This window comes from Porites lutea, chromosome 10 (genome assembly GCF_958299795.1).
Source record: "Porites lutea chromosome 10, jaPorLute2.1, whole genome shotgun sequence".
NCBI classification, from domain to species: Eukaryota; Metazoa; Cnidaria; class Anthozoa; order Scleractinia; family Poritidae; genus Porites; species Porites lutea.
Window position 1 is genome coordinate 22,599,863 of NC_133210.1, and position 72,089 is coordinate 22,671,951.

The window sequence follows — 72,089 nt, forward strand, 5'->3', positions numbered from 1 at the left end:
TGATGAACCGTTATTTAGATAGAGCTGGGCTTTCCTGCGACAGCCCTTTGTTTTACCAGCTTTCCAAAACTAAATGTGGTTATAAGCGTAGATCTAAAGGTTTAAGCTATTCACGGTTAAGAGAGTTAGTGCTAGAGGCCTTTAAAGATATTGTACCTGATATTTCTGCCATTGGTACGTACAGCCTTAGGAGTGGCGGGGCTACTGCAGCCGCAAATGCTGGCGAGCCAGACCGACTTTTTAAGCGTCATGGCCGCTGGGCTAGTGAATCGGCTAAGGACGGGTATATCCAAGATTCTATATCTTCTCGTTTGTCGGTTTCTAAGGCTTTAGGTATTTAGTTTTCTCGTTCGTACCGCTTTAAATTGATTCTAGTTTCTATTCAGTTCGTCTTGCCTGGGGGACCGTTTTTTATAGGGTACAGCTGGCCTGGGGTTTTCCTCCTAGGTGCAAGTGGACGTACGGGGAGGTTTTTCACCCAGCTGTTGTTCCACGACCCCAATTCAATTAGCTTGTAATCTAGTTCTTTGGAGCTGTATGTTACTTGGATTGTATATTACGTTCTCTCGAGAACGTGAACGGCAAGGCGGTAAATTTTAGTGTGTCTGTCTGAGCTCGGACGCGGTCTCGGGCTTCATTTCCCAACTTTTACATCGCCAACTGACGATTGCGTTTTTCGCTGCTGTCAATCATCTTAACGGACATCTTTATAGGAAACAAATTGTGAAGGCGGCTTATGAACGTTAGAGTTCGCATGTTTGTGAAAAGCGCAGTAAAAGACTGGACAATTTGGATGAGCAATAGTTTGAATTAGGAACCGAATTCAATTTCTCAGTGGAGTTTTCGCTGGCGCTGCCGTTGTCAGATCTAAAGGTTCCTTTTGTCTCTCGCAGGAAGGAGGTTATTACATATTATGAACACGTTGTATCTCAGATCATGTGTAAACGAGACACCCATCAGAGACGTTCACTGGGTTGCCATACACTTCAGGTTTGCTACATAGATATATTGTACTACCTCCGGGCTTTATTCAACCGAGTGCAATAGTCTAATAGGGACCTAAGTTAAGCAACGAGCACGTTGACTTCCACTAGAAAAATTGATCAAGTCCAGGACGTTAAAAGTGGAAACCGGAAGCCGTAGCCTGCGTAGCAAGCGTTTCCATTTGGTGTCGGAGCAAAGAAAGACCGGTTTTGGCCGCGCGAGAAATGAAATGAGAGCCAAAAAATGAAAGAGGAGGGAGGGGGAGGGGAAGGAAGGAAACGCTGTTTCCTTCCTTTCTTCCCCACCCCCTCTCCGCTCTTTTACTTGTGCCATTTTTCGCGCGGTCTTTGACTCTCGTTCCTCGTTCTTTGCTCCTGAACCGCACGGAAACGCTTGCTACTGGATATTTTCTTTTTTTCAGTGCTTTGACTCAACAAATTCCTACAGTGGAAGGTAAAAGGATTCGTTGTGTGAGATAGAAGCGTTCCATCAAGAGAAACATTGAACTTCCGGTTGCTATTCATGAAGTCCGCGACGGTCAGCGTTCTCTTTGCATTTAAAACGTGTCAGGTCATCGCAATGTGTATTGCGCCACGGCACCAATGGTTGCACATTTGTGTTAAATTAATTAGCTTTAACGTTTTTGCCCATAAAATTCTGCCGGTAGACGCTGTTTGAAACTAGTAGAGCTTTATTTATAAAGAATTCAAAGATGTATTCGAGGAAAATAAGCAGGGTTTTGACGGTAAAAGCTGTACTTGAACTCATTTCGTCGCATTTGAAATGGCCGACAAAGCAAAACTATCGCGGACTCTCTTGCTAACGGCGTTATACTGCATTTACATGAGAAGAATCAATTTCGATTCAGCAACAGTGAACATTTCTGTTTTTATTAAACAAAGAAACATTTCATTTCAGGGTCAGAATGATATTTCCCAAAGGCCGTGAGAAAAGTTAAAAAATCGTGAGACTCACGGTAGAATCGTGAGCTTGGACCACTTGGGGAGTCGAAGAGCAATTGCTGATCTCTTCATCATGTTTATCGCCTGGACGGGTCAAAAAGCTTCAAAAGTTCAAAAACTATAGTGCTAATTTGAAACATTCAAAGTCCACATGAAGACAACTTATATCGTCCTATGGAAGCTACAAAATCAGAACATCGAAAGCTCTGGGCACAATGCAAGCTCAGCACTTCTTTATCACAAGGAAGTTTGGGAACTATCGATCTGTCGGGTAATTTTGTGCGAGTCGACTAATTACAAAAGTGTCCACACCTGAGTGACACATTTGTATATCGCAGTGTGTTGAGGCCTCAAATGTAATAAATGACCCTAAATGTAATAAAGGTCCTAAGTGTAATAACTTTTGGCCCTAAATGTAATAAAGGTCCTAAATGTAATAACTTTTGGCCCTAAATGTAATAAAGGGTCTAATTATATGTGTGATAGGTTTTAGCCCTAAATATAATGGAAGTCTTAAAAGTATACATGTATGTAGTATAACAGCCCCAAACTTGATAAGGTCCCTGACTGAAACATGCGACGGTCTGACGCGATATTAGTGTTATAGCCAGCAGGCGATTCACTTTCTTCGCCCTATTGTAGTCTTCATAGATATTCATTAACTTAGAAAGCGGCTAGAGCGCTCAAGAAGTAGGAGAAACACTTATAAGTTAACTACGTCTCGATCGTGTTTCCTACTACATCCCTACATCGTGAAACGCGAGTTATAAACAAATGGAATCTACACAAAAGTTTTCAAAATACAGTAGTAATTTAGTAATTGAAGGAAGTATTAATGTTCATTAGAAACAATCGTAGTAAATTAAATACTTTTGCCTATGGGGTTTTTAAATGTTGCGCCAAAAAAAGAAATGTTTTTTATTTATCATTTTCCAAAAGACTATGTCGGTCGGTCCATACAGAATGCTGTGAACACGAAGTTATATATAAACAGCAAGATATTAAGGGTAGTATATCTTTATAGTTACACTACAGGCTGCCTTTGCCTATTAAACAGATTTTTTAGTTCAATCCAGTGGATAAAGTTACAGTTTCTTGAGAAAATTTGCTATAATAAATGAGGTTTTTTTGTTTTGTTACATAGGTTTTAAGATATGTCAGTCCTTTTTTGACATTAAAGAGTTCTTAAAAAATTTGCTTCATATATTGGACCTCTGTTTTCAAGTTGTCGTTAAAGAAGTATTATTGATAACAATGCTAACTATTAAAACCTATTTACAATTAATTACTATTCGGTCAAAGGACTATTTACAATTCACTTCGATTAAACATTCTTTTCAGTTAATAATGATAATAAAAATAACAGTGATAATGATATCAATAACTGAATAATAAGTTGTTACTCAAATGGCTATATAGGGGATCTGTCTGGGGTATTTAGTGTTTGATATTCCCTAGACACATTCTGGCGCTCAGTTAACCTGTAATGAGGCTAAAAGCAAACGCTATGAAATCTTCTTATGACCCTACGTACATAAAGAGCTGAAAGAATTACACTTAGGACCTTTATTACATTTAGCGCCAAAAGTTATTACATTTAGGGCCAAAAGTTATTACACTTAGGACCTTTATTACATTTAGGGTCATTTATTACATTTGAGGCCTCAACACAGTGTCCGCAGTAACTCGTTCCTTACGCTACGCGTAATCCACGAGTTTAAAATTGGCCGGATACGTGTGGACGGGGCCTGAATGGTGGTAAACCTCGTTTCGAAGGGATTTTTAACTCAATAAACATAAAGTACTGTTTAGAAGTAATATATCAAAAACGAGTGCGAGCGCATCATCTGGGTATCCAGACACCGAGAAAGAGATGAAAAGCTTCGTGCTTTTAATGCTTGGAGCTGGGACACCCCGATGAAGCACGATATGATATGGCTTCTTACTCTTAAAAAATAATAAACGAATACTTCCAGTTTGAATTGTTTCTCATGTAACATTCCTTCTCCGATTATGTCAATATCAATGATGTTTTTGTCAACGAGTCAACCGAGCTAAGAAGCGAGGTTTCCTCGGCGGCAGATTCATAACGCCGCGCAATGTAGGAAAAAATTTTCAAGTTCTGCGTAACCCTCTATAATTTGAATTTTTGACCATATTTGGGCAATGATGTAATAGTCTTTTATTTGAAACTTGTGGTTCGAGATTGGGTGATCCAGTGTGAAAGTGATCGTTGTCTGTTCCTGAGGACCTAACAGGTGAGAAAGCTTCACTATGATTTTTTGTCTGAAAGAGCTATTAGTGCTCGGTTTTGCTTTATAATTTGCGTTAAAGGGTAAGACTAATCTGTGGAACTGCAGACCGCGGAACCTGGGGAACCCAAAGAAATGACTGTTTTAAAAACTGACTTTGGCTAACGTGACAAAATAATTAGTTACAATTAATTTTTTACAACGACCGAGCGTTTTTTCGCCCGCTCATTGGTCGAGAGCTATTGTCAGTAACAGTAAAGGCCATTGAACACTGTTATCGATTTGTTTAGTAACACTGATCGAGAGCTCTGATTCCGAAACAGAAAGTCCACGAATCGCAGACTCCCGGCTTGTTAGTAGTCGTCGGAAGGAAACGAGAGGTATAGATTCAAACACAGTAGCATGAGAGAACGGAGAGGCTATTGGCGCCTGCCGTCACTTTTGGTGACCGCTCTACACCCACCATACACACAGCATCTTTGCGACCTTCTTAAATTCATTCCCACTGACTATAAAAGTATTATTCAACCTTTTACCTAAACACCCTTTATCCCACTATTAAATTTATATCAAACTGCTCATTCAAATATTTCCCCTTTCTCTCCTTTCTTCAAGATGTTCCTCAATGATGGTATCGATCATTGAAATTGTTAATTATACTTGACTTACAGACGAACATCAGTACATTGTACGTTCATCATATCACCCCTTAATTCCCCACTAAACGAGCTTTTCCATTCAGGCTTGCGCTGAGAATACGACGCATATGTTCCTCCAACGAGACGTTCAAACTAAGTTGTAACACAAGCACAATACCTTGACAGACTTAAATACAATGTCGGTCTCCTCAACCAGGAGATACAACGTGCTCATACTATCACACACTCACACAAGCGCCTGACCCACACGTACTCCCTCTAGTTGTCGGATACCACCCAGCCAGTCGCTCAAAATATATTTTTCACAAACACATTTACATTCGCTCATCCTCCCAACTTTGTGCTACTATGTTTAAAAATATACCTCTCGTTACCTTCCTACGTACTAACAAGCCAGAAATCCGCTAATGGACTTCCCGTTCGGAACCAGAGCTCTCGATTAATGTTATGGTGTTTTACACGGATCAAAGTCCCCAATTTTTCCGCAAGATCGCCCATAACGAGCGCTACAGGCGGCCATCTTGACCGGAAGAGGCGTTAAGTACTTTAAGGGCGGGGGACTGTTTGGGAAGCCCGAGGCCCGCCCTCCCTCTCAGTACATTTGAATCCAGTTACAAAATGGCTGCAAGTGAAGCTGAGCGATCGATCTCGACGGTCTTACGGGGAAAACGGGGCTGTAAACAGTCTATCAATGTTATAACTGATTGTAACTAATTTTTTTACTACGTTAACCAAAGGCAGTTGTAACAGAACAGTGATTTCTTTAGGCTCTGTAGGTTCCGCAGGTTCCGCGGTCTAGAGTTCCACAGTTTTAAAGCAGCAGCTGATCCAGAAATAGTGTTGTAAGCTCAATTTTTTGTCTGAACCAGCTTGTTCTTCGCAGCTCGATTTACATTGAGGTAGCGTGATCGTATCTCGACTCAGAACCAGGGTTTTCATTGTTCACTTTTCCTTTGTAAATTGAATGTTAAGCGGTAGCTGAACAAGGAACAGAGTTATATTCTGAAAACGTTCATCAGATTTCGCAGTTCGATTTTGAGCCAGTCCTCACCTCCTGCAAGCAAGGCAACAAATTTGCGAACATTTTGTTGTTTATAATTTGTGTTTGCCTTTTCTGGAGATTTTTGTCAACCAACATGTTTCTTTTGCAGCTCGACTTACATTGAGACAGTCCTAAACTCCGTGAGGAATGCAACGAATTAGCGAACCTTTGTTTTAAAGACTATAATTAAGAATCATTATGCGTTTCAAGAGACTCTTTGTCCTGTGACACCCGCTCATTAAATCTTTGTATTTTATTCAAGTTTATATTTTTATACCTCTGACAAATTCCGCCCCATTCCTGCGCTTTTCACACATTTTGCTTTACACCAATTTTTTCATATGTATATATCCAAGAGGAGTATTTTTTTTATCCCTGATGATGTTGTTGATCGGCGACAGCTCGAAACGTAATTTATATTTTTAATTTCAGCAGTCCAAGGCCTTACTTGAACTATATTTTACTTTCTAACGTTTGCAGTTTTGATATAATGGAATTTTTCATGAAACATAAGTGCTAACTTGCTCCAATTTGCCAACAAAGCCTCAAGCCACGTTGTTTTTGTTTAATAAAAAGCCTGGGATGTGTCAAAGTTGTTTTTTCAAAGTTGGATGCCATCCACTTTTCTACAGCAGAATCCATGTTAAACCTCTAAAATTATGTAACAAATCGCGAAGATCCAATAGGCACATTCTACAAAAGATAAACAAATTCGCCTCGTTGGTACTTGGGGAAAGGTATCCCTACTTTACCGGCGCAATTGGTTTACATATATGACGTGATTTAATTTATTCTGAGATGCCAGTGTTGCTGGAGTTGCCAGCATTTACAAGTTATCGTTCAGTCAGGATGTATACGGCGAAAGTGTCGTTCGAGATTTCGGCAGCCGAAAAGTGTGGAAAGTGTGGAAGATGAGAAGAAAAGTGTACTAACGCAGTTAATCAACAGCTTACAAAACGAAATGGTCGTGTGAGTTGTTCGAGGAATGGAAACGGAATCGATTAGTGAAGTCCTGTACTTTGGAACCCGGCGGCTTCTTTACCACGAAAGACTTTGATGTAGGAGTTGGACACGGTCACTACAGATAAGTCTGCATGCTATCGGCTCTCAAGGATCGTGAAAGAAGAGAGCAACTCTTTTGGGGAACGGTATCCTTCTCGTTCGTTATTCTCAATTATTTGCAGACTGATGTGCTGCATTGAAACCTTTATATTTTTTAGGGATAAACTTTGGTTCGCGTAAATTACTTGTATGTATGGTCGGTTGGTAAGGAAGAAGCGTATCCAAAAACACGGAGTATGATCGATGTTAAAAGATCTGAGCTCATCTAGTAATATTGAGTGGTGTATGAAATCAAAACCTTTAGTAAAATCTGCAGAAAATATCCGGAGAACAGTTTCCTGAATCAATAGCTTCATGTACAGCTTGCATTAAATAAATCAATGCGTGCACTGTAGAGTGCCCATGGCGCGCATATTGACGTGGGTCAGTAGTACGAGACACCCGTCCTAAAAGTCTTTTGTTCGTAAATCCTTCTAGTACTTTTGCCAGACAGCTAGTAAGTGCAATTGGTCTCAAGTCCGATTTAATGTTTTAAGGGGGGCAAACGTTAGGGACTGGTGAGATAATTGACCGTTTTAAAGTGTCAGACAGAAACCCATCTCTCAATGATTGATTGTAAATATCTTGGATTAGTGGTGCTAATTCGGGTGCAAATTGCTATAACAGTTTGTTCGATATTCCATCTGGTCCCACGCTTTATGTGTAGACAGTTTGTGCAAGTCGGATGAAACCTCTTCTAAGGAAACAAACAAATCTGGTGGAACTACGTTGGCCGGAGTTTGGGCTGGCATCAAGGGTTTAAACTCTCGAGTTATGATAAAGAGAGGACATTGGGGGGTACCCAATACCGCAATACCGTAAGACAAAATGGCAAATACCGAAATACCGCGTCGAAAATCGTCTAAATACCGATCACATTTATAATCGGTTCCGCATACTTTTTGGTTGCTTTCATCTCGCGCGTTTAATTATCTCAGGCATTTATGCACCAGATGTCCATTTTTTAAAAATATTTTGGTAGTTCGCAAGTTTTTCGCAAATTTTCACTGAAAAGTAAACTTCATTCGTTCAGCCTTTTAGTAGGTCGACCTGTTGGAAAAATGGACTGCGTGACCGTGACGCTGTGAAAGTGAACTTTATTCCTTTCACCTAGTTGCTTAGTGATAAGCTGTAATGACGTGATGTAAGTTTAGGATTTCAAAACAATATGCGAATCAAGGAGATCTGCCGATTGTAATCATTCCTCATAGCGTGAACATTAAATTGTGAAGTGATTCGAGTCTGTTGGTCGTTTTAACGTGAATATTATCGGGAAAATCTCTTGTGTTAGAAGCAATCGGAAGATTACTGACACTAACTGGCACCTCTGACGGGACTGTGAGCGAAACGAAACAAAGCAAGGGAAACAGTCCTGAAGCTAGAACAACAACGAGAAAACAATGGAGGCGTTGACCTCGGAGCTGGATGTGCAACTTAAACTTCTTACGTTTACTCAAGGGAAAACTACGGGAATCGTGGAGAAAGCAAACACCGAAGGAATCGAACGACATCGTGACGCTCTTCGAGCGATTGTGAAGAGGATAGAAAGCGTAAAACGCAGATCAAGCAAGCGAAATTGGAAAGTGGCGTTCAAGTTGACGAGCTAGCTAAATGGAGCGCTGGAGTTGAGGCACAACAAGCGACGGTTGACGAGGAAATCACGTATTTATCGCAAACACTCGTTCAAATCAATTATAAAGCAGGTTTGGAAGCGAAGAAATGCGAAGAAGAGCTGGCCGAGAGAGATCGAGACAAACAACTGCAGCTCGAGCGCGCACAGCTAGAACAGAAGCTGGAATTTGAGAAGAAGATGGAAGAAGCGAGGAAAGGTAACATGGGTCAAGCTGCGGCGTCGCCCGCTCCAGTGAAAAGCGCTAAATTGCCAAAGCTGGTCATCATTAAGTTTAGTGGAGAGTTAACGGACTGGCCACGTTTTTGAAATCAGTTCGAAGCTGAAATCGATCGTACAGAAGTGGTAGCCGTAACAAAGTTCTCGTACCTCAAGGAGCTTGTGGATCCCAAGGTTAAAACCGCCATTGATGGCTTGCCCTTCACGACAGAAGGATACCAGCGGGCTAAAAATATCCTAAAGTCGAAATATGGTCAGATGAGCGACATTGTAAACGCGTCCGTGCAGAACATAATGGCGCTTCCAGTTATTACTGGCTCACATGAACTTCCCATCAGAGAGCACTGAGCCAACAAAGCGAGGGATTCTCAGTTAAGTGGCCAAGATATACGATCCACTGGGGCTTGTGTCGCCAACCACACTGGGTGGCAAATTCCTCTACCGTGATATCTGTGATGCCAAACTAGCTTGGGACGCTAAACTACCAAGCAACTTGATACAAAGCTGGGTCCGCTAGGAAGGAGAAACTTCCAAGCCATGTAACTGAACCCCGATCATTAGCAGCACATCAAGAAGACATCCAAGCAGTAGAGTTGCACGCCTTCGGTGATGCGAGTGGAAAAGGTGTGGCCGCCGCAGTGTATACTTTAGTGGTACAAGAGAAGGGTGTCAACCAAGGGCTAGTTGCTTCAAGGGCAAGATTAGCGAAGAAAGGATTGACTATACCTCGGTTAGAGTTGGTGTCTGGCCACATGGCGGTGAACCTCTTGTCAAATGTGAGTGAAGCTTTAGAAGGATTTCCTGTATCCGTGAAGTACTGCTGGCTCGATAGCACCGTTGCCCTGCATTGGATAAGACACCCAAGAGAGTACAAACAGTTTGTAAGCAACAGAGTTCAGAAGATTCAAGCGCACTCTGATGTAGTGTGGCATCACGTGAGAACGTCAGACAACCCAGCTGATATTGGAAACCATAGCGGAGAAGTGACCAACCATGCCTTGTGGTGGAACGGACCAGAGTGGTTATCAAATAAAGCATCCTGGCCCCCTGACATAGTGACGAGTGCCACGCAGGAATCATTGGCAGAGCCTAAAGCAAAACGAGACCTGCTTTCAGTAGCAGTGGCAGCAGCAGATGAGCTGGATGACCTCCTAGAGAAATCCAGTCAGTGGCGAACAATCCGAGTGACCGCATGGATACTCCGATACATTCAGAATTCTCGCGCCAAGAAGACCAAGAGGCTGGGGGGACCGCTAACCGCGGACGAAACGAAGAAAGCGGAGCTCTTTTGGGAGAAGCGAGTGCAGGTACGAGCCACAGCTGATGGGCGATACAAGGACGACCTGCTCCAGCTGAACCTGCAACCAAACTGTGATGGAGTTCTGGAATGTCGGGGCAGAGTTCAGGGCCACTACCCGATATACCTACCCGATGGACAACGGTACACGGAGAAGTTGGTGGCACAGGCCCATCTTGCAACGCTGCACGGGGGAGTTGGGAGTACGATGGCAAAAGTGCGAGAGTACTACTGGGTGCCACGGCTGAGGAGATTAACCAAAAAGATTGTGAAGTCTTGTCATGGATGTCGGCGGTTCAGGGTGCAGGCCTATACCTCTCCACCACCAGGGAATCTTCCAAGGGATAGGACAGAGGGCCAAACACCCTTCCAAGTGACTGGAGTGGACTTTGCAGGACCGTTGAGGTACTGGAAGAAACCAAAAACCGAGGGAAAGGCTTACATCCTACTGTATGCTTGCAGACTCACACGTGCCGTGTATGTACACCTAGTGCTTAACCTTGAGACCACTGAGTTTATCAGAAGCTTCAAGTGCTTCATCGCCCGACGCGGGAGACCACGGCGAATCTACTCCGACAATGCTAAAACATTTGTGAGTGGATCGAAATGGATCGAGCAAGTGATGAAAGACGAGAAGATTTCTGGGTTCCTCACCCAGCAGGGGATTGAGTGGAAATTCAATCTGAGTTGTGCGCCCTAGTGGGGAGGCCAATTTGAAAGATTGATTGGGCTGGTTAAGGGATCCTTGCACAAAACTATCGGGAATGGATTGCTGTCGTGGATGGAACTTCAAGAAGTGCTGCTAGACGTGGAAGTTGCCCTTAACAACAGGCCGCTAGATTATGTGGAGGATGACATCCAACTGCCTATCCTTACCCCAAGCTCTCTATTGCACATACAACCGAACGTACTGCCAGAGTTTGAGCCAAAGCACATCCAAGACTATGACCTCCGCAAGCGTGCAAAGTACTTGAGCAAGTGTAAAGATGTGGTTTGGTCCCGCTGGACCAAAGAATACCTGAGGGGCCTCCGCGAGAGACACCGCCTAAAGTGCAAGGGTGACAGTACCCATCCAGCGAAAGGAGATGTGGTTGTCATCAAGTCCGACGATACAGAATAGGAACAGAATTTATAACTGGGCCCGCCCTGCAGCCTAGTGATAAACTGAATCGTATTCAAGACTTTTCGGTTCAATTAGAGGACACTTGTATAGATCGTTTTCACTGCCAAAATATAAATTGGAAACCGTCCAGTGGAAGAAGCCAAGAAAATGAAATGTTATAAATATAAACAGTTTGTCCAAGTCTCAGGTCTTTATGGCCCACAGTTTCTGAGTTATTTGCCGAAACGTTTCACGCCAGGAGACGCCATATTGGCGGACCGTTTTGCTCCATTGAAATGGCCGCCGAAATTAGCAAAAACATCTGGAGTTCACTTTTTCTATAAAAGCTCTGACTTTCTTTTGACTCGAGAACTACAATCATCCTAGGGTAAATAAGAATCCGTAACACCTCGCTATTTTGACTTTACAATTTGATGACGTCACTGTGAAAACCATCTGTTGAAATAAGACACTCATTTAAATACCGAGGTGTTACACTTCACCAATCTATGTCCCTGGCAGACCATGTCGATGCTGCCAGCATGACAATAAATCAGAGAATAGGCTTAATTAGGAGAATCAGGAACCCTTAAAAAAACCTACAACTTTCAATTTAGAACAAGACATGTTTCGATCGATTTACGATTATCTTCAGTTGCATCTTCGTAGATCGATGGAAACATATCTTGTTCTTACTTGAAAGTAGTGGTACATATTTTAAGGATTCTTGTTTGTCTGCTTCTTTTCAGACCATTTAGAATCAGGAACCTATTGCCGCTACAAACTCGAGTCAGCTTATACAATGCCCTAATTCTCCCTCTATTAGATTTGGGGAGATAAGAACAATGACACCATAATGTCACGTTACAGATCCTCCAGAATAAAGCTGCTAAAGTTCAGCTGGGAAATCCTCCCTGAAGCTCGTCAACCAAAGCCCTAAATGTCTGAGATCTCAAGCAACTGTCTACTAGAAGGTTTTTTCATCGCTGCATTACAATCCACAAGTGTCTCATTGGAGAAACTGATTTTAAATTTAATTTTATCCAGAATCAAGTAAATAGGGATTCCTTTCTTGTTATTATAATAATTTTGTTACCTTTATTTTTCATAATTCATATAATTATTCAAAGTTCAATATATTCACTAATTTTTTGTCAGTTTAATTAATTATTGTTTTTAGTGTAATGCGCATTTGATCACGTATAGCATGTTAATTTGCGCATTTGAATAACAACAACAAGAACGAGCTTTACTTGCATGACCATACAAACACATACAGTATTGCAAAAGCTATGTTTAGGAATCAAAATTACAACACAGGGCAATTACGTTACTTTGATAATAATTTGTCACGAACATCAATACGAGCTGAAATATATTTTATGAATTGTATATTGTTAAAGTAATTAGAAGAGTTCATCAGTTCATTGATCAAAACGTTTATAGGTAACTGGGTAATATTTGGAATAAGAGTCTTGACTTTACAGTAAAACTGAATTTGTTCCTAATCATAGAGTATGTAGGACATTGAAAAAGAAAGTGAACTTCGTCTTCTATTACATTGCACCCACAAAAAGGGCAATGCCTATTATCCTTCGTGGTATCTGTCTATTTCTATTATTAGTTTGTGACTGCTTATTCGTAGTTTTACTAAAGCCCTTCTCCCAGCTGTTCCTCTTGTTAAGTCTATATAACTAGAGGAGGTATGACCGGTTTTAAAAGATCTATAAAATTCAAGTTTTTGAGAATGTTGAAGGGTGTTTTGCCAATATGAGATATATTCCTGTTTCACTGAACTCACATAGCTTTTTACCATGGCTATATCTAACAAATCAGGGTTAAAGTCAGGAAGCTTAAAGTATTCTCACATATTCATTAAATGAGAGTGGAAGCTATTTTTGCCATTACAGTGTAAGTCGAATGACATTTAAGGTGACTCGACCCAGTTTTTTTTTGTTGCGGTACCATCCTACTTTGAAGCTCTCTGGTATCCCCACCTTTACTTTTATCGTAAGTCTAACACATAGAATGGATAACATATAGATCAATCTACAATATAACATAAAAATTTTTGGCGATCGGAGTAAATGTCACGTGGTTATAATGCCACGCCCCTTTGAGGTCTAAGTCGAAAATCTGCTGTTGCCGGCATTTTTTAATGAAAATCTCTCGGCTACACATAGTGCGCATTAGTGCCTTACGCTGAACAGAGTTTCACCAAAATCGCAAATACCCAATTCGAGAAATTCAGTGGTTTCCAAATTAAGGTCATAATTTATGCGAAAATGATAAGCAAACTTTACACGATTATGTCTAATAAACTATGAGATTCATCCCTTTATTTTGGGCATTGTTATAACAGATTGGTCCTTGCAAGTCAGCAAAACGCTTTAGGGCCTTGTCAATGCGCGCGATATCGAGCAAAGCAAACATATAGAAATTATAGTTTTCGCTATTTGTTGACGTTTGTCAGCGTTTAAGAGTCCTTCTCACGAAAAAAGCATTTTCTTAAAAATTCGTAGTTTTTTTTCCTTCAAATTTTTCAGGGCCACAATTGATTAACTAACTACCCGGATTCTGAATTTCTATAAAAAATATATGTTATCCATTCTATGTGTTAGACTTACGATAAAAGTAAAGGTGGGGATAACAGAGAGCTTCAAAGTAGGATGGTACCCCCCAGAAAAACTGGGTCGCGTCACCTTAAAAAGATTGTTTGACGAGAGATTCCTCACCTTTAGACTGTACAGTATATACAAAATGCATTTGAGAATTTTTTGATTGATTATGATATTTAAAGGAAAACGACCAAGCTCTGCTCTACAAGCTATATTAGAAGCTTTGGTTGTTTACCTCCAAGTATCGTTTACAAAATTGAAGGTGTAACTTCTCGATTTGTGAGCCGTCCCAGGTCTTAAAATCTGGTTTGGCATACACACCCCAAATTTCACTGTTATATGTTAGAATAGGGGAGATCATAGTATTAAATATTTTACAGGCGAGAGCTGCTTTTAGTTTGCTGAGATTCGTGTGTCGTCTCAAGCTGAAGAGGGCATGAAAAGCTTTCTCCTTGAGATGTTCACGTGACACTGAAAAAATTCCCGATGAGGACATTCGAGTTCCTAAGTGTACTCTTGTACAACATCAGTTATTTGACTATCTCTGAGAAAGTGAAAATCAGCATTTTTTCTCGCACGTTTCAGAAAAACCAAAATTTTTGTTTTCTCGGGATTGATTTTCATCATCCATGAAGTACACAATGAAGATAGTTTATCGAGAAAATTTTGTACTCCTGTTTTGGATCGTGATAAAATGATTAAATCGTCTGCATATAATAAGAGAATTTAGTTTTGCACCGTTTGGTTAAACAAAAGGATCAGATAATGTATTTTCAAATGCGAAAGGTAGGTCGTTAATATAAAGATTAAAAAGCAGTGGACTTAAGATACAGCCTTGCCGCACACCTCTCGCATAACGGAATGATCGCGTTTGTTTTTGGGCAATTTTAATTAAGCAGGAAGAGTTGTGATATAAGCTTTTAAATAGCAAGTGGTTATATTGCTTGCATGGCCCACGCCTTTCTCTCTCTTCCTCATGCTGACAGTTAGACAAAAATGGCTAATTTTATACACTCTTTGTAGTATTCTTTTCTGTAGCTGACATCTGTAACTGCGTAAAAAATGGTATTGAAGTTTTTATAGAAATGGAATCCAATTTTAATTCTTAAATTTTGTCCATCTTCCAAAACATTAAGGGCAAACCATTTTTTATATATTTCAGTTGTGATTAGCTAAAACATTTACTGTGACCGGATTTTACCAAACCTGTTTGGTTTTCCTACTTCCACTTGAAATTAAGATGGTAAAGACTGAAAAGAAACTAATAATAATCATAATCATAATCATAATAATAATAATAATAATAATAATAATAATAATAATAATAATAATAATAATAGTAATAATAGTAATAATAATAATAATAATTTATTCACTTAATATAGCGCCTTTTAACATTAAAATTATCAAAAGCGCTTTACATGAATTTAACTAATTCTGTTGACTTTAATATGCTTTGTTACAACCAAAATCTCGAAGGGCAAATATCAACACGGGAAGGGTGTATTGCTTGAAACCTCTCCTCCAATTTGCCACCACGTGATCTAAAATAGCCAGTAAAATCGCGCGAAGATAAGTCCAGATTAATTTTACAGTGAAACCAGTCACCTGCGGTTTTCCACTTGTGTTTGAACATGTTGAAATCATTTCTGTGGTCGATAAGAGTACAGACCATGGACAACTGGTGTCGATTTGTTGCATCGAAATCGCTTCTTGTCATTATCATGATTATAAAAATCATTATTATTGTTATCAATATAGCGCTGGGAAGGGATTGTTAGTAAATTCAGCGTGCCATGTTTTGCTGTTTTTGCTTACTTTATTTAGTACTTGTGTCTATTTACAAATTGGTAACTCTGTAAACGAACTTTATTGTAACTTACATTTACATATCGGGTTTCATCAGTGGTTCATTAACAAACTGCGATTTTGCCTTGATTTTTTCCTTTCTAAAACAGTAAAAGGACAAATCTCCTACACATTTTAAGAAATTAGAGAAACCCGCGCGTATGCAGATCATTTCCTCACCTTTTCGCATGCTTGACATGATTTACAATCTTTTCGACCAGGTCATCACTAAGACCTGGACAAGATGTCTCTACTAATTTAAATGCATCAATGAGATGTTCTATTGAACGTTCCTGGCCACTGTGACTTGAACTAAGCTGGAAAGAAAAAGAAAGAATGCCTTTAGGTCAGTTTTAACATATTACGGAAGATGATATTCACTGTTGTTTCAAGTCATTATACTGCATTTGATCATAAGTTTGGGTCTGAATCCGAAAAACAGTCCATAACGGCCTTCAGACGACTTCTTTTGCAGTCCACAAACAAACACACAACTTTAATAACTAATTTTAGTCTTTTAAGTTTACAGCAATGAGCGAGAACGTCGAATACAGGTGTACTAGATGAGACTGCCCTTAGCTGTGATGTGGTTTAAAATGTTATTCAATAGCTTGATCAGAGAAAGATAAACGTACTTTAATACGGTAAAAATGTACACAAAGATTCGCAAATTAAAATCTCCCTGAACATGCGATCTTCACGAGGAAGCCACAGAAAATTTGCTGGAAATTAGAGAGGCCTTTTTCACTTGTCAGAGAGACTTGCAACACTACTTTTACGTCACATTATTATTACTATTATTATTAGTTATAATTGTTGTTCTTTAATTTCAAGGTAGCCTTTTAAAAAAATTCTGAAAGAAGGAATACACCAAAATTCATAGAAAATACCTTGAAAGCTTGTTGTGGATATAAAGATAACACATTTATGAAACGTTCTTTGCAAATATCCTAATATTAAGCTGACAGTACAGAATGTGACTGCCATCGCCTTGAAAGTACATAAGTGGCTTTCAGGATATCTGTAGTACGATGTACGACAGAAGTCAAAGTGAGAACCGACAAGCAGTTCTTATTTCACTATACTTCTTGAATTGATTCCAGCGAGGACGTCCTTACCTTGGTCAAAACTGGCAACAAAAGAGTTGATAAATACTTAGATGCTGAATTTCCTTCTTTCTTGTTGTCATTTGGTACCTAAAATCAATGCAATAGTTAAAGCCAAGTTACTCATATGAAGTTTGAGCTCTATGCAACGCTGGATGCAACCTCTGCCTGAAGGAAACTGAGAGTAGTCGGTTAGGAAATTTCCAGATTTGGGGCACTTCTTTAGCACACACAATGGTTTTTAAATCAAGGCAGTGAGTAATGCATAAGAAAATCCTTTTTTAAGAACTCATAAAAAGTCACATTCTTCAAACCATACATTTATCCTTGCACCCCTTCCAAAATTTTTCCAAGGTCTTTGTTTTGGCCAGTGAAAGTAACAAAATCTTGCACTTCTCTGATATATGTCTAAGCTTCTGAGGGTCTGTACCTCAAACAGTTTTCTAAGAACCTCAATTTGGCTTTGCATAACCAAATCTAACAGCACAACTGTGACTTGTACTTCTATTGTGCGAACTGATGGCATTATCAGTGCACACATGCTTACGGTAACGACAAAAAATAAAGCTGCAAAACAGTCAAATAGTACACCAATCAGAGCATCATTGTGCTTCAGAAGAGGTCTGCCATTTCCAAAACCTCTGTTTATATCCAGAGAAATTTAAAAGACGATCCTGTGTGGAGTTCCTGGCACAAGTGAATTATGTTAACAATGCAGTACGTACTTTGTGGGAAGCATCTGGAATATTGATATCTGCACCAACAACATTTTCAACTTTCTCTGGTTTTTCACCTTCTATGGGCCAAGGATTTTTTCTTTCTTGGGGAAAAATCCACTTTGAAGTGCCTACAGAACCAACTCCATCTCTGAAATGATACACAAAACAATGATAATGATAATAATAATAATAACAATGATGCTACTAATTTTTTTTTTTTAAATGTAAGAAATCTTTGTTTTTATTATCACAATATTATTATTATTATTTTTTTTTTAATACTAATAATAATAATAATAATAATAATAATAATAAGAAAAAATTTATTGACAACAATGCTAACTATTAAAATCCTATTTACAATTAACTCGCTTGAAAATAAGAAAAAACTATTAAGTCAAAACACTATTTACAATTCCTGTCAATTTAACAAGCACTTAATTTAGCTTAGAAAGAGTTAATTTTGAAGTTAATTGTTAAGTTTCTTTCAAATGTTTAAGAAAAATAAAGCAAGATAAAATAAAAAATCAATTAATTCGGGCAGGCTATAACATTTTCGATCTGTAGATCAGAGTCAACAAAGTCTAGCTGTCGTCTTCTGGATCTTGAGCCTCCCAAACATAGTATCGCAGAGCGTACGATGGCGAAAGATACTTTAGCTCTTATCCAGGAAATTGCGCTTGCGTAACTTTCTCCCTTCTTAAGAAGGAATTTAGAGATGCAATCAAGTTACGGTACGACTGGGAAATAACGGACACGCCCATGATCTGCGCATGCGGTGTTCAATTTAGCGTGGATCACGCAATGGTGTGTCAGCGCGGCGGATTCATTATCCAGCGCCATAACGAACTGCGCGACTTGGAAGCAGAGATGTCAAGGATGGTCTGTAATGATGTGGAAGTAGAGCCGGTCCTTCAGGAGGTCACTGGGGAGACATTAAATCATGGCGCTAACAAAGCCCCTGATGCCCGTTGGATATTCATGCTCGAGGTTTTTGGGAGAGACAGAGATCTCCATTCTTCGACGTTCGGGTGTGTCACCCTAATGCAGACTCTTACAGACTCTTCCTAATCAAATCTACAAGAAGCATAAGAACGAGAAGAAGAGGCAGTATGCAGAAAGAGTCATGAACATCGAACAGGGAACGTTCACTCCCTCAATTTTCACGACCACAGGTGGAATGGCGGATGAGTCTGTTGTGTACCACAGCAGACTTGCGGAGCTGATCGCAATTCAGATTGTAATCCAACTCTTCGAGGGGAAATACGGTCGGCCAATTTGATGATCCCTTCTCTGTAGCTAACTCAACAGCTTCCTTAGCTTTTGTCGGCAGGGAGTTCTTCACCTGCTCCAACCGCTCACTTAGACAGTCGTTAAGAGAGGGAAGCTAAAAAGTGAAGGATTTCTTATTGTCGCACAAGATCAGGCTCCGCATACAAAGCTAATTAGGTCTAATTAACTCTAAAAATGCAGGACTTTTTTTTTGTCTATCCTTCGCGAAAAGGGGGGCAGACTCCCAGGCGTTCCTAGCAAAGACCGTGGAAACTGGGGATAAGAATCGTGACTAATCATTGTATAAAAATAAGTCTTGTGATGAGCATGCGTTTTATTTTCGGCGATGACTGAAATGACGCACGTAAGTTGAACACGTTTGGCAATGTAATTTTCCACGAATCGAGATCCTTGATTTTCGTGTAATATGCACGCGTATTAAAAAGTCAATACCCCGAGAAAATAATATTAAAAATTATTGTGGTGTATTGAGGTAATAAGTTACGGAACGGGTCGGTCCACGAAATTCTATCACTTGAAAGCGTTAGTTACTAACTTTAGTGCTCGAAAAAAGAACAAACTTCCAGGTTTACTGGAAAACCAGGATCAAGGATCAAGGATGGGTTAAAAAAAACCCGAAAATAAAATAAATGTATAAATGGTGGTTCGTGGTGATGTGGGCCGCAGACTGTAGACAAATTTCACAGAACATAACCCCGCTCGCTGTACTGACTCACTGAGGACTAAATTTAACGGATTTAAGTAAACTACTCCGAGTCTGACTGAATCAGTGATTGTTTTGACGAGAAAGTGAGATTTCCCTGGAAAATGAAACGCTTTATCCCATTGATACTGTTATAAAATGCATGCTGTGTAAAGCTCTAAACATTATACTCTGAGATCGCGTAAACATCAACTGTACGAAGGTATTAAAAGCAGATACCAAGCAGCCATGGAAAATGTAATTAGTTTCACGCAATTTTGATATCTTCTTAAACGGACAACAAATTCAACATAAATACGTACGAACTGAATTAACTGTCTGTTGTATTGGCCATTTCGGAGTTGCGTAGGGAACTGGGGCGAGTTTCAAATGTAAACTAATCGATAAACTAACACCACCATATAAAAGGTCATGTTGAGATTGGTCATTTGACCAAGTTTGGTGCTCTAAGGTTGAACAGGGATCAAGTTACGACTCTTGAAACATGATTAAAGAGCCATACAAACCTCTGTAATTTTGTGACAGCGTCCCCCAAAACCATATAAACTCTTAATTTTTTTCACGATTTCTGTGATATTCCTAATAATGGGCAAACACAGTGATTTTCGAATTAGTCCTGTGCTGGACCAAAACTGTACCAAGCCGTATCTTGGTCCGCTACATAGAAGCTAGATATATTTATACTGATAAAAATCATCGTTCAATTTTTTGAGTGTAAAATCCTTGAAAAAGTTCTCCTCCTCACTGGAGCAATATCAATATCATCAAAGGCTTCAGTACACTGGTGTAAAGCTAAGATGTGCAGGCGTCCTCTCTCTCCTTACAATTTTTACGTTTTGAGTATTTACATTATGTGATATAACATTCGCTTTGTATTCCCAACGAAAAAGTAGCATAACCAGCTGACAACAAAACTAATCTCAAAGCAAGCGAGACTCAACGCTACTAAGAGCGTTCTTGTTGACAGTCAAAATGTCTCCCAGGCACGCACAATATGTGGAGAGAGAGTAGAAGTACCAGTCATAGAGTCATGATGAGGTCGCCCAGGTTATCCAATGGGATCTCAGCGGGAAATGCGGTTTTGAAAGGACAGCAAACTGGTAAGATCACAAACCGGATCCAGTCAGTGATTCTGAGAAGTACAAACTGTAGTTGGGTTTTAAGACCTAAACAGACCGCCACATTGAACACAACAAACCTGATATCGTGCTCCTAAATAAGCTAAAATCGTGCATTATAATTGATGTTGCCTGCCCATTCGACACCAAGAATAGTAAGCAAGGAAAGAGAGAAGATCGATAATTACTGTGACTTGAAATACGAGATCAAGCAAATTTGGAACTGTCGTTTACTACTAGTCATCCCAATAGTAACCGGTGCACTGGGAACAGTTTCCAGAAGATTTGAAATGTTGCCGAGACACTTGTGAACGCCACAATGTATGAAACTTTTACAACTTTTTTTAACCTTGCTTGGGTGAGGAAGAGTTCTGTGAAAAGTGCCCGACAATAATAATACTTGGCACCACAACGTCAGAAGTAGTTGCTAAGGGTGGAACGAGTAATACACAACATATAGCAGACTGTGTATCTCAGTGATCCCTAGATAATAGGGTTCAACTGAACAGGGAAACGTGAAAAGAACTTAGAATCTCCTTCACTAAAAAGTAGTCTGAGTTCCATCCTATTCTTGTAAATGGTAACCAACTTGAAGCAGTTAGAAGCGCAAAGCTGCTGGGTGTGATAATTACAAGCGATTTATCATGGAATGAGCACGTTAACGAAACTGTAAAAAAGGCGTCTAAACGTTTGTACATCCTAGTTCAGCTTAAAAGGGCAAAGCTTCCATGTAGGGATTTAGTCCTCTTTTATGCCATATCTGTAAGATCAATCCTAGTTTATGCAGCGCCTGTTTTCTTTTACGCTCTGACCAAGTATTTACAGTGTGAGCTGGAGCAGGTCCAAAAAAGGGCATTATTAATCATTTGCCCCAGTCTCTCTTATGACGAGGCACTTAATGAAGCTGGTATTCCAACCATTATTTCATGTTGCCAGGACATATGTGACAAGGTTCTTAACGCTGCCCTCGGCAAATAAAAGATAACAAACTTAACAAGTTATTAACTGAAGCCAATAAGGCTCCATATTCACTAGGAAATCACCAACACTTTGCGCTTCAAAAGTGCAAGACAGACCGTTTTAAGAACACTTTTATTTTGTCATCGTGCCTATAGTACAATTAAATTATTCGGTTTTAATGCTTTTATATTTTATATGCATGAATTGTTAATATTTTTAATATTGATGTATTGTAAATTATTCTATTTTTAGCTTAGTTTTATTTGTAAAGACGCAATTTACCCTCTGGCTGCCAATGCATTTATTTTAATAAACTATCTATCTATCTTATAATAATGATAATAATAATAATAATAATGCGTTGTCAGTTTGTGGAACAGGCTAGATAAAGATCCAAATTAAAATCATAGGGATTTTTTTTATTGTATCATAAGAATTTTAAACGGAAACTTAGGTAATTTTTTTGGGAAGTTATTTTTATATATACTTGATAATGAATTATCGCTTTGTCTTGTATCACTGATAAACTCCGCAGGGGAGTGTACAATAAACTTCTTACTTTTTACTTCTTACTTCTAATATGACTGGGGTCATTAAAACGGGACTGGAAAAATATGTCGACAAAATTCCAGGTACAGCCAGCATCAACGAGCTCCAAAAATTACTATTTGGGGAACAGCTCACATCCTCAGAAAGGTTCTGTCAATCAAGTGAACTTTTTAGTACCTAAGGACCATGGTTTCGCCCCGGTGCTTCAGAGACTAACTAAGCAAGTCAAGAATTACAAATGGCATAATTATAAAAGTAAATTATAATTATCACAAACATTATCCCAGAATCCTTTGAGGCAATTTTTTTTAAAAAGCTTTATAACTTTGAGAATTTTATACGTAGAAGACTGACAGACCACAACAAGATAATATTCGCCATAAAATATCTTCTCATGTCACATCTAGGGTGATAACGTCATCGGTCACGTGACCATCGCTGAATAAGACTTTTTTGATGCTGTGACAAGATTTCATTATTCGGTTAAAATTGAGGTTTGGGTTGTGTGGAGCATTTAAAAATAACCAGTTGACGTCCGGCATTTAAAAGGTAAGGGGGCGGGGGATGAACATAAGCGAAAAAGTCGGGAGACTAGACCGACGGCAGAGAAAATTTGCAAGAAAGAAATGTCTTATATTTTTTTCATGACCAAAAAAGAGACGTGACGTCATCAGTCACGTCATCAAAGCGTTTTGAATGTTTCGGTCCGTTTTTGTCAATAATTGGCAAGTTTTTGCTGTTTTTCTCAACAATTCTTTACACTGTATTGTCTCTGAGCTATTATTATTCCATTTTCAAAGCAAAAAGCAAAAGCAAACAAAAACTGAGCCAGAAGTTTAAAAGCTGCGTACATTGACCGATATTGCAAGTTAAAATCGAAAAGGAGATCTACTCTTGAGACTTTTGTAAAATCCTTTTTCAACTTAACTGTTTGTTTGCCGAAATAAATGTTCAACGTCTGTTAATAAATGAGAACTTTAAAAACTAAAAGGATGTATTTGGCGGCCATATCGCTTTTCTTCATTACGGGGAGAGAGGTCATGTAGCAGCTCTTTCAACCCTGAAAGCCAAATGGTCTACTACCCTAACCTAAAACAGTGGAAATAACGATGAACAACGTTGTGTTAATGTTTTCCCCGACCGATGAAAAGACACCTTAGTACGAGAAGGGAGAGAATCGTAAGGTCATTCGGTTCAGTCGGTAGCCGCGCGATCGCTAGTTCATAAATTTCTTAAACGTTCCCCGGCATGGACCAAGCCTGAAAGAGTATTAATGGGTTTACTTGAGCTTTACGTCTAGTTTCGATCAGTTAAAGATTTAATTATACTCGGAAATTAAAAAAAAACGAAAACGTCATCCTTGAAAACTGTCAACACCATAGAGAAGGAATATATACCTCTTGTAAACTCAAATTGTCAGTCTTTGCCGAGGTGGTCCAGTGGACAGAGGTGTTAAATTTTAGTTCTAACTGATTCTGATGGTCTGGGTTCGGATCCCCTTGAAGCAAATTTTTCGTAACTTTATTTTTTTTCCTTTCCTTTTTTACTCTCTTTTTAACCTGTGTGGTGCATATAGCAAGTAACATTATGTGGTAAATTGAAAGCAAAGTTCACAGGAATATAAAAAATGCCGCATGTATCGTAGCTTATCTACCGGTACTTTTAGTAATACTGGACACTGTTATCATTACCCAGCTCAATCGTCGAATTTCACCCGTGCCTAATTTAATTCGAGAGGTAACTGCTTTGAGATGGGACGTCTGAATCAACCAAACCGGACAGTTTCAAATTAAATACGACTTTGCCGAATCTGCGACTGAAACAGTCGAAAATTCGACTTAGGTTCAACATTTGATTTAGAAGTCGCATTTCACATGTGACGAATATTAAACAATTATTGGATGAGGTTGAGCATGATATCATGAATTATTAAAAACTGAATCATTGGATAATGCAATTCTAGCATTTTGATTGGCTTAGCCGTTATGGTATATGAGCTATTATACCATGCTCTCCATATATGGTCGGCGTACGCGTCAGTTTAAAATTGGAAGCTAGCTGAGATTTTTTTTCGCGAAGGATGGAACGGTGCCCGACGCAAATCGTTTTAATTCATTTCTTAGAATACTAGAAATGCAATTTCAACGAAAGAAAAAAGACAAAAACAAACAAAAAAGCCACAAGAGCTTGTTTGAAAGTTTGTCGAAAAACACATGAAAACACATGGAACTAAAGTACCTTGACCAGCTACGAAAGAAGACAAGTGTTGTTTCTTCATGATCGCGAAGCCATTCGCCGATCGAGTCACTCGCCGATAGATAACTGCGGCTTGTTTATCCGACATCAAGAATATAAATCACAAGTAACCAGCTACAAATACAGGCTATGCAGCCATTCACTAGAGCAATCGAGGCGGCAGTATAGGTATAGCTTCTTTTCTCGTTCAGCAAAACCAGCTTCTGGTTTCAAACAACTTCATAACAAGCGACCGCGGTATTAGTTTTTCTCCGTTGTTCTTACTGCACCGAAAAATCCAAATTCACAGTAATTTCGACGGCTGTCACTTAAAAATTCTTTTCCTTCACATTATCTGCCAGGTTTTTTTAGCTGTCCTGCTGTGTAAAATCCTAGAATCCCGATGAGTTTTTAAAAAATTAATGTTCATCGCTGCAATGTTTTGATTTTTCATTCATGCAGTCCAGGCGAGTCCGTTCGCGCGTTGACAGTTTTGATAGACGTGTGACATGTGAATAGCGGAAGTCCCTTGTCTTTTCCGGTTTGTTCTAGTCGGGGACATTCAACGAGATTTTGTGGGCGTTCTTAATAAAACAATTATTCCACTCGCGCTTGTTGGATATGAGATGATTATAGCCAACTCGGCCCTACGTGCCTCGTTGGCTATCTATCATCTCATATCCAACGCGCCCTCGTGGAATAATTGTTAATTATCAAAACCGAGGTCTGTGTTATCTGCCTCAGCCTTCGGCTTCGGCAGATAACACAGACATTTTTCATAATTCATCCTCATAATTCATCCTCAGAAACAGAAGCGAAGCGTTCAGCCATTCTGTTTCTGAGGAGAACACTCCAAGGGCTTGGTAACCAGGCAGACGTTGAACTTGACATGATAAATGCAATATCTGCAGCAGATATTGCATTTATCATGTCAAGTTCACAAGCTATTGTGAATTGATTGAATGCTCTCGACCAATCAGATTTTTCATAGTGAGTCTGATGTATAATAAAATGCATTAATTGTAGAAAACCTTATCAATATTGGATAACAATTTTTTCTAGAGACTGGGAACATGTACAACAAACGGAGTTAAATTCGGCATCATTATATCCAACGTCTGAATCAACTGCCGTATTTAAATATTTTCATCGACTAAAACAGGTGTTATATTCCACGATTCAAAGGGGCCTAATATGACATAAGTTTAGTGGTTTGCAGGCTGTTGTTAAGTTGTTTTTTTTCGTTTCAGTAACAGCAATTCCTATCTCTTTGTAATCCATTTTATTAATCGGCTTGTGCCACGACTTAAAAATCAGCTGTAATAGTTGATCTTGCTTTCTCTGTGATATGATTTGTATGTCACTGGACATGATTTGTATATCAAAAAGAACAATCACTTTTCATCCACTCATTTCAATAAAAGCAAATGGCATCACTTCTCAAGGGACAACCTCCAACCGTGACTTCGTCGTATGAATTTGCGGCACCGAAGAAAGACGAAAAAGCTTTTTAACAAATTATTTTCAGGTTTTAACTCGAAGCTTTATATAGTGTAAAATCATTATAATTTACTTTTACTGGCATCATTTCTGGTAGCACAATATCACTTTCGCACAGTCAAGACAAAAAATTTATCCGCTTCTGAAAAGTATAGTTGAAGAGAATAAAACCTTGTATCCCTAAACGGACCTTCTGCATTTTCAATCACGATGTCAGTGTTCTTTTTGCCCTATAGCCTCTAAGACAAACGAGTGCACGCCTTAATAATGCAAATGAAATTCGGCTTCTGATCCATGACAAAGTTTTGGCATATTACTCCCCTTCCTTGATGGCAACCAGCTCCGCTAATCGGCTATGGTACCTCAGGCATTCCGTTTCCATTCCATCAATTGTTGTAAAGACCAAAGGTGTAAATGTTCCATGCTCCCCAACGTCAAAAAACCCTCCTTCAATACGGACGCTTTTTCTTGTTCTCATGCATTTGATACATCTGTTGTGGCTCTACGTCCTTATACAATTCAGCATGTAGGTGACAGACCCTAACATCAGTTTGCCCAATGAACCATGTTCTTGTACAGCGGTTGCGATATTTTGTTTTAGTATATACTAAAACAGTGGATAGTGTTTTTCGCGCGCTCTGATTGGCCACTCAATCAGTGAATATCCTGCACTATTCGCTGATTCACCTCCAGTTCCTCCGAGCGAGCGACGCCAAACTCACGTAAGTTGCGAGCAAAATGCCTTCCCGGTTTGTTGCCGTAACAAACTAAGCAAGTCATTCCCAAAATACATGAAGGTGACGAAGTTCGGTTTGGAAGTTTTAACAGCTTAGTGTTTTTGACTTGAATTTATCGATAAAACCGGTGAAAAAGTTTTCTGTTTACAAATGCAAATTATGCTTAAGTCTTGCCTTACTTTATTTAGTTGACTTGTTCATAAATAAGCTTAAAACTAAATTTAATAATCTTTTTTACAGAATGATTTTAAATGCAAAAAGAATTCACAACTCCTTTTGAAGAAACTTCCCCGCAAGAGCTGAACAAACGCCTTCAAAAGTTTTACTTGGCGCCAAGCAAGCGACGACCGCGGCCGTTCGGTCATCGCGCGCCAAAATTGTAATCGTTGGCAACAGTAAATGAGTTAAAAATCATCATTTTTGTGCTCAATTATCTCACTGTTTTAGTATATACTAAAACAATTATTCTCCTCAGTGTCGGTGGCTAGTAGTGCATATTTCCTCGCCGCTTCGCGGCTTCGGTAAGTAGTCACTACTAGCCACCTCCACTTTGGTCAAAACACTATTTGCAAAAAACACTTAGTTTTGGTTAGAAAAAATTCATTTAATTAAAAAATTATTTGAATTAAAAACATTTCGCTTCAATTAAAACAATCCATATCGATTAAAAACTATTTCACTATAATAATAATAATAATAATAATAATAATAACAATAATAATAATAATAATAATAATAATATTATTATTCTTATTTTTATTCTTCTTATTATTATTACAAATTACAAACTAGCACCAGAAGGTAAATTACATTGGGTTTAAAAAATAAGGTAAATTAAAAAAGTTTACAATTTCATTATCTTATCTTGAGACTGGGTTACAATAATGCCCAAAATATATATGTATGTAAAATAGATAAAATACTTTGTTACTGCAGTGAAAATTGTAAGGCTGGCTCTCAGCACGCAAGGGAGGCAATAAGCAGTGCAGGCGTGATTCTGGGTGGTCACCGATGCTATGCCACACCCTAAAGCACAGGTCAATGCGTCAAGCATCAAGAGCGACATTATAGTGGGTAGTGGGGAACAGGATATGCAATGCTCTTTTCTGGACTTGCTTGTCACTTAAATAGACAGGTAGGTGTCTGACCAGGTGGCACAACACTTCCAATCAGCGTATCTATGCAAAGTAGACATTAAGGAAGTAACTAGAGGGGATCCAGGCCCGTTTCACGACCCTAAGAATATAAAGACACTTTAATGCCTTAGTAACTATTTCCTTGATATTGTTGTTCCACTTAAGGGTGTTACACAACGTAAGCCCAAGTACTGTATTACCTGAGGAGTATCTCCGCCGAGATCTTTCCAGGTATTGAGAGGAAATAATTACCTCGATAGTTCTTGAGACTGGCACAATATTAGATAGCATCTTTCCTTGTGGTATTACCTCGGTTTCTCTGATCTGTAGAACTAGTTTGTGCAGTCTAGACGCGAGTTCCATACTGCCATGCTCTCAGATTTCTGCATGAATACCACACCTTCCAGGGGCTTTAACTTCTTTTTTTGCATTGATAGCATTAATAGTTCCTTGAATTAAGGTTTTGCATCAAGACATACAATGTTTGGTTTAACAAATATCTGGGTGTGGCATCCAGAATGCAGTCATAAAAGAAAAGATATGAAAGAAGTACTACAGAACTTAATACTGCCGAGTGGAAGCCATTAACACCTTGGCTTGTAACATACAGCTTTAGTGGAAAACCACAAGCAAGTGTTCTGTTTGTGGACGTGCCGTGGCTAAGAATCAGTTAGCGACTACTTGTGATAGTTGTTACCAACAGGCTCAGATATAGTGGGGTGGAATAACTGCGAAACACTACAAACAGTTTTGTCTTGCTTAAATTACTGCTGGGATTGTCCCACTTGTATAGGAAATTTGTTACAACACCTACCTTTCGCGAATGTGGAAGATATAATCGAGCAAGATCCAGCTTATGGCAACCCTCTTCAAAATATGAGCTCTTACGGAAAACCAACTATCAAGCTTCCACGAAAACCAACAAGAAAGAATGCATAATTGCTCTTCTAAATGTAAATAGTCTTCCTAGCAAGTTAATTGAAATCAGGGAATGGTTTGTTGATGGTGTTTTTGCCATTCTCTGCATTGAAGAAACGAAAAATGACAGCACTTCTCAAAATTGACACAATTCTCAATTGCATGACAGTGGTTACAATATCTTCAGACTAGATAGAAAAAAATAGCGGTGGTGGCGTCATGATCTTTGTGAGTGATAGCACCACAGCCATCCCCATCAAAATAGTATGTAAATTCGTGGAAGCAATACTACTAGACTTAACTATCTGTCAAACTCGATTCGCACTGATAGCAGCGTACAAGCCCCCTTCTGTGGATAATATACCATTTACTTCCCACATGTACAGTCTATTGGATAAAGCTTCTTCGCTGTGCGACAACATTATCTGTTTGGGGGATTTGAATTGTTATATTAGTAATCCTTTGGATAATAAAAATCAAGGAAGATGTCTACCGGACATTTGTGAATTTTTTTATCTGGATTCTTTAAATAATTCACCCACAAGAATATCTTCTTAGCGTTCTTCATGCTTAAATGTTATCCTGACGAATGTTCCAGGTTATTTCAGAGAATCAGGAATTTTGGAGGTTAGCCTCAGTGATCATTGCCTAGTTTATATAGTTCTAAATAAGAAATTACCGCAACCTAAAGCCGAAATTATCCGGGGGCTCTCTTTCAAGAACTTTGATGAAGGCTCTTTTTGTAGCGACCTTAGTTTGGTTCCTTTTTCGACGGCGTACGCCTTTGATGACCCTGAGGATGTACATGTATATTGGGCTTGGGAAAAATTGTTAGTTGAAGTTCTGGATGATCATGCTCCAGTTAAATCGTTTCGCCGAAGACTATTCGCTCATACAGAGTGTTTCAAAAGTTCGTTCCGATTTTTATTCGCTTAAATTTTACTAATTATTAAAAAAGCCTTTTGTAAAACTTAGTATGTTATTCATTATTCATCTAACATTGAATAACTAAAATATTAGTAACCAGAATGTCTTCTTGTATGTTTTCTGACATTTTCTAAGCGGTTAGATCATGATCTAAAGTATCAAGTCTAACAGCACTAGTAGAGTGACCCTCTGGTGATCCATGTTAAGCAAGATGTCATTGGGTACCTTAAGGAGAGCCGTCTCCGTGCTGTGGCCTGCTCGATAGGCTGACTGGAGCGTTGGGTACAACTCTGATCGCACTAAATGCTCTTGGGTTTGGTTGTACACTGCTCTCGCCAAAGCTCCGAAATAAACTGGAGATTACTCACAGGTCTAAGATTTGAAAGGGAGGCGCTTTGACAAGGTTTCTTGAGCCATGGATCAACTAGAGCAGCTTTCCACGCAGCTGGAAAGTGTCCAAGAGTCAAGGAAAAATTAACCACAGAAGTGTTTATTGAAGGAGTTCTTCAGTAAGATAGAAGTTGGCAAAGGATCGAGCACACAGCTTTTCTTAGCTGAAGCCTGAATGAGCTGGTATACATCCTTCTCTGTCAGTTCCTTGAAAACACGTAGTGGTTCGAGATCTGAGCTGAAAACAGGGTCGTCAATCAGGTCACCACATCTGTTCTGGGTAACACCGATACCGTCCAGCTCATTACGGATATTAAGGATCTTACGATGGAAAAAGCGGGCAATGTCATTTGCCAGAGCCACCTTATCATGACAATTGGGGAAACACATTTCATCATTTGGCATAAGGAGTGCCTTTATTGCCCTGAAGAGATTTCGCTGATCACCACCTTGTTCCTTTACAAAGCCCACGTAAAACAAAAAGCAGCAAACAAAAAGCTTAAATCCTGTGCTCTCCAGGCCAAATCAGAGGGGCTCATTCTAGTGTCACATGACCAAACCATCCCCACAAAAGTATGTCGCATGTGCAACAACTAACAGGAGACTATTGAATGTATTGTCTTACAACTGCCCAGAGGTGGCGAAAACAGAAAACATACACCAGAACGACAATGTTGCAATCTAAATACACTGGAAAATCTGCAGGGAGTACAACTTGCACAACGTAGACAAGTGGTACAAACACAACCTAAAAACGGTGGAAGAGAAAGGAATGCCATCACCATCCTCTATGATATATCTATTCATACAGATAGAGAAATTTCTGCAAGCCACCTTGGCATTGTCATCAATACTAATCTAAATCAGGATAAAAAAAACACATTTTCACTGATTTGGCTATACCCTCTGACAAAAATACTTTCACCCAAGATCCCGAAAAATTATTGAAGGATAAAGATCTTGATTAAAAATCATCAGAATATGGTTGATGGAAACAGCAAAAAATTTCAGTGCGCAAAGGTGCGTTAGAAGTGACAAATAAAGATCTCAAGAAACTCAATAGTAAAATTTCAGGAAATAACAACTTCCAGGAAATCCAAATAACAACATTGATGGGATCGGCAGATATTCTACGGAAGGTTCTTTCCATAAAGAGACAAACAATAAGACAACACAACCCTCTAGCTTCATGGTTTGAATCTATGAGGGATTACTAACAGCAGCTCAGGACCCGGCTAGAAGAACCAAAAAATTATCTGGAATATAATCAAATATGATGTGGCACTAGCGAAGAGATAACAGTGGTGCACATAGTTTCTGAATGAAAAACCTAGCCCAAAAGTATTTTAGGAGATGGAGGCACGACAAAGTAGCTCAAGTGATCCCCTAGTGCCTCTGTGAAAAAGTAGGCTTTGAAAGGGAAGTGGTAGAGGCACAAACTTGAAAAAGTACTTGAATCAGAGAAAAGCAACTTCTTTGGGATAATAATAATAATAATAATAATAATAATAATAATAATAATAATTAATGATTAATGATAATTCATTTATATAGCGCTATTAATACTAGTTATTCATAGCGCTTTACAATTTTAAAGCTTATACTAACTATAAAATAGTTTTTACAATTTCATCTTACTATACTTAATTCTACAATTATATATAATTAAAAAATAATTACTGATTACATCTTACACACTACAAAAAAATAGGAAACAAAAGAAAATACATAATAGTATGCAAAATAATAAAGCAAATGCCCATCTAAAGATAGGCCATTTTAAAAAGCATTGTCTTCAGTGGGGATTTCATCGCATTGAGGCACTGGGTATATTGCTGCACACGCTTGAAAAGAGATTGGAGCACACTGGGGTGAAACAGTAAATATCACACCGAAATCCAGTAAATGCCCAGCAAAACAAAAAAATAAGGGAAAAGAAAAGCAAAAGAAGGGAAAGTAGAGTGAGTAAAACGCACAGTCAAAGGGACAGGGTCACTTTTTAGCCACATGACTATCTTGAAAGTCTGCTTTCCACTCTTGCCTGAAATTCAGGAGCTGTAAATTTGCATCAGGGGAAAAAGGCAGCATAGTGCTTGACTCGGGACACCTATCTGAATTTAACTTTTATTGCCACATTTCTGGAGCCAAAGTGAAAGGAACAATTCAACAACTTTTTCAGCTCGTGAGACTGAAGCTCACCTCCTCAAAATCGAGCCGTAAGCTGGGCAAAATTATACCTGTTTTACGGCAAAAACCAACAATGTGGAAATTAAAAGGTGCAAATTTTAATTTAGTAAATATGCACAAAATGTATGCATACTGTAACATCCACAGCAGCAGCATTGCGTTCTTAAAATTACCCTGATATGTGTAGACAGCAAAGCTATTTATCGAGAATTTTCACTATTCTCTCGATAAGTGCTTAAGGCATATCATGATTAACATGGACTAGCAGGAATTCATGCAGCGCTTTCAAACTTTGCCATTTTTAAATCTCGCTTTATCTCTATCATTCTGCAAAAGTTTTAAAACTTTTTTGTTTATCAGTCTGAGACCTTGTGGCATTGGCTGATTAAGTCTGTATAACACAATGGTTTCTAAGGTCATGTGTCTGGTCTCTCAAAAAAGTATATTACCAAGGGTATTTGCTTTACTTACTCCTCATTTTCTTCTCCAGAGCTGCTGTCATCGTCATCACGGCACTTTTGCTTCCAGTTTTTATACCTCTCTATTAATTCTACCAGATATGTATTTTTCTTCGCAGTTTTAATAAATCTATGCTTTAGAAGCTCTTTTGCTGTAGGTCTCTGTGAAAACAAAAGCCTTATGGTTAAAAAACACGAGTAAGTGATCACATAATTTACTAGTAACTTTCATCTTAAATTTAATTCAAAAAGTCCCCAACAGTAATTTTTCCACCAAACAGTCTCTTTGTCAATGTGCAATATTTTGGTGCCAAAGTGTTGCTACAGCACAAACCAACACCTTGTGGAAGGCACAGGTTTTGTAATTTAATGCCTTGAATATTTTCTGGCCAATAATTTTTAATATGATTACAGGCTACAACAAAAGTTAACATACAGTTATTCTACATTTGGAAACCAGCAAAGATCAATTCTAGCAAAATATTACTAAGAACCAAGAACAAGGTTACATAAATACCTCTTAGATCCATAATTTGCAGTCATTCATTTCATTTCATCAGTCATTCGTGACTGATCAATAAAACATTGACTAGACTGCAACTCTGGCATTCAGTTGGCATTCAGAATAAGGGACTAACTTACTCGCTCACAACTTTTCAATAAAATAGGTACGGTTTTACTTCTACAAAAAATTAAACTACAAAAAAAAGATAAAGCATCTTGGAGGATTTCCCGCCAGCTAATCAAAAGACAAATTTTGACCGGCCAACACACTAGAGGTGGAGATGAAATTGCTTGAATAACGTTTTGGTACATCTAACAGAATGGCGGATTGAGCAGAGCTTTCTCCATTATTAGTAAGTAGTTCTCGAAGGTCTATGGAAACAGAATACAATTTTCTCCTGGGGCCTGCGTTGAACAATTTGTTACACCTTCCCACTCACAAATAAAATAAATAATTTATATGAACTTTTTTGCTATCACAAAGGAAAATTTCTGACCCGGAAGAATAAAAAAAATTGAAATTAAGGTCAACTACGTGTCTTTTCTTTTTTCAATTACAATGTAACTACTGCAGCTGGGGCGGGTGGCATTAAATTCCCTTGTCCCTAATCTGCTCAGTGCAATGTCATAGCACTATCAGATGGAAGACAAAACAACGGTCTTAACCAAATTACACTGTAAAAAGTAGCCTGGAAACCTTGGCAATGAGGTCTTGGCAGAAAACTTAACCAGAAGATATTTAAGTCCTCGAAAGATATTTTAAAAAGCTAACACAATTCCCTTTTAAGGTCATCACAGAATAATTCCATCAGCCAAGAAAGATCTTTCTGCTTCAGTCTAAACTCAATTGAACACACCTTTATACTATGTCAAGAGTCAAATGAATAATATTCTCTTCAAGAACTTTACACTGGTTAATGATTATAGCAGAGCTAGTGGAGAACTATGGGTAAGAAAAAATGGTAACCTATAGATGCGAGACATTTTGGCAATCACGTGACCGTCCGTAGGTCCGTCCACCCCTAAATGTAAGCCAATGTCAAATGTCACAGTTACCACAAGCACAATACTAAGGCATGGCAGGAGCCCATGGACATGGAAAATTACAAAAGTCTGTCAGTTATATACGCCATCCATATGAAGATGAATTGACAGCTGTTAAAGCCGAGTCTTTTTTTCGACTAAATTTCCACTGACGTGGATAACAGAAAAAGAGCTAGAGCGAGAGATAAAACACAAGGAGACAAATTTCGTTGGAGGAAAAAACAAAAATTTTTGTACTGGAGGTGAGAAAATGAGAAATGCTAGCGGCCACCGAGGTGAAAATGAGCGGCAAAAAAGCAAGAAAAGAGAAAAAATCGAATAGGAACACATACGACATTTCCTCCACAAAACGTGTAACTAGTAAGTTTCACGTTGCAGTCGTGCAAAACAACGGCAAAGAAATGCGCAAAGAAAGTGCGCTGCATGTGCAAAGTTTTTTTTCTTTGCTAACTATGCTACAGTAAAACAGGCAACAACGAAAAACGTGCAACTTGTTTTGAAACATTGGTGCAAAACAAGTTCGAACCTGTCTTGCAACAAATAAGGTTGCAAGGTTTTTTTCGTGGGTGATAAAATGCGCAACATCGCTACACAACTTGTTTTGCAGCAATGTTGCAAAACCAGTTGCAGGTTTTTTTGTTACTCATTTTACTGAAGACCTTTTGTTTTGCTGTTCTCGTTGCCATCGCCGTTTAGAATTACACAATTTTAGGTTTTTGCTTGAGTAAGTGTACTAGAAATACGTTATCGCAAAAGTCTCGCGAAGCTGTAAAGGGTTAGCTGTCAGAATAAAGGGAAGCAAGCCAAAGGGAAAATGTGATCAAAATAAAGCAAAACAAAACAAAACAAAACAAAACAAAAACGGACAAAAAGTGTACCACAAAGAAAAAAGGGGGAACCATCATCCCGACTGCTCCTGGCCTTGCACGTACAATCGGCTATTATCGTGTTTAGACACAGAGCCATACTGCCACAGATTAATTACTGAGGTAAAACTATTATATTCCAAGCATTTTTGTCTGAAACAGACACTGTTTGAGGCTGGTGGAGCTGTATTTATCATAAATTCAAAGATACACTTAAGGAAAATTAGCTTCAACGCGTATTTCAACACCATTTTCGGTCTTAATTCAGTCACGGGTTCAACGGCCGATAGATGTACGGAGCTGAAACCAGTCTTTGATCCATCGGTCACAACGATCGGCGGGAAAGGACCAATTCATTGTGGGTTTGTCTTGGTGTTACATGAATTCAAAGGTGTAGATTTCAGGGAAGGGCAAAGATTTGATAGTAAAAAGCTGAACTGAAAGGTACGTACTTCCAACAAACAAACATATCCCGGGACCTATTAAGCTGTAAAAACCGTAAGCGGAGTGAGACGCACTGTCAAATCAACGACAAATGTTCTTTTACCTCGATTTACTTAAAGCTACTGGTCCAAATTGCTTCATTGCTCTCAGAAAAATATTTTTGCCGTCAAAAGTAATCGCTAAAAGCATTTCTTGATTGCCAAAACGGCCACAAAAACAGTCAAAACAACGCTGATCAAAGTTCTCGCTTGATGATGTCATTACACCGCGGATGTATACAAATATAAATGGGCCAACCGAGTTTACAAGGCGCTATAATCCACGCGCGATCCGCGGACGACAAAATTATAACCTCGCTTCGCGGGCGCCACGGCCTTAACTTCGTGAGAATTAACGAGAGCTTCGGTTTTAGCCCTGGCTAAATCTATATATTTATAAGGAAAACATACTCTCAAACAAATTCTATATAACACATTCAAACACTCCCTTCACAGCATATAATTTCAAATTCACTAAAATGCATCTAATCACAATAAATCAGGTAATGCTTGAGTTTGGAGGGATAACAAAAATCTGCAAACCGTTTTAGCCAGACATCAATTCCTTCCTCACTTCTTCATTCACCAGGTATGAAAGCTCTTCCGTGTGATACATTTTGTATAATTTTTTGTGGGCAAAAATGACTAGCGAGTACAGTAAAATTCTGAAAATAGGCTCCACCATTTATAAGCTCCTCCAAATACCCAAAAAAGATAAATCAAATTCAATCACACTAGTGCGCTTGGAAAAGAACTGTTGACCAGACTAAAGCACCAGAACCCCCATCACAGCCCCTTCAAAAGCTAATTAGAAACTCTTTGGAGGCTGCCAATTTACAGGTTATAAAACATCGTTCTTAGGTTATGATTTCTAAATCGATTTTTTTTGTCTTAAGAGATGATCTGGATGTAAAATCGGGCAAATTAAGGTGTTCACCAAATGGTTTCTTTACAAAATCGGGCCAACAAACCTTTAAGTGCAAACTAGCTGTAAAATCAAACAATTAAGACCGCCTTTCAAAATGAAAACAGACTCAGTCCGTGCTTCAGTCTTTGTCTAGCTCTATTTCATTTATGCAAATTTAGAGTACCTTAACTCTTTTTGAACTCACATTAATTTATTTCCAGTCCTTGGTTATGGCGTCAACAGTTCACCGAAACGTCGGAGCATTCTTTATTTAGTTTTTACATGTTTAAATAACAATGTATTACTTATTCTAAAAAGGTGAACTCGTTTTAGCAAAGGTATAAGTCTGTTGGTAACAAACAACAACTCTTTCATGTACTTTCTTCTTGGTGAAGAGAAAGAATGTGTAAATAGACACAAATAACACACCATGTATCCATACAGCAATTATGATTTCATTCTTGCACAGGTTTGACCCACACTTCACGAAAATAGCGACATAATGCAAAATTAATTTCAGTTTTTTTAATGTAAACAAATTGATTGGTCCAATTATAACAAATAAATAGAAACAAGACAAATACTAGCATGAAAGAGACCAATGGGGAATAGCGCGAACCCATGCGGGGAGCAACCCCAAGCTAAGTAAAACCTACAAAAAATTCTCTTAAAAAACGGTAGTTAAAATGTGTTAGTAGTGGAATCTAATAAAAATGTGCAAAAGACAGTAATTAAAGTGCAAATTATGAATGGTGGCACGGACAATTGCGAGAGAGGAACTAGGTGCAGGGTGCAGGGCATGTCAAAAGAAGTATCTAACAAGGAAAAGTAAGTAGCACGCACATAATAATATCTTAAAAATGCTTAGGCTGAAGAATTTGTCGGAAGTAGCCTGCGAATGGCAGAAGTTTCTCCTCGCTCATCGCTGCTGAGAAACGTCTGCCGTTCGCAGGCTATGTCGGAAGTAGCTAGTCTGCAAATAGTGTTCCACGGTTAAATACAATCCGTGTGAAAAAAGAGGCCTGAAAAGTAGTGGTTTTACAGTGGGCAGGTTTTAACATTAGGGCAGGATTCTGAGAACGAGACCGGTCATGCGGGACAAAGGTAACGAATCGATCAATATTTAAGTCAGTAGATCCAGAAATGCAATTAAAAAGGAAAACAAGATCTCTAATTTCCCTATCATAAGTAAGTGGAAGTAGTCGAAGAGTCAGCAATCGTTGTTTGTAGGAGACCTCGCCGATTTTAGTTTTAAGTATCGAGCGAGTTGCACGCCTCTGGACTCTTTCTAGGATCGTTGTCAATTTGACTCTTCCGGGAGACCACACCTCTGTGGCATACGAGAGTTGTGACTTCACTAGAAAGAGATAAAGAGTCCACCTGACTTTAACATCTGTAATAAGTGGACAGGTTATCTTCAGGAGACCTACCATTCTGTTAGTCTTGAGTACAATATGCAGAACATGCGCGGAGTCTCACGATAAACTGCTTGAGATGATAAGCCTTATTAACCCCGCGGTCTTTTTCTTCCAAAACACGTTTTATATAAGTATTGGCAAGGTGATATTCATGCGTTAAAGGTGAATTCTTAAGCGTGACTGTTAACACCTTACACTTCGAGACGTTAAACTTCATGTTTGATACATAGATCCAGGTGTGAGTGACAAACGAAAACGGAATTAAAGTAAAGTACAATAAAGCACTCTTTACCCAAGATAGCAAGTAGTGTGACTGAAATGTTTCTGAAATCCTTTTAAATCATTGTTTTCGTTGTTTTTAGCCGACTTCAAGTTTGGAATGACAAATACTAGACGAAGCAAGACTTTCGCTTACAACAAATACTGCGTATCCTTTAAAACTTGTTCTTTCCATTTACAACTAGACAAATGTTTATAAGTTTATTATTTTAAACCCGCTAAAAGACCGACAGACTCTACATAGTCAAACAAGACAGAAATAGGTTGCCGAAATGCAAGTCACTGTCAACAACAGTCCTATTCTGGACTACTGTCATCTGAACGATCATATAAATAATGCAATAGGTGTAGTTTTTAAGCTCATCTGAGATTCAGCTCCTGAAAGCTGGTAAGTGTGGTCAGAAATACTCTGCTCGAAAGCAAGCATGGAGTTTTAAAAATGCAGCTATGAATTAGTCCCGATGCGACGTTTTCCTCAGATCAATACCAAATAAAAAAACAGGCTTTTAATAATAAAGGGATCTTAATAGCAGCTGTTATTTTGAGGTGGCAGTAGAAGAACAGGAAAAGGTAAAATCTTAAAATGACAAAAGGCTTCAGTTGTTTTGCGCATTAATGTCAAAAATCCTAGGGCGTGACCAAAAGCATAACCTTAAAAATTTATTTTGGAAAGTTTCTTCAGTAAGTCAAACAAAATTAGAAATGACAAGAATACTTTTACGTACGTACACTGATGTCATAACATATTTTTCTCTCATAGATAGGTTTCCAACTTCTATAGCAATAGACGCTCCGCTGCACATGCACAGTGCATGTAAGCTCCGCCATAACCTCAGAAGAGCTTGAAAGGCAAATTTTCCTCCCACAATAAGCCCCTCAAAAATATCGAACCCACAAAAAAGGCCTTTTAAACGTGTACACCCTCGGTCTTTCAGAATTTTATGGTACTTGCAAGTTTTTGAAATACGTTCACAAGCACTTAACTGTTCTATGACTTACATCATTAGGGTCTTTATTGAGACACATGGCCACAAATTCCTTGAAGGCCTTGCTGAAATTTCCATTCAATTCAGGTGGGTTGTTCTTGGGAATTAAAAACAAGACTCTCATAGGATGGAGATCTGAATTCGGTGGCTCGCCTTTAGCTAGTTCAATTGCTGTTATTCCCAGAGACCAAATATCTGCCTATGTAAGAGGAAACATCATTATAAATGTACTTCTACAACCTCTTCTAAAGGCAAAGAGTTTTATGAGTGTCACATACTGCCAATCAATTTATAGTATAAACAGGGGTCTTTATATATTTAAAGCCTTTGACAAAATGGCCACATAGAACACGAAGTAACTGTGGTCACAGTTTAATACAACTGTGTTCATGACCTTGAAAGGGTAACAAATACGGGCATTGTCAGTGTTGTAGAGATAATTTACAAAGGACTGGGACTGTACTTCTAAATCTTTCGAAGACCCTCAACACAGTCTACCATGACCTTCTGTAGGCACAGTTGGACTGTATTGCTGCTAGTATGCCAACCATCTTGTGGTTTGCATCTCCCCTCGGCAATCATTTCCAGCTAACCACTGTTGGAAATGTGCAATTCACCTTGATGCCAGCCCAAGTCAGATTTCCAGGGGGGGGGGGGGAGCATTCTTAGCCCTCTGTTGTTTTTGGTCTACATATAACAACTTCTTAAATACAGTGAACATTGTTAAGTAGCCTTACAAGCAAATGAATTGCTTTATCAGGAACATTTCTACGTCTCAGCATTAATCTACTCATAGACAATACAACAGATGAAAGTACCAGCGAGTCGTTCAATTTTCATTACCATCCAACACTTCAATCAACAGTAAAGCCAACCAAACTCAAATAATTTTGACTAAATAGCAGAGGCCCTTTTCATCCTTCAATTCTAAAATGAGAATTCTTTGGGCTAGTTAAGGAAAGTAAGTGATGATGGGAAAGCCTCAAAGTTAAATGGTAGAGGACATAAAGATAAGTGGCCCTGTCCTCTTCTGGGAGTGTCTGTAGCAAGAACGTTTCTCTATCCTTAGTTCTCACTGGTTGGATTCAACGAAAATCCCCAAATAATGGTTTAGTCTTGTTAAAAAATACCCTACATGTACTTCTCTATACAAAATGTAAGCATGTGTTTTGGCTTTCAAAATCTAGATGTTAATGATCAAAACCTAAAAAAAAAAACAGTAATGGGCCAACTTTTTCAAGTTAAACTTTTCTTTTACCAATTACCAAACAGCAATTACGAGTTATTGTCCTTTGAGAGATTCCCTTGAAGAGAAAGATGACAGAGGTTGCTTATTTCTTCTTTGGCTGGGATTTGACACTGAGAAGTACTCCTTAATTGGTTAGGACCAACTCATAAACTGCATAGTTTTAAAGTAGTTAGGATATGAAACTTACCTTGGAGTCATATGCAGATTGTTTGATCACTTCTGGAGCCATCCAAAAAGGTGTTCCTACAAATGTATTTCTTTTATTTAGCGTGTCAGTAAGCTGCCCTGCAACTCCAAAGTCTGCAAGCTTCACATCACCACTTTCTGACATCAACACATTGGCAGCTAAAAACAACACAAGAACAAACGCTGCACATTTTAATCAAGGAAATTATCACAGGGATGTTTCTCGACAGGATTGGTCTTGTACCAGTGATAACCCGAACGTTTTGTGGGCTGACTGGAAAGCTAAATTTTTTACTATTAAGAACAGTCATGCTCCAATCAAAACAAAACATGTTAGGTCAGGCAAGGTACCTTGGATCACATCAGACCTGCGGAAGGGTATGCGTGATCGCGATGTTGCTAAACGGAAAGCTATTAAGTCAAACGATCCTCAAGAGTGGGCTGTGTACTAAAGGCTACGTAATAAGATCAATGAAGAAGTTAAATCTACATGTACCAAGGCATCCTATTATGGTAATGCGTTTATTCAGTCTAATAGGGACCCACGTAAAACCTGCCAAATGATTAACAGTCTGTGAAAGAATTAAAACTAACGAGAACTCTGCAACCAATTCTCACGAGCTTTCCAATGTATTTAATGACCACTTTTCAACAATTGGAACCAAACTTGCTAATGAGGTACCCCTTGTTATTGACGGTTCAAGTTATGCCGTTCGCATTGTTAGCAGCAACAACAAGTTCATATTCAGTCCAATTAGTAGTAGCAATCTTTTTTCTCTCCTAAATAAATTATCTAAATCCAAAGCAACACGTCTCAATAATATTTCAGGCAAACTTATTCGGGAATCTGCGGATCTTATCTCGATCCCTTTATGTAATATTTTCAACAAGTCTTTAAGTTCTGGTTTATTTCCAGATGAATGGAAATGCGCTAGAATGATGATGTTCTTTTAGATAAACTTAGTCTGTACAGAATACAGGAGTCTGCTTACGATTGGTTTGAGCGATATCTAAATAACCGTACCCAGAAATGCGTCGTCAATGGTTCGCTTTCCAAAGTCTGTTCGCTGCGTTGTGGGGTCCCTCAGGGAACTATCTTAGGCCCTCTTCTATTCTTGATCTATATCAATGATTTGCCAAACTTTTTATCATTCTGTCAACCTAGGATGCATGCAGACGACACCCACATAACATATGCTAGCGCAGACTTACACCCAATGCAGTCTAGTCTGAATCGTGATTTAAGTAACATCCACAAATGGCTTCTCTGCCATCACTTGGGATCCTTATTGATGATAACATGGCATGGCATAGTCATATCGACAAACTATCCAAAAAGATTGCCTCCGGCATTGGCGCCATTAAGCGAATTAAACCTTTTGTTTCGCCAAAAATACTACATTACATCTACAATGCCTTGGTAGAACCCCATTTCGATTACTGTAGTATTGTCTTGGGGAATTGTGGCAAAACGCACTCGCAAAAATTACAAAAACTGCAGAATCGTGCTGCTCGCATTTTCACTTCCTCCTCTCATGATGCTGATGCTGGGTAATTGTTACAACAACTTGGTTGGAAAGACCTCATTGCCCAACGTCAAGTTCAAGTAGCTTTAATGGTGTTCAAAACTCTTAATGATCTGGCTCCTGACTATTTATCCTCTATGTTTACTGAGCGCAGGACGTCAGGCTTTGCCTTAAGGGACTCTACAAACAAATCACAATGTCCCTTTACCAAGAGCCAACTACCTAAAAAGGAGCTTTCGCTATACAGGTGCAACTGTCTGGAACAGTCTACCAGGGTTGTCACTAAGATTTCAAGTTGCCGGGTAAATACAACAAGTAGGCGGGGAATCTAACGGCTAGGCATTTCTTGTGGTTCTATTTTTCTTCTATTTTCCAATAAAAGTAGCTGGGGGCCACTCTCTTAGTAGCCGGGGAAAATCCCTGGCCCCCGGCTCTTAATGACAACCCTGGTCTACCCTGCAATCTTAGGCAAGTGAAATATCTAAATCGTTTTAAGCAATTGTTAAACCTTCATTCTAGTTAATTAAGTTAGATACACGGCATTCATGGAAAACAAGTCTAGTTTAGTGTAATTATAAGTAGTATTTTTACTGAAGAGACTCTTTAGATATGTATATATTGTTATTAAATGAGGTTAAATAAATATTTATTTAACAGAGTTAACAATAAGGAGCGCGAGCATGGTCAGCGGTCGGTCCTTTGGCTCAAGCGCGGTCAGCCTTGCTTGCATCACCTCCATGTGCTCAGTACAGTGTTTTCGTGGCGGCCATTCTCTTCGTTTAGCCTTTGGATCATTCTTTCACCCCCATCCCCCCCCCCCCCTTAATTCTTCCACTGTTAAATCAGTGTGACGGGTGCCTGGTTCCATTAGCGTGGGGGCTCATGGCTGGAGGGCGCGGGTTTGCTAGCCATGGGGGCGTAACTCTGTCTAGGGGCTGGCTGTGCCATAGGTGGAAGGCCCTGGACATCCCGGGCACCCACCTCCACTCAGCGACGCAGTTGTTAAATATTGTTATGTAGTTGCATATTATATTGTACCAAAAAACCTGATGAATTTTTACCGTGTTAAAATAAAGATTTGAGATTTCAGAAGAAACTTACAAAATTGCCCCCAAAAAAACTGCTTGAACTTGGCAATTTTGCCCTCACTACACAACTGACCACATGAACAATACTAAAGGCATGGGCATGTCAGTCAGACAGGCCCATGATAAACATTATAAACTCGCATTTATAAATAATGATCATCAAATATAACAACACCACAGCTGGACAAGTAAATCCAAACAAACATTGGAAAAATAGGGACCATGTACCCGCAACTTATCTGACCGCTTCCCCTTAAGGGTTATAAGGCTAATCTAAGAAATACAGGTATACATGTACTGTATAACCGTCAAAACGTGCTTAGAAAATGATGAAATCCTAACTGTGGTCAGACATGATGACTGGACAGATCAAATAATACCACTAACTATCAGTTTGAAAATAAAATGACAAAGTACTTACGCAAACTTAAGGCCAAGAGAATGTATTTCATTAAAAAAAGGAAGGACTGCAGTAGTATCATTCACTTATGTCTTTTTGTCAAAATGGTCTACTGAATTTCAACAAACATCACACCACCTAACAGTAAAATCACTTTAATTAGCCTGCAAACGGCAGACGTTTCTCCTCACTCATCGCGTACCTCAATGGCGATGAGCGAGGAGAAACGTCTGCCGTTCGCAGGCTACACTTTAATCAAAACTAAACTTAACTGGTTACACAAGCTGTCTAAATGAAGCATTCAGGCCACTAACCTTTAATGTCCCTATGAAGCTTTTTTTCACAGTGAAGATAATCCAAGCCCTTAAGGATCTCCCGAATAATAGTTGCAATATAGAACTCTTCAAATGCACCAGCCTTCATCTAAAAAGAACGGCAAATCTATTGTTCAAACGTTGGATAATGCTATCCCCGGGGTAAATCACTGTCCAGTGGATAGATTTTTATCCAGTGCAGGGTGTCAAGTGGCAAATGACACTTGGAAAATAGGAAAATAAAAAAAGAGGTTCGTAAAAAAATAGGAACAAAACTCAACTCAGTGAGTTGTTTGACAGAAAGATACAATGGTGACAATGGTGTACATTCTTAATGTTATTCTCACAGAAATGTCAATGCTGCTCTGTAAGCAAAGCAGAACTATCCTTAAAACCAAAAAACAAACAACCACAATGGCGACAAACTTGTTGAGACATTGTATTCAAATAGGGTAACTTCAGAGAACAAAAGAATCCACACCTCTTCCCTGTCCCCTCCATTCAAAGTTGGGGTGTTTGTTGTTTTCTATAGGTAGCTCAAAAAGCGGCACAACATTGCATGGAGGGAATGGGGGAGAAAAGCTATATTTCTCCCTTTTGAAGTCACTAAAACGTAAAAAAGGTATCCAAGTGTGGTTGTCAGGAATCCGGATGACAGATAATATAATTATTGTTTGTGAATATCTCCCTAGTAAGTTGAAGAGTTTATTCAAAGTTTGGCTATCCAATAAGGGTGTGAGCGACGATAAAATAGCCATGATTGCTATGCGCTGGAGAATTTTCAGGAAAAATGTTCCGACTTCTAACGCGCAGCAAACCTACACAGCATTACGACATCTGTGCAGTAGATTAGTTACACATATACTTACTATACAAGAGTCTTTGAAGAATGTACTTTACAGTAGAAAATATGAGGTTAGGAGGAGACTGGCCATGAGTAACCACGAGTAACCAACTTTGGTCTTAAAGATAATCTAATTATTTTATTTTATACTCATCCTGTTACTCGTGGAAATTCCTATTAAACATCAAAGAAAATTGAGTAATTTTAATTTTCAGTGGCCAAAAACTTGTACCAGTATAACTTAAAAAATATCGCATTCTTTTTTACATTTTTCAAGGGCTATAGATGTAATTAGTTAACTGTAAGAACACCAAAGACTATTTTTCATGGGAGCCTGAGAAAATAAAAGTCAAATTTCACAAAATGACATCTTACACATGAAATTTTCAGAATTTTATCTGTGTTTCCACAATTCTTATAAAATTTGACCTTTATTTTCTCCGGTTCCCATAATAAATGGTCGTTGTTGTTATTACCGATAACTAATTATCTGTAGCACTTGAAAAATGTAAAAAAGAAGGCGGTCAGTAAAACCTAGAAAAGCCCAGTTTTGGGCGAAGTGTCTCAACCCATTTTGTCGCCGATTGCTGAGCTTCCCAAGATGACTTTCATTAACGCATCAAAGGTAAAAAAGTTCTTAACAAACAATACCAAAGTTCACTGTCACTAAATGCAAAATAGAGGCAATAAAAGTAATGTACAACAAGGACGCTCTTACAGCTGCATTCAGTCTCGCTTACTTGGAGATTAGATCGAGAAATGAGGAGGTGATTAATTCTACAGGAAACAGGATTTACTCACTAAAGGTTTTTCACTTCCTACTTTATCATCGTCGATATCGCGGTCGCAGGCTATACACGTGTATAAATACACAAAATTTCAAGGGCCTCGATTCCACAGAAATTACATCATTGCCAGAGATCCAAAAAGTGATTCACATGGCACGTCATTTCAATCATCGCCAAAAATAAACCGCATGCTCATCACAAGACCCATTTGCACACAATAAAAGTTTAAAACACCAAACCATCGCAGTTTTGCTAATTAAGATTCTTATTTATTTATTTTTTTGGACCACTAAGTAGTGTTCACTTGTTCCAAAGTAATCAACGCTTTGAAGCGATAGGATTCGTGCACCGACATGTTTCGAAAAAGCCCTAAATTTAATCTTTCCTAAGCTTTCTTTGCAAAACATGCATGGCTTCAATCACGCAATGAAAATTATTCCCAGTTTCCACGGTCTCCGCCAGGAACACCTGGCACAATGTGTGTCCTAAATACGAAGAAAAATGCGTTGCAGATTATGAGTCTCGCTGCTTACGCAAGGGAGACTAATAATTTATTGGGAACAAGTTCACAGTCCGAATATCATTCAAACTGACTTAAAATTTTCACTTTGTTAAGCATCTAGATCTATTACTGGATAGGTGCTATATAAATTTTCTTCTTCTTCTTCTTCTTCTTCTTCTTCTTCTTATTATTATTATTATTATTATTATTATTTTGTACCATTAAAAAACGTTGTTGGAGTTTGCATGCCAAAAAAAAACCTCAAAGCGTATGTCCAGAAACAACAACAAAAATGGCAAATTTGGTAAAATTCACAAAAGGCTTGGTGAAGATTCAAAGATATCAAAAGGGACCCCTTTGCCATCTTATTTCAATGAAGTCAAGGCTAAAGACAATTTTTCGCCATATTTCCCATTTTCACCAATCGGTCAAAACTGCCACTTTCAAAGGGCCCCTTTGCCATGTCCATGGTTCATACAACTTCCGACAAACAAATTTCAAGGACTTTTCAAGGATTTTTCGAGGCCAAATTACAGTTTTCAAGGACTAAGATTTATGTAATAAAACGGCATTCTTTAACCCCTACACATTGCAAATGTTAATCTCTCACGCAGCTTAACTCGTGTAACTCACTATATTTTCAGCCCAAAAAATTACTTAAAATTACTATTAGTTTTTCTCAATGCTATTTGTTGGAAATTTACAAGATTTTTGCAAAAATGCCATGAAAAACTGCAGTTTGGTACTTGTGTTTTGTCACAACGGCAAAATACCAATTCTCATGTTGCAATGTGATTGCAACAGCAGATGTTTTTCCCACCAGACATGTGAATTTGGTGATTTGGGTTTAGCCTGAGGGCTTTCACATTGCCGCTGCCAGTTCTCGTTGTCACTGCTCTGAGTCCATAATGTAGCCAGAGAGTGATGAGAAAACGGCTCAACCAAATTCAAAACACATTTTTCTGCAAAATTATCGGGGGCAAATGAGATACACTTTTGACTTTCCTGACATCAATCTACAGCTGCAAAAGTTAGTAAAACTTACTTACCAAATCTAAGGCTGATCCACCACCAAGATATTCCATTATTATCCACAGTTTTGTTCCCTTAGAGAAATAAACAAATTAATTAGCATTCCTGCTAACATCACAGTCAGTCTTGAGCATGACCCATTGGTAAAGCTTTTTCCTGTGTGGTCCTTTCAGCAACCAAATAACAAAAGTCCACTAAGGACCTTTACAACGTTTACACTGAAAATAAAAACACACTTTATAGCTCACACACGACAGACTTAAAAACATACATACAAAAATACATGTATGGAATAGATTTTTCAAAATTGAAGATCAATAATCTCATACTTGTTCCAGTGTAAGGTTGGATTTCCACTGACATTGCATAATACGGTAAAATTCCGAAAATAAGCCCCGGGGCTTATATTTTTCAAAGGCCCTTTTTGAGGGGCTTATCTACGGAGGGAAATTTGCGTTTCAAACTCTATAGGGCTAGCCTTATAGTTGGAAGTAAATTTACCATTTTTTCTTTGTTTTACGTTGTATTTGAGGGCAATTTTCCAAGTACAAGCCCCTGGGGGGCTTATATTTGGAGGGGCGACTTAACGGAGGGTTTTTTGCGTTTGGAGGGGCTTATAGATGGAGGGGCTTATTTTCAGAATTTTACGGTATCTATGTGCCTATGCACTTAAAATTAACATACATAGATAAAAATACAAGCAATGCATGAAAAGAATGTAAAAGTTTACGTGCAACCTTTTATACATTGCCTCTATTTTATTTATGGGGGTAAAAATTCTGCAGACATCATCTCTTGAGTTATATGCACATTAGTATGTTTTTATACCAAGGATTTTGTCTTGTCATACTATACTTGTCCGGTTCATTCACTAAGCTTGTTGTTCAGTTCCATACAGTACGCTTCAAACCAGAGAGCTATTGAGCTGTTGGCACACTGCAAGCAGTTTTTACTTTTGAGACTAATCTGGGATCTTTGAACAGGCAAATTGCCACTTTTCAGGTCTCCTTGATTAACAGCTCCTCGCACTCTGGAAATGACACCATTTCATTTCAAATCATTTTCTTGTGCTTATTTCTGAAAAGAAACAGCGTGTCTGTTTGCTGCTGTTTGGTTTTGGAACTTTGTAACTAAATGTCAGGTGTAGCAACAAAAGAATTGCGATGAATCCCAAAACTGCGAAAAAGAGGCAGCTCCACCTTTTGTCCGTAATCACCAAATCAAACCCAGCAAACAAAATTGGCAAGAAATAGATCAGAAAACCTTGACAGCGAAGGGACAAAAAAATGGTTACTGTTTCTTACCCTTCATGCCATGCCTCTTTTGACTTCAAACTACCAAAAACAATGCTAAAGTTCTGGTCAAAACAAGGGCACAGTAATCTAGGGTCTAAACATTACCTTGAGATAGGAGCCATGATACTTCGTGACATAAGCACTATCACATTGTGATAGCACTGTAATCTCTTGTTGAATGTCTTCAATTTCATCTTCAGCCTCTTCTAAATCAATAATTTTTATTGCTACCACTGTATTGGTCCTATTGTCTATGCTGTTTCAAAAAAAAATTATCATTAGTCTTTCTTGCTGTACAAACACAAAGTAGGGAAATACAGAAGATTATCACATGACTCATATGGCTAGCCTGTTCCAAGCTCCGAGTTAGTTGGGTCCGTTGGGAATGAAAAAGCACGACCGGGAAAATAAAATGGGAGAAAACCAGGGAGAGGAAGGGCAGTGGAGCCTGTAATCATTTCTTTAAATGGCTTGTCCCGGTGTACCAGCTCCTGGTATACCCTCTGTTTGGTCAAATTTGACAGGTTATATTAACACTTCTCAATGGGAGTCGTTTTGATTCTTTCACTCAGAAAGATGGCGTGCAGTGTCCACCCGTGTGAAATAGAGGAATCCATGATAACTCTTATGTTCAAATTGTATTTATGAGATTTCCCGCACATAGGAGTGTCGAGCAAAGAACAGAAGACCTGCCTTGTGAACTTGGCGCATGGAAAAGATGTTTTTGCAATCCTGCTGATATTGATATTTTATTCAGCTGTATTCATGTTTGGAAACACCCACAGAGCAATCATGACTGAGTCACTACACAATTCGCTATAGTTGATGTACCTTCAGTTTAAGCTGCAATCCATTCTTTGAAATTTAGATCTGTAATGACTATCCATGAGAATTTTAAAACATCCTGTAAAAAACACTAACGAGCTGGGCCCAGCATGACAAAACATTGCAGGAAACTATCACATTCACGGACAAAAGAAAATCGCCTACAGTTATTCAGATACAGGAGGCACTTTGGAAAAAATTAAACAAACTAAAGCCCTAATTTAGCCGCCATGAACAACTTCACATTTCAAAAGAGCTCAAAGAAAATGCTCTTGCATCAGAGGGTAATTTCTGCTGACAGGAAACAATAACTGCAACAAAATTAATCATAATGTGTGTCATGACCTCCCGCATAAAACAAGCAGCAAAAATCACATTTGCTCAGTTAAAAGGCAGAACCCTCCAGAGCACAATCTACTGGCCAATGAAAACATTCACTGGAACAGGCACCACTTGGAACAAGGTAATAGTCGTGTGTTGCCTAGCCACCCCCTTTTTACAATCTGAAGGGATGAGCCCCCGTGAAATACTTGCATTAGGAATTTAAGAAAGAATCCAACTCACTGACATTTCAAATGTTTAGCAGTAGAACTCAAACATGCCAAAAGCGGGTGGCAGTCAGAGGGTCGTAAAAGAAATGATTACAGGCTCTCTCTTCCTTTCTTTTTCCTTTTTACCGCCTTGCCCCCCTTTTAGCATACCTTTCACTTTTGCATCTTCCCCACTATCTGAGAGCCTGGAACAGGCTACCGTATGGCCCCATGCCCAATTTTGTTGGAAAAACATATGAAAAAATATCCCGTATGAGGGCCATTTTCGTCAAGTCAGTAGGGCCAAGAAAATACATACAGCACTGCTAGGAAATGCTGCTATGACGGTCATTACGATGAAATGCCTATTGACTGAGTTAGGTCCGGCCAAATGAGAAAATTTTGGCCCTTCGTCAGGGCATAAGGACCTGGAGCCAAATACTTTCCTGTCCAGCCCTCTCACTAAGTCAAAAAGTACATATTTCCTTACTCATTGAGAGAGGACTAATCAAGGCAAGGGAAGAAGAAAAACCAGTGGTGGGGGGAATGGACAGAGATGCTATATGGAAAATAAGAATTGAACCCCTAAAGAAGAGCAGCCTGGGCATAGCACATGCTCTATTTGACTCCTAAAAGAGACAATACCAGAACAAACAACTAAATAAAGGGCTACATGTACACTTGAGCAGGGTTTGCAAATTTTATTGATGAGTGTCCAGAGTCAGTGTCACTTCTGCTTCACAAATTTTGGAGCCATTTTGGAATATTTAAAGTCAAGTATCACAATGGAAAAAGCCATTTTCATACTTTCCAGCACGTGGTCCTGGCATGTATACACTATCGTGAGGGATACACGAAGTAGCTGTGGTGGTCTGCTGACCTGGAAAGCTCTAATCCGTGATGGCAGTCATCGAGTAAACTTTGATCGTAATTTACCCTCTTCCTGTTTTGTCGTGCAGTATAATTCTTTAATTTTGATGATTTAATTAAGGTTTACAACGTTTACAATTAATGTAAATGATATTTGTTGCGAAAAAGGTAAGGACAAAACTGTCTTTGTAACCGAAAATTTCTGGAGTCGAAGTGGCTCCCTGTTTGTTACCGATAATTTTCTGGAGTCGAAGTGGCTCCCTGTTTGTTACCAAAAATTTCTGGAGTCAAAGCAACTCCCTCCGTAACCTCAGTGGAGTCATCAAAACAATTTTGGCGTAAAATACGCCAAATTTGGCGTATTTGTGAACCCTGCTTTAGGTGTTGACAGTGAATGCTGCCTTCAACACTGTGTTACTTCTTTCATGATCATTTTTGCACACAACCCTATGGGGAAAATGTATGGGTAAAGATACTGGCTTGTCATATATACCTTAACTGTTCCTGCATACACATAAAATAGAGCAGAAGACATTAAACAAGGAGGAGAAACATTTACAAAGCAGACCAACATCAAATGCAGTGCAGACATGTTCATCCATCAGCTCGGACGGATGTTTCCAACATCAATTCATAACACTACCCTTTTCAGCATTTCACAAAGCATTATTTTATTTTAAAGTTTGCATTGACATCAGAGACATGATGGGCCACTCACACAACCAGCTGTCTCTTCTTGGGGATGAACAAGACCGACTGAGAGAGCAGAGACTGGGCTGCGTTAGGTCTTAAAAATAATAAAAACATTAAAACAGTCCTTTTTAATTTCCTTTGGACTCTGTACCCAGTCAAAGAGTCATTGATGCGAACAGTAAATATACATTTTCCCAGAGAAAAATTTTGTAGTCAAGCACATGCAGACAAGGTTTGATATCCATTGCAATTGTTGTCAATTTCCGGTAAATACGAAAATGTCACATATGCAGTTCTTTTTAATAGGTGCTCAAAATTTAGACACAAACTCACCACAAACTACACCTTTTGCTGATCATTTAGGCCAAAAAGATATTCATTTTCGCGAAGTGTAGAATCAATAAGGCGAATATACATTCTATAACACCAAGAAGCACTTCATTAACGCCACGGAACATTCAAGAACGCAATTTGCATGTTTATAAACGTTCAATAGTGTCAACGAACAAACAAGAGCATCTATCGACAATCAAGGACGCCAAGTGGACATTTAAACACATGCAATTGACAATCAGTTACACCAAAAGAAAATCATTAATATCTTCTGACAATCGAAAGTGAAAAAGAGACATTCAATAAGTCAATTAGCATAGAGAGGCACAATCAATGGCGTCAAGAGACAATCATTTATTGAAAAGTTGGTTTACTGTGCCCTGGATTTTTGCAACGGCACTTTAGCCATCAAGCAAGTTAAAAACAGTAAGAATCACGGGCTATACTCAAATCACGTCGTCAAAAATTCATTTGACAAATGAGTATTACGTGAAAATAGATTTCCAGCGAGAAAAAATATTCATTGCATGTGCTCTGGTGAAAAACAAAGTGGAGAAAATACGTCTGTTCGTACAGACGTATAGCCTGAATTTCATCCGATTACTTTGAGTTGTTATTACTCCCTCAGCAACGTCTGAATCGACCGGCTGTTAATAGGGAGCTTAAGCAACAGCGTTTTTGTGCGACGGCCATCAACGCGAAGTGGACTTTTTCCATCATTGGGCAGTGGTTCTGTTGAAACTCTCGGGTAAATCGTCTTTATAAGAGAAAAGAAACTTAGTAATACAAATTTGTTAGCGTCAAGGCATATAAAAAGGGAGAAGGACTGACTTCCGGTTGACGTGCGTCGCTCAAAAATGTCTTTGCTTAAGTTCCCTAATGCCATCCAGTGACGTCACTACTCCTTGACCTTTGCTTTAATTCATGCAAAAAGTAAAACAAGATTTTCAAGTGGCAAACCGAGAAATGTCGTTTGGAAATGTCTGCATGATACAGAATTGCTTTAGTTTTTTTTATCGTAATTCATGTTTAATGTTCAAACTATCAACTGCATGCAGTACAACTCTGAACCAGTTGTACTGAATTATATAATCGAACTCAGTCGCAATCACGCAATGAAATAAACACACACAGGGAACACTTAGTTCAAAAACACAATGATTTGCTTTAATTGAAAAGAAGCTATTTGGTCCTTAACAAAGAAAAAAACAAGGAAACAAGAAAGAAAAGCTAACAGAATCATTACACTTGACAATGAAAATAGCAAGAAGGTTGTAACATTGATCTCAGAAAACTTCCCGTGAACAAAATCACCGGCCTCCGAAACCACAAAGTGGCTCTAAATGAAAAACCTACCGACTCTCCGCAATGATTCTTCATTTGCAGTTCAATTTAGCATTTCAGTTTTGAAGACAAGGGCAATTTTGCTGTTTAAGATAAAGATTAAGCTTTGAGAAATGTTTGAACTACACGAAAGAATGCCAGGGATGCAATCCGCTGAATATTAGGCGACAATCCCACTAGAAGTTTTCATAATAATTATACATAATTATGCAAATGTTTAGACAATCAGCCAATCAAAATCACTGCCCAGTTTTTGGGTAGTGAGTGACGTCACTGGACAGCATTAATGGCAGGTTGATTCAGACATTAAGGAGTAATAACGACTCGAAGTAATTGGATGAAATTCAGGCTAACAGACATCCTCCAGGCATTGAAAAATTAAGAAAAAATTATCAAAGTTTCAAGCTCTCATCCTAAGTGTACATTACTCACATATTAAAACAACACTAGAAACTGCATTATTGTAGATTTGAGTCTTTTTAGTAGCCATCATCTAGATCAGAGAGAAATTTCGTGCCACAAAGAGTACTTCAATAAATGGGTTTACATGTAACTAACATCAGTTAGTGACAAAGTAAAAGTACAGCCTTTCTTTTATTTAACAAGACGCCTAAAGTCCTTTTTCCATGGGATGCGTTGGTCTATGGAAGCATAATGGCATCCTATCTGAATTTGGAAAACTGGTTAGGGAAACGGGAAAGCTGTGTCATGTTATGAGTATCGATGAGTAGGTTACCTGTATGGGTTGGTTTAATGCGCTTATGAATGAATTTATAGCAGCCTGCGTGGCAGGCTACTATTTCTCCGATTTGGATAAGAAAAAGAAGTTATTTTGCATCAAAATAAGGTTTAACCGTGTAACTTAAATTGGAATGTTAAAGGAAACAAGTAATGGAGAACATGCACATAATGCTCTCTGATTAACCTGAACAGGAACTACATGTATAAAGATACGTCATATCTTGGTAGTAAGTTGCCACAGGTAACTTTTTCAAAGAGAAATAAACATTGTAGTTTTAGGTTCATGGAACAAAACAAAACAAAACATCTGCTTGCTTTATCCAGGGTCGAACCCGGGGCTACAAAGGTCGATAAAGTTCCAATGGTTTAATCCAAGATGAAAGTTTAATATTCCTGTGTTTCCAAGGTCTCAAAGTTAACATAGTTCCAATGATTATCCCTCATTCCAAGGTATAATAAGTTTACTAAGGTCCTGATCCGTGTCCCATCCAGAAGTCCAATCCATGCCAAAAGCGAGTCGTCGATCGACGAGGACAATACTTTCGCTATTTCACCGCCAGTTGCAAGGGTACCAGTTGAATTACGCGATTTAACCTCAAGGTGCATCGTCAAGGTGTTTTCGATAAGAAAAGAAAAAAACTGAACTCTAGCGGTGCTCGGCAAAAACTGGCGAACTCCGAATAGAAAAATCTATCGGAAATCACGGCCCGGAACCAGACGCTACTAAAACCTTATGAAAAAGCTAGACCTAAACAATTTTAAAAGAATCATCCTAAACCACGAGTGGGAAAACTCAAGGGCGACAAATTTGGCAAGGAACGTTCTGATTTCAACGTTCTTCAGAGGAAGCAAATCGATTAAAAGTCAATACAGATTTTGTACAATCTGATTGGTCGGCTTGGAAGAAGAGATAATCGATAAAGATTTTAGGCAATCCTATTGGCTGGCTTCGCAATTTGTTCGTACAATGAAACGTTCTGAAACGTTCTTCAGAGGGAGCGAGTCGATCAAAAATCGATAAAGGTTTTGTACAATCCCATTGGTCGACTTGGAAGAAGAAATAATCGATAAAGATTTTAGGCAACCCTATTGGCTGGCTTTGCAATTTTGGGTACAACCGAACCAGATTTTTACCTTGGGAGTGCCACAGGCATCCCACGGAAAAATTGAATGGAGTTTACAATGATGTGCTGGGTAGACAATGTTTTGAGAAATTTAAAGGCTCTTTTTGCTGCTGGAGATCCATTTGATGCACAAAAAGCTACTGAAACTAGGCAAAAATATAAACCAATTCCACAGAAATCGACTCTAGCAGAGTACCTGTAGTGAGGACAAACTTGGAACGACACTTGGAACAGCTTTATGCATAACACATGAAAAATGAAGTACCAGCAATCAATGTGGTCAGCACCATAACCCTTCACGTAAAATTACACCACACATGTTTTTTTCATGGTGACCTATATATTATGTCTGACAACCATTTTACAATTTTAGGTCACCAAAAAGCAACTTTAAGGGTGGAGCACTGGTAATGAAGAAATAGCTCATACATACTACCGAGTTTAAATGTGCACTGACGTATTTCAGGCCAGATGTGTAAGTGCATCAGCTCAGACACACACACACTTCTGGCCAGACACTTGATCTGCATTTTTTTGCATCCAGATGTGTATTAGTGGAGCCCCGTGTGTGCGAAAGCGAGTGCAGTGGAGTACCACCGGTAATAAAATTTGGTAAACTATCCATCCGAGAAAATTTGGTTACGACGTCACCAGAAGTCTGTCTGTACGGACTTTCCAGGTAGGGGTAAGTAGAAATGAATTCCTCCCCTCTCCCCTAGAGAGTTTTGTCCCCTATTGTTTCAAAAGCCTTTAGAAATCATTGATAAATCAGAATCTGTCAACTGACCAAATGTTTGGTGGATCATAGGGGCCGACCATTTGACTTTTGAGGAGGTTATTGGTGATTTCAGAAAAATGTCGTGCAGACTGATCTCAAGGGGAAAAAAGCATGCAGATAAATTCCTGGAAAAAAAATATCCTACAATGAAAAAAATATCGCTCATGACGTATAATGCTGAAAAAAGATCTTTCACCGTTATATGTCGGGGAACAAATTTCTAACTCCAGAGAGGTTTGGGAAAAAATTCTTCCAATACAAACTAAATCAGTAAAATCACCCACACCCCACTCTCCTACAAACGTCCAATGGTCATGTCAACCATTTAGGGGGTGGGTGAAGAAACGGATTTGACACCTTTGCAAAAGTCATCCATCAACAAAATGGCTGGTGCGCGTTCATGATGTGGTGGTTTTCAAGACAAAAGTTATGCATTTCAAGATTGAAAATATGCTGATAAATAACACAAATGGAAAGAGAAAGTTCAAAAGAATGCTCAGTTTCCCTTTTGCGGACAAACGAAAGTTTTTCGCTACAAAATTGTCTTTTGAGGAATTCAACCTTGTTTTCTACATGGCAGATCGGAGCGCTTGGCTTGTTTTGAACCAACCAAGGCAACAAGGTTTCTTAAGACACTTGAGGTACATTCCGTTCTCTATGATCAAAGAAAAGTACGTTTTAAAAAAGGAATTTTTGTAAAGGTTTCATGGACGTTTTCTACATTTTGACATTGGTGTGAAAGAAAAACCACAAAATGTGCATTTGAAATGATTTTTTTACCATGTGCGCAACCAATTTAACTTGCGTGAACTCGACGATTTAACTTGTCTTACGTGAATTGCTTTATAGGATTAACTTATGGGTTTCTGAATAAAAATTTTCAAGAAATTAAGTTATTTATCTGTCATTGTTCACTCACAACATTAGCTCAAAAAATGACCATGAGGCAAAAGATCGTGATATCTGTAGAAACATTCAGACAGGGTTTTTCTTGAATTAAAATTGAAGTGTTGTTTTTGTACATGTCCCGCATTGAATTGATATTCATTTTCTCATTCATTACTTGCCATTCAAGACTTTTGCTGTGTGTAGAGTTCAAGAATTTCCGCAGTTTTGCAGTGTGCAGTGTGCTGCTCTTTTTCCATGACTTGTGCCCTGAATACAGCTGAATGCCGCCTAGCTCTTGGCTGTAAATTCCACAGACAGCATGTTTGCCGAGTTCCTTCTACGTCGAATGTTGATGTTCAATTGTAAACAAACTGAGGTACCGATGAAATCAGTTGAAAGCAAAACAAGCGAGTCAATCTAACATGAACAATGCTTTATTTAATTTAACCTATGAAGCGAGTGATATCCTTAACATAAACTTATCGTCTGGCGTATCACGATTAAAGCTCTAAAGTAACGAGAACTGTTATTAGCAAACCAATCCTTAGCAAAACCTAAAGAAAGTGTAACACAGCGATTACAGCGACAAGACTGTACGCAGTGCTGATTCGACGCTTTGTAAACACAACTTCTCGCTTATTCTTTCGACAACACATACCTAAGCTTCCTAAGAATTAACACAAAATAATAGATTGAGGAATTAAAACATTTCACAGTCGAATGGGGCTTCAGGAAAATCTCACCTGGTGCTTAGACGTTCGGTATTTTTATGACCTTCATTGCATTCATCGGACTCGACAAAGCATCCATACGCATTCACTACCAGTTTAAATTCTGAACTGCTTTCTGCGAAGTCGGCAATATATCTTCCTCCATTTAGAAAAGAATTAAAGTCTTACTGGCCTCTTTGATACTGTCTCTTTAAGCTTCGGTTAAGTCTGAGTTAAGCGTGAAAAAAGCTAGTCTTCCTCGCAGTCGTTTTTAGTATCGTCACGCAACGCTCTTCAAAAGTGGAAGCCAATCAAAACACTGCATTTAACAAAAGAATAATTTCAAAACAAAAACACAAGCGCGCAAAGCCGTTTGGGTGAACATGGGCCTTTAAGCTTGCTGCATTTATTTTCATTTGTTTGTTTACAGCTCTACATTGTCACTGAAAAAGTGAGCTTATCTAAAAAATGAAAGAGTTCGCCTCCTTTCTAAAACGGACACACTCGCTGGCTTTTCAAGCCCGAATTTGTCTTCTTTTTTATAACCAGGGCTTCTGATATTTCGAGCAGAGCCGCGACATTCAGGTAAATCCGCAAAATCCAGCAAAATTCACAAAAACACGCAAAATACCGTGAAATTTGGTAGAAATCTTATCAAATACATGTCTGTACAGCAATTTTGAAACTTGTCTCAGCTACTGGGGGGTATTTAGTTGCCGTAAACTCACAAGTTTATGTCAAAACTTCGTCACTGAAACGTGGAAACAAAGTTTCGAAACTACCAGGTGTAGATTATGCTGCGAAAAACTGGGCACTAGCCATGATGTTAAAGGCTTTGCCATTGGTTCATTTCTAGTGCATATTGTTGTTGAAAGAGCAAATGATGACCTCTGTTAGAAAAACATTAAAAACGATGGTCTGATCAGCGCAAAACCAATCGATGTCTAGCAAAATTTGCCCTGAAAATAACCACAAAATCCGCCGCTTTTTTACCGATTGCTTTCCAGCCAAGTTTGCCCAGAAAATTCCCACGAAATTCCCACGAAATCAGTCAATTTTTCTGCGATTTTGTCGCCAAAAATCCCACGAAATTTGACTTTTTTTCTGCGACCTATCAGAAGCCCTGTTTAACAGAAGCTTCACTTTCAGCCCCGGCTAAATCCATATATTATACATACAATGTGGTTCACTTCGTTCTGGCCTGCACTGTTTAATTCAGACAAGGTCCGATGGCAAAAAATGTTAAAAATGAGTACCAACTAACAACTACACAAATAACTGAGACTAAAAGCAAGATGGGAAACATCCCTAAGCCTTTCATGTGGGAGTCCACCATCTCATTCTAGAGGAAAAATGAATCTACAAAACTAACACTACCAGCTGTGATAAGTGAGGAGCAATAAGTAATGAATTTACATAATTATGTGCAAAATGATAGTAAATTATAAGTAGAATATTAAATTAGAGAAAAATTACAGTTTACAGGTTGTTGGCCACAAATGAGGGGCTAGTGGATTTATTCCACTCTAGTTGCACCCAAAGGAGAACCACAGCTGAATAATATAGTTCAATACCACAGACTGAAAGCCCAATAACAAGCTTATTTATTACGTTTAGAGGCTTTGCTAAAGTCTCAAGAGCTTCATTCTTTGAAAAATTATAAAGGCTTCAGAGGGCTGTAAAGTGTCTTTGTCTGTATAGTTTTTTAATGGTGTGCGACAAATGCAGACTGCACAGTTGCAGACTGGCAAGTAAACGAGGTAAACATTGTTGTGAAATGCTTTGATAGATTCCCTATCTCTAAACTTACTAGACCTTTAGAGAACTAAAGTTTAAGGATAGGGAATCTGTTAAAGTATTTCACAACAATGCTTACCTCATTTACCTGCAAGTCTGCAAGTCTACAGGTCTGTGTTTGTCGCACACAGGTTTTTAAATGATATGTTTTTCTCCAAGACTTCCAAAACGTGTTGTGTTATCCTGTAACATATATTTTCATTACAGTAATTTTAATTTTGCACTCTTGAAAGAATTATTTTGCTTTATAAACACTAACTTAAGACTATTTCCACCTACCCTTTATACACTTCACCAAAGGATCCTTTGCCAATTCGTTCAAGTTTTGAAAACAGAAGTTCTGGATCTGCCTTCATTCCCTAAAATTATATGGGATAAGTTTCATAAAAGAACAACACTAAATGTGACAAAAAAGAAAGATTTTAAAGCCTTCAACCACATTCATGACCATCAATCAAAAGTGTCCCACCGTTAATTCATTTTTTCAGGTGAATTCACACGATCTACTCCAGACTAAAGTCAACAATAAGGCGTTGACAAAATAACAACTACGAAACTTAAGTTCGGGTCTCACCACATTAGTTTGTGCTGCCATGAAGTTCAAGATTGAAGCAGAGACCAGAAGAGAGGTTCATGTAAGAAGGCAAGTTGTTGGCTTCGTTTAATGTTTCGCCCTTCTCACACCGGAATTTGCGTACTTGCAGATGAAGAACCACTCATAATGCATTAAAACTGGTAAAATGATGTGTTTCTACATGAAAGTGTTGTATGTCGGGGCTCCTTTTAACATCAAAACACACTGTAGCACCCTTCTATCCACAATTTCCACGGCCGCCATCTTCCATAGCGCTCGAAGCATCACGTGACGGAAGTACCTGGCTGAAGGCCCTCCTCAAATGGTGCCTTTGAAGGAACAGTTTTCAAGTAGGTACGTCAAATATGGTACATGAAATGTACAGAGAAGGAAGGCATTTTGGTTAATCTGTGTACAGAACCCCCTCTCCTCAGAAAAAATAGGTGAAGGCCCCTTCTCCGAGGGGGAGTCTGTACATTAGGCTACATTTTGGTAGGACCGGACGGACCATTGGAAAGAAACGAGGTAGGGTGAAAAAAACCCGGAAGCGGTGGTATCGAAAAATCTCGTTCACTGTCAACAAAAATCTTCAAAAATGTTTCTTAAATGAAAATGACGTGAACTGCAGAAATACAAATTTAAATAGCATGGCCGGGAAACCAGCGGTAGCGTCGCCAAATGTCGGCTGTTTTCTCAGACTAAAATTCAATGAAGATCTCTCCATTAAAATTTGTATTTCCGTAGTTCACATCAACTTTATTTAATGTTTCATTCCATTCACAGGTTAAGATCAACTTAACTCAACTCTCGCTTTGCACTATTACTAAAAATAGGTTTTGTCACCTTGGACCTCCCGCGTGACTCAGACAAACCTTGCCGTTAGACTACGAGTAGTCCCCATTTTTCCTCAGTGATAGCATAACGAGCGAAACGCGAGCGGGCGTGAAAATCACCCCTCTCTTCACGCCGCGTCTCGCCTTTCTCGCGTGGGGTGGTTTTCATGCGCGCTCGCGTGTCACCCGCTCTACTATCCCTGAGGAAAATGGAGACTACTCGTAGTCTACATTCTACTCAAAGCCTTTGTATGAGCAACATGCATTTCCGACATGAAATCGTTCATAAAATTCGCAATGAATTTTTTAAAATCTTTTTTGCGCTTTATTCTAATATATAAAAGACATTACTGCTAAATGAACTGTTAAAATCAGAAAATAAGGCGACCTGATCAAAGAAGGCTACCGGAAATCGGATCCCTAGCTCTGTCTCAGTCAGATAGCACTCTATGTACTGAAACATGACATAACATTTCTGGCTGTGTAATACCCCAAAACCGAAATTGTTAAAGAGAAAATCGAGTTTGTACGTGTTTCTCGCAAGCCTGTTGCAGAATTTTTTTCTAAGCTGAAAATTATTGTGTGGCTAGGTAGGTACCATACAGTACTTTATATCGGCTGCATAGTACTAAGTAGCTTAATACAAGCAACCTTTGAGCAGCCTTTGCCTATAAATTTAACCAAATGCACCGTTTTATGAACATCTTTGAAGCCCTAAACTCCATACATCTATTAGTAAAATGCCGTAACAAATTTTTACCTACAGTAATGACACCGCATAAGAAATCCAGGAAGAATTAAAATCACTCATTTATACAGTTTTTTTTCCATGTTTAACGTTGTCTTAGCACACCTTGATTATTTTCAGGACATATGTTATCGAAACCAAGCTGGATTTTACTTCTTTTGACGATAATATTTTTTAAAGAGTACGAAAAATTGTTGGAGAACGTGTCTTTCCAATACAAATCTGATACTGATCAGGTTCATTAGGGACCTTAAGCGAGGACGACGACGACGGCAGAGAAAACGTTGGTACAAAAAATGAATTTGCGTTCTTTCAAACTTAATCGCGTTTTTGGACCTGCTCAATATGTCAAATGCAGGCGGCTTTTCCTGGAGTTGAATTCTTAAGGATTTTATTCAGGTTCTAAAAGGGGAAGGAAAATTCGTCGTCGCACATCCACGTCCTTCAGAAAACGGCAAATTAGGAGATTTTACGTCATAGTCGTGCAGTGGACGTCAAGGAAATGTACTAAAAAGCATAATGCACGTGCAGAGCTGTTGTTTTGATCATTAAACCTATTGTTTTTTTGAAGTCGTTGTTGTGGTCGTCGTCGTAGTTGCTTAAGCTCCCTATTGTCCAAGTCATAACAGGGACCAGATTTTTCTGACGTCATTAGTCCAAAGCGCTACCGGCCTGCTCCCAATGTATGGGTCTTCATAGCTCAGTTGTTAGAGCACTGCAGGGCTAATGCAGAGGCGACACTGAGAGGCCATGGGTTCGAATTCCGTGCAAGTCGCGAATTGTTTACGGGTTAATTTGCAATTACCACTGCGACGATCAAATCTATACGTTTCTGTTGCAATAATCTCATGTAGTCAAGTTGTGTCACGCAAGAAATCCATGATTCCGAAGTTCTCCTATTCAATGTTACAATGCGTTGAACGTTTGAACTGCTGACATATTTACCTTTTTACAAAACAGGGTTTTCTACGATCAACTTCTCATTTTTTTTTTTTTTTACCATACCAAAGCCATACTCGATGGCGGTACGTAAGACATGCCGTCTACGCGGAGAGCATACCGAAGAAAGAATTATTTTTTAAAAAAAAATGTATTCATTACCTTTACCCCGTTTTGAAAAAATGCTTGTAGGTAAAGCTGTCACTAATCTATCGTTACTTGAAAATTAACCATTCAGAGTATTACTGACATTACTACGACGGTAGTTTATACGGACGAGTGCCAGTCACGTGACCTCTCGACATGGAAACGAGGCTGGTAGAAGTCAGTAAGATTTATAGAACAAGTCCATAATTGTCGCAAGTTCGGAATTCTTGCAATTTCTCCTTCATCCCTGCCCTCGAATACCCTTATTCGCTTGTATCCAACAACACCAATTCAAGAACCAGGCATCTGATCAAGAAACAAGAATGAGCAGTCCGAAGACTACAGCAAAGCTGATTTAAAACAACGTGTATTGTTTTTTATAACAATATTTCGGCTGGCCATACCAGCCTTCTTCAGGTTTACAGATGTTACTGAACTTATGTAGCAATCACAATATTATAAAGATCGAGAATTTCTGATCAAGAACCCGCAACCAAAACTAAATCTACAGCAGTTCTGCCCAACACTAAAAGGTTATCTGAACCTGTTCGTCTTTTCCTACAACATCATGGTCATCATGGCATACGTCTGTTTTACGTGCCGTGTTTTGATGTAATAATGATCGCCTTTTTCCCGAGAAAAATACAGTGAAAGTCCATATTTCTAATACTAAACTAGAAAAAGGCGATCATTATTACATCAAAAGACGGCACAAGGATCTTTTTTCCCATTACAATCTTATTCTAAGAAAACTTTAAGAAAAAATGTCCCGAAAAGCGCTCGAAAATACAAACGAAATTCGCTCATGCCCCCTGGGCATCCTATAATACTCCTTAAATCGAATTAATTCAATATGGCCGCCGTATCTTTTAATCATAATTCCACTTTTTTGTCAATCAGGTAACCTAGCAACAAGACGCTTTGATGGACCCTTTACTAGAAAACTGGTGATAAAATTGTCATAATGAAAGTTAAAGTTTTTAAAAGTTTGATGAGACGCTTTCTGGTGCACATCTGGCCAAAATCCATACATGAAGAGGTTAGTTTCAAAGGGCTTTTGCAACTAACCTCTCATGTATGAGAAAACGGTGGATTTAACTTGACTGCAACACAAGGGAACTGAAAGCACATACCGACACTTTACAAAGCATTTCCCTCAAGCCAAGAGCCTTGGCATTCATTGACCTTTAATGTTAGCCTCTAAAATCTACTGCCTGCCGACTTGTACTTAAAAAGATATCAAATAAGACAAATCATTTTTTGAAGTTTTCTTTACTCAGCAATAACTATTTCCATTATAGCGTTGAAGAAATGTTTTTGTTCCAGTAAGCCGTAGAAGTAAGGAAACATGTGACAGTGAACATGGGGCCTTAATTATTGAGGCTGCATTAAAATATTATGAAATACAAAAATTGATGCCATTATTACATTCATTTTTAAAGTTCTCTTCCATTCACTAGAATAAAGCAAAAAACTAACTTGGACGCAAGTAAGTTAATAAGGATGATACTAACACAGAAATCATTCAGGATATAACCTCTAATTAAGGTGTTTCGATATAGTTTTTCAGAGGCCATACCGATATTTTTCAATCGCTTTAAAAGTGATTTTATCCTTGTCTGATAGGTATATAATTTTAACAAATGATTGACTATAGGTTGAAGTTTGTCAACATGTAGGGTTTAGTAAAATCGATATTACTATGACAACAATAAACAAAATCTTTGAAACTGATAAACGCCTAATTTTGCGCGATCTAGACCAGCTACTGAAAATCTAACACTAGGAACTTAAAGTTTGGTGTTAAGCAAATAACCTCCCTAAGAAATAAAAAATTCTGTATGTTTGAATTCGACTAAAACGAAAATATATTTCAAACCTTAAATTTTCAATAGCCGTGATAGATTATTTAATAAAAACGTTATAAATGACTCAGATTATTCCTAAGTAGCCTCATAATGCTGAGGAAAAAGCTCGGAAATTTTGGTGTATTTTCGTTCTTGCGATCTTAAAAATTAACCCGTTTTCTCACCACCTGTTGAAGTGCAGCTTTATTCAAAATTTGGAATTTCAGCACTTTTTTGTACATCTCTGAAACGACGAGAACGAATTTTTTAAAAATCTCTTCAAATAATCTTCGTAATGTATATAATAATGTCTGAAACTTTTATTAAGATCGATTCACTGCAACACCTTGAAATTTCAAGACAAACCTATCCTACCAACCGGTCAAAAATCCGCGCCGCAACATTCACTGTTTTGACGTTATGCTAATTTTTACAAATTAATGGGGACAATACATATATCCATGACTAGTACATTTCAGTGTGAGTATGGTACATAATATGGTCAATATTTTACATTCAAAAGATGCGTTAAATTTAAACTAAATTGTACTAGTCATGGAGGTATGTGTAGTGCGCATTATTTTGGAAAAATTAGCACAACGTCAAAACAGTGAATGTTGTAACGCAGATTTTTGACAGGTTCGTAGGATAGGTTTGTCTTGAAATTTTAAGATGTTGCATTGCATCAATCTCAATGAAAGCGTCAGGCCTTATTAAAGACATTATGAAGATTATGTGAAGAGATTTTGAAAAAATTCGTTCGAGTCGTTTCAGAGATATGCAAAAAAGCACTGAAAGTCTAAATTTGAAGGAAGTTGCCCTTAGACAGGTGGTGAGAAAACGGGTTAGTTTTCAAGATCGCAAGAACAAAAATAAACCAAAACTTCCTAGCATCAAAAGCCGATGATATTAAGCAGCGTTCTGATGCTACTTAAGAATAATTTGAATCATTTATAACGTTTTTATTAAATAATCTATGGCGGCTATTGAAAATTTAAGGTTTGAAATATATTTTCGTTTTAGTCGAATTCAAACAGAATGTTTTACTTCCTACGGAAATTGTTTGCTAAACCCCAAACTTTAAGTCCCTAGTGTTGGATTTTCAGTAGCTGGTTTAGGTCACACAAAATTCGACTTTTATCAGTTTCAAAGTTTTTTTTTTATTGTTGTCAAAGTAATATCGATTTTAGTTAAAACTACATTTTCACACATTTCAATCCATAGCCAATTACTGGTGAAAATTTTATAGCGATGGCCTCTGAAAAACTGTATCGAAATACCTCAACTCTGGGAAAAAAACACATCTTTGTGGCAATTTGCTATTCAGCGTCCAAAAATGAGATAAAAATGTTGCCTCTTTTCTGAATTTCTGTTTGTTGTAGGGCACCTATAGCCAACCATGTGACTATTCGTTTTCGTTATATGCTACTTTTATTTAAGTATATTTGTTCTTTTATTTCCTGCTAAGAATTTGTACAAGGCTCATTTGGTGTTCTTTGGCGCGAAGACGAAGGGAAGCGATGCTTGATTCTCTGCTGCCATCCCTCACTATTCCGCCGTTAAGGTCTGGTACGCCCTCTATTCCACGCGTCACCTCGTCAATGCGATAGGGAGGTGCTAAAAAGCATGGGCCGCCTGCTGACATGCCACAGGAACAAGCACATTCCCGAGATTCGGAACACGGAGGACGAACAATGCTAGGAACTGTGGAGCGAAAGCATGAAATGGATTGTGGCGACGCCGGGTAAAACTGCGAGCAAATATCCCTGGAAATGTTATTCACTATACCAGCAGTGAACGGCTGCATCGGGTAAGGCGTGTTAGTCTGGTGTAGCCAAGGAAAGACAAGACCATGTCCCGGCGGAACTGCACCAAACGTACACAGCTTTTCTCTCTTTCGCCACTTTGCGCGTCTGTTCTGAAACCAAACCTGTCAAACGAAACAAACGATTAGTTCATCCTTTGTAGATTAGAAATTATCTGTTTACAGTGTAACATCCAAATTTTAAAAGATGCAATGGGGTTTCTTCGTGCATTTAGTAAATACAAAATTGTAAATGTGCCTTTTTTCAAGTATAAATGATAAAAAATTCTTCCTAGCGTTCGTTAATTTCTTGCGGCCATTGTCTGAGAGGCATCACTGCCGTTTCTCAGATTCCAACATTAAATTAAATGTCTGAATTTCAATTGAAGTCCGACAAATCACAATGAGATGCCTTTATTACAAACGCAATTTATTTCGTGGATTTATGGATCTTTAATTGTCAAATAAACTGCTTTTAGACACGCACCAATTTTTTTATAACTACATGAGGTCAGACGATTGATTAGTTGATCAGTCTATCTTTCTTTTACCTCAGATATCATAATTCTTCAGAGATTTCGGATTCCATCATTAAGAAAACTACCTTAAATAATGAAGGACAACAATTGAGCTTGTTTTATAGGCTTCATTAGAATTAGATTAAAGTTGCGAGAGAGTTGCAAAAAACACGCCACTTGCAAGTGCATGTCGCAGACATCAAACTGTTACTCAGCAGTGCTGAATGCGGCATTAAATTTTTAGCTAAACAGAGCACTTTATAGGAATTTTACGCCTTACGCCAGTGTTCAACCAGGTCTGGTAACTAAAGGCCTTCGAATCAGGTTATGAAGCGGCGCATACCTGAATTCGCGCTTCAGTCAAACCGAGCTTTGCCGCTAACTCTTCTCGTGCAAATACATCAGGATATGGGGCTTTATCAAATGCTCTTTCTAGTTCTTCAAGTTGGTATTGACTGAACGTTGTACGATAGCGGGTTTTCTTCTTTTTCGCTGCATTTAAGCCATCTTCAGGGGATAAATTCGCTTCCTCGTCTTTCAACACTTCAGCCTGGGATGTTTGCTCACCAGCTGCCACCTCAACGCCGTTTTTCTCTGAAACAGACAGAAATACGTTGTACAATATATCAAGAAAAAGAGGAAAAAACGTATTTACAGCTGTTACAAGTAAAGATTTAGCGTTCAAAATAATTTTTGTACATATAACATGCAGAATTTACGTTTTCTGAGCCAAAAGTAAAACATAGCATGAAGTAATTATAAATTTACCATGTTTTACCCATTTTCTCGTGTACTGACTTAAAAAGTCCTAAAGCGTAGTCAAATCAGTGGTCTGGTAAGCTGTGCAAAAGGAATTGTTTTTAAACTGACTAGTTATTACCAAACCACCTAGTTAACAACTTATATAAACTAACGTCTGAAAAACTAACCGGTGTTAAAATTCATTTCGGGCCACCCGTAATCTTGATTCCGGCAACTCAACACGATTTGGCTTAGCGATGCTCTGGCTTTGAACTGTTCAAAAACAGATGGAGGAAGGAGTTTTGTGCTTTCTCTTGGCGTGACGGGAAAACTCATAAACTTTTAAGAGATGTATTTCATAATTAGCTTTTAACCCAATGAAAACACATCAGCTTAGGGGTAAACAGATATCACTTCAATTTAGTATATTTTACTACTCTTCTTTGCCATATTGTCAACGCGATTTCGTTTGCGTGGTAATTTTGCTTTAATACTATGAGAAAAAAAATGAAAAGCAGCAATTTTATACATTCGCTTTGTTTTGTTGCACGACGAAAACAGCACAGCAAGCGGGGAATGAATTTCCTTAACTGCAGGATTTTTAGATTACGATTTGGCAAGCCGAGCACTTGAAAAATAACCTCGGTAAGGTTTTATTCAAATAGACCACTTTTGTATAGCAGCCAAAAGTAATAACTATTCTTTCATACAAATTGATGTAAATTGAATTGAATATTAGCAGTTATTAGAGGCCAGATGGTAACAGCTGCTTACTTAAGTGGTGACTAGCCTTAATAAAGTTTACAGCAAGCAGTTTTCTGCGCCGTGCATGAGATCAGGAAAGTTCTGGTTTTTTTTAGATGGGTCAATTCACTTTCACTTCTTTACTGCAATATTAAGAATTAAAAAAAGAAAAAAAGGTATCCGCATGTTTTTTAATAAATAACTATAATGGCTAGCTGGATACAGAGTACTGAGGATAGAGTTGTACAGTGCCGTTATCTGTAAAATCCACCAGTTCACAAAATTGTGTGAACAATAATTGCATTGGCTATTGCTGTTTGGCTACAGCCTTCTTTTGACTTCTATCTCTACCATACCTAACCTTACATAATTTCGCTACAATTTTACCACAAAGGAAAAGGGATCTTGACCAGCTGAGGTAAATGTTCTTCTTTTCCTTTAGAAGCATACTGGACTAGTAACTTTTCAGGAAATCATATCTGAAGTCAATAGTAGGCAATTCGGCTTGCAGACTAAATTGCTGATAAATCTTGAAAACTCTTAGCTGTCGGATATTTGAGATTCACGTGGTATTAAGTTGAGAGACAACGAAATTTGATTCTCCATGTTACCTGAACTTCAGTTCATGTTCATTTTTTCTGAACTGGAAGGAAGAATTAGAAAATTTCCGGCGAATTTTCTCCAACAGAAAATTCGAGGGTGGACTAACTTCTGTTAAGGCGAGTATTTTGTGTGAGGCGGTTTAGTTTGCGTTTGTTTATGATATGGTACAGAGAATCGATAGAAAATGAAAAGAAGCTATGCTGCATATAGAACGGAAACGTCTCGTATTTCTGGCCAAACTATATACCGCAACCGCTAGCTTTCAGTAAGAAGAACTTTGAAGTCCTTTTCAAAACTTGTCTGCTTTTAAAGTGAACAAAGTGACGCCATACAAACTATAAGCTTCCCTCCAAAACAGTCTGACAGTTTTCAACAAATTACCTTCTACAGCTTCTTGATCCGTATTTTGATCGCAGCTTTGACTATTTATCGACTCGGTTTCAGTAACCAGTCCAAGAATGTCATTGATAGTATATGAATTGGATCGTCCGGTTCTTTCCGGCTTTGGGTGAAAGCTCTGATCGTTGTGTCTCGTCTCCATCCAGTTACGGTCCTTGTTACCAGTTTGGGTTTGTGCCTTCGTTTAACGAACGCGCTTTGAGTGTCCGGTCATAATGATAGAGTTAGTTTTACATGAGGTGGTAAACCCGCAGGGTGATTTTTCAAGCCTCACAGTGACCGACTGGCTAAATTAAATTGCTATTATTAGCAAAGAGATCCTTACTTGGCGGTTTTCTTTTGGCTGAAAATTGGCTTTTCACAACCAATCAAAGCATTTATCGCCGAACACAGTTATTGGCAAAACATTGATTCAAGCAAAATATAATTAGAATTTATTAACATTAATCCCTATCTAGATTAACATAACAATCCTATAGAACTCCAATAAAGACCTAATTATATCAACATTAAACTCTTTTTATGAGATACGAAGGTCACAATTTACAACAACAGTGCTGGAGGCAAAGACTTTTGTGTACAACGAACTTATAAACTTTCCCTCGCAGTTAATAGTACAGATTTCAAAACTTTTCGGCCTAGCTAGACTAAGTTGCCATGTTAGATTTATCGTTATTTGATGCAAAGCAAAGCAAACAAGAAAAAGGAGTAAGGAAAATTCGATATAATGAAATTTACACATTTTTGATGAAAAGTAATTGGTCGTAATTGCCGCCATCTTGCGAGTGTCATGGAAAAAAATCATTTTAATTAACACTGCCTTTCTTTGTCTGTCATCCCTATCAACAAATATTTTCAAAGTTATCAGGTTTTCTTAGAGTACATATGAATAACTGGTTGAGTTATCATTTCAGATTTAAGCGTGTTACCGTAAATTGCTCTAGCTTATCTAGTTGCGGCATCAGCCTGTTTTTGCCGTTCATAAAACTACTCAAAAATGTTTTACAGTGAACGAAAGCCAATGATATGAGGTAACGAAACGACGAAAGAAAACGGAGCATCATCTAGGTTTGCTAAATTCAGTCGGACTATTCTTAGGTTTCTTACTCCAACGACTAAAATAAATAAAGCCCTTAAACATTTTTAAAAGCATTTTTGCCGCAGATCCGTGTGCAAATTAAACGATCAAAACATTTCAATCGCAAGTTTTAAGTGGAAACAAACAAACTCAATGTCCTCAATTTGTTCCTCGGCGGTTCAGAAAAAAAGAACTCATTTAAAGTTATTATTTTATTACTAACTATCCACACGAGAACCTCACAAGAAGAGAGGGTTAATCTTCCAACTAAAGACGAACTTTGAAATTTGCAATTTCGATATAACTCCTGAAGCAGTTTTCTTTAGCAAAGAAGGAAATTAAAACAAGGGTGGCTTAAAAGAGATTAATGCAATTAACGCTCTTTATCGAGCAGCTCGAAGCGACTTCGTTAGCTTCCAGAAGAAACTGTCATTTGCAGGAAATTAAACCAACACGGACCAACGGAAATTTGTTTGGAATAAATACGGTTAGAATTTTACAAAAGTGCAGAAAACATTCCTTTGAAAAAAAGAAATATAGAAAAAATGTTGAAGGGACTAGCTTGCGTGTTTTCGACGGGACTATAGATGTTATTACGCCGGTATCATCACGACGGTTTAGCGTGTTTTGTCGAAACTTTCACCGACCTGTCAAACTCTATTGATATGTAATTAACCTCTTAATTAATATCATCTCCTAATTAGAAATGATTAGAAGAGGCGAGAAGCCGCTCGTGTTAATAAGATATTCCTTGAAGCAGTAGCAGGAAATTGTAAACAAACGATATTACATAGCCGCAGGACTTCACTCAAACCTTGGAAGGCGCGCGACCACAAGACAACAAACTTAGTGTTAGTAGGCAAACAACCTCAAGTGTATAAGCAACGAAGCTAAAGCTTAAATACCTCAATCGGCAAGTTTGAAGTGGACAGTTATTATTTTACAAACTAATAACTGTTGTCGCTAATTAGTCTGTCTAACTTGAGACAATTTAATTGTTGCAATTGAAAAACCCTTCTCAATCCCACCATACTTCAAGCATAACCGCTTTCGCTTTAGGTCATACCGGAGTTATGAAAAATTTAATCCAGTTAATAAGGGTTTTTTATTTCTTTCACTGTAGCAAACCGATCGTGACAAACAGTGGTTATCATTGTCGCTGTACTTTTCAGTTCATTCACTTGCATGTGGCTTTCTAAAGGAAACAATTTCAGGCGCTACTGAAAGGTACTGATCACTACTGAGCACTACATGTACTTCTTTCAAGTATGAAATCTATAATATATGCCATTTCGACAATCATTATGGGCTCTTTAATCTGTGATAGTAAATGTTTCTCTTGCCATTATTCTGGATAAAAAAGCAATTAAATAGCATGGTCTTATGAAAATTTTAGGTGCTCGATCATTAGTTATGTGAATGGAATGTGACAATGACAGGAAAAGACTAATGGTCATGCAGTGGACCAATTTGTCTTAAGTGCATTTTAAATATTTTGAATAACAGTTTGAATTTCGTCGGGTATTCTCAAGTTCAAGAGGGAATGTTCATGATGAACATTTTATTTTCCTTGCTTTCATCAACTTCCAGATAAAAAAAAGTCAAGCAAGGGTCATGAAAGGTCGACAAAGGTGATGCTCCTCTTTTAGCAGTGCAGTTGTACCTCTCCATGAGCAGAGCTCCTTGTTTAGTATCACGTATGTTATTTTATCAAATACTTTTGTAATTATTTTTGACTCCATACCCAAGGTGCATATCTACAGCATATCTATACAGTTTTTTTCTCTCACTCTTCGATCCGAACATCCCAAGGTGCAACACAGTTGATTATTTATCAGCAGTTTTTAACTTGACTACCCTTTCCGGGAAATGTTCACACCACTTGCTTGCGTAGGTAAACCGTTTGATTAGACAATTCCCTATGTATAATTCTTACTTCTCTGTCATGTCGCTGCTCAGCTCAATTTGAGCTAGTTTAAAACACTCGCAGAAAATCTGACGGACAGTCTCCTCCTTTGTCCCTCCCCTACACATCATACACAGCGGTGAGACATCTTGTTGGTCAATAAGAGCGTTGGTTCTAAGGGTTTGTTCTTGGGCAGCTTATCCCTCCGTTTCCTT

At 38.4% G+C, this 72,089-nt stretch overlaps 2 protein-coding genes across 4 annotated transcripts; both read right to left on the reverse strand.

Moving 5' to 3' along the window:
- Window positions 1-15,665: 15,665 nt before the first annotated feature.
- On the reverse strand, window positions 15,666-59,861 carry LOC140950153 (serine/threonine-protein kinase 26-like). Of its 2 annotated transcripts, XM_073399340.1 has the most exons (11): window positions 59,568-59,861; window positions 59,273-59,352; window positions 48,466-48,616; window positions 47,083-47,139; window positions 43,900-44,008; window positions 40,573-40,730; window positions 39,150-39,335; window positions 32,664-32,812; window positions 17,546-17,687; window positions 16,833-16,910; window positions 15,666-16,031 (listed from the first exon to the last, which is right to left on the reverse strand). In XM_073399340.1, exons 1-11 carry the CDS (start codon window positions 59,586-59,588, stop codon window positions 15,891-15,893), a joined length of 1,272 nt encoding a protein of 423 aa, XP_073255441.1. In that variant the 5' UTR covers window positions 59,589-59,861; the 3' UTR covers window positions 15,666-15,890. The 2 variants fall into 2 exon arrangements, with proteins under 2 accessions (XP_073255441.1, XP_073255442.1); XM_073399341.1 differs by lacking the exon at window positions 16,833-16,910.
- Window positions 59,862-65,338: 5,477 nt separating this feature from the next.
- Window positions 65,339-69,293, reverse strand: LOC140950540 (aristaless-related homeobox protein-like). 2 transcript variants are annotated; one of them, XM_073399781.1, is made up of 3 exons: window positions 68,873-69,293; window positions 66,747-66,997; window positions 65,339-66,011 (listed from the first exon to the last, which is right to left on the reverse strand). In XM_073399781.1, the coding sequence occupies exons 1-3, from the start codon at window positions 69,030-69,032 to the stop codon at window positions 65,535-65,537; spliced, it is 888 nt and encodes a 295-aa protein (XP_073255882.1). In that variant the 5' UTR covers window positions 69,033-69,293; the 3' UTR covers window positions 65,339-65,534. The 2 variants fall into 2 exon arrangements, with proteins under 2 accessions (XP_073255882.1, XP_073255883.1); XM_073399782.1 differs by lacking the exon at window positions 68,873-69,293 and adding an exon at window positions 67,333-67,442.
- Between the last annotated feature and the right edge of the window lie 2,796 nt (window positions 69,294-72,089).

What these genes read in the sequence shown, in the direction of transcription:
- LOC140950540 (XM_073399781.1), bottom strand. Translation starts at nt 69,032, where the DNA reads ATGGAGACGAGACACAACGATCAGAGCTTTCACCCAAAGCCGGAAAGA. An exon ending in GGATCAAGAAGCTGTAGAAG is followed by an intron (nt 66,998 to 68,872) that starts GTAATTTGTTGA and finishes TGTCTGTTTCAG; the next exon opens with AGAAAAACGGCGTTGAGGTG. An exon ending in TGACTGAAGCGCGAATTCAG is followed by an intron (nt 66,012 to 66,746) that starts GTATGCGCCGCT and finishes TTCGTTTGACAG; the next exon opens with GTTTGGTTTCAGAACAGACG.
- LOC140950153 (XM_073399340.1), bottom strand. Translation starts at nt 59,588, where the DNA reads ATGGCAGCACAAACTAATGTG. An exon ending in ATCATGGCTCCTATCTCAAG is followed by an intron (nt 47,140 to 48,465) that starts GTAATGTTTAGA and finishes TATTTCTCTAAG; the next exon opens with GGAACAAAACTGTGGATAAT. An exon ending in TCTGGAGAAGAAAATGAGGA is followed by an intron (nt 17,688 to 32,663) that starts GTAAGTAAAGCA and finishes GTATCATTTCAG; the next exon opens with AGATGGAGTTGGTTCTGTAG.